At 46.0% G+C, this 67,978-nt stretch overlaps 2 protein-coding genes and 1 long non-coding RNA gene across 3 annotated transcripts in view; 1 reads left to right on the top strand and 2 right to left on the bottom strand.

Moving 5' to 3' along the window:
- Positions 1–12,459: 12,459 nt before the first annotated feature.
- Positions 12,460–36,321, bottom strand: HHLA1 (HHLA1 neighbor of OC90). The gene is made up of 16 exons (XM_019651279.1): positions 36,243–36,321; positions 35,139–35,198; positions 32,335–32,394; positions 31,393–31,473; positions 30,704–30,787; positions 30,516–30,599; positions 28,871–28,954; positions 27,277–27,333; positions 27,084–27,176; positions 24,428–24,670; positions 22,309–22,557; positions 19,455–19,523; positions 19,042–19,122; positions 16,879–17,035; positions 14,345–14,427; positions 12,460–12,780 (listed from the first exon to the last, which is right to left on the bottom strand). Exons 1-16 carry the CDS (start codon positions 36,319–36,321, stop codon positions 12,737–12,739), a joined length of 1,608 nt encoding a protein of 535 aa, XP_019506824.1. The 3' UTR covers positions 12,460–12,736.
- Positions 18,597–21,566, top strand: LOC109387423 (uncharacterized). Its single transcript, XR_002124993.1, has 3 exons — positions 18,597–19,180; positions 20,714–20,878; positions 21,331–21,566. It is a non-coding gene; the product is annotated as an uncharacterized LOC109387423 (long non-coding RNA).
- A 9,412-nt stretch (positions 36,322–45,733) lies between the features above and the next one.
- The window catches only part of KCNQ3 (potassium voltage-gated channel subfamily Q member 3), a 150,211-nt gene continuing 127,966 nt past the window's right edge, over positions 45,734–67,978 (bottom strand). Inside the window, exons 8-13 of the mRNA XM_019651276.1 lie at positions 63,904–64,106; positions 63,066–63,168; positions 60,747–60,878; positions 57,981–58,079; positions 56,379–56,463; positions 45,734–54,651 (exon numbers count right to left, since the gene is read on the bottom strand). Coding sequence (XP_019506821.1) covers positions 53,935–54,651; positions 56,379–56,463; positions 57,981–58,079; positions 60,747–60,878; positions 63,066–63,168; positions 63,904–64,106 — 1,339 coding nt within the window. The 3' untranslated portion in view covers positions 45,734–53,934. The remainder of the gene's footprint in view (positions 54,652–56,378; positions 56,464–57,980; positions 58,080–60,746; positions 60,879–63,065; positions 63,169–63,903; positions 64,107–67,978) is intronic.

The raw sequence follows: 67,978 nt of genomic DNA, 5'->3' as shown, positions 1-67,978 counted from the left end.
CCTGAGATCTCCCACACACACTCCATGCCCTGACACCTGGTGGAGAACAGCCACTCCAGACTTAACTTACCAAAAATTTCTGTCGCACTTTCCACATTTTTAAACACCCCATTGAAGAATGTGGTATCTAAGTGGAAGGGAGAGAAAACAAATTACAGAGCTGTGGTCTCTCCCCTTCCGCCTCCCTGTCCACCCCGTAGGTGAAGAGTAAGTAAAAACCCTTTCTCTTTCTCTAAGGATAGATTTGACCTTGGGCTAAGTTTCTAGTAACAGGTTACCATGGAGACCTGATAAGATGAAATAAGGCCTGTGTTGCCAGGCAACATTGCTCAATGGTTAAAAAAAAAAAAAAGACCCCTGGATGGTAAGTTGTCTGTGGCTGGCAGGAACTATGGATGAACTATAAATACCAGGTGGGAAGTTATCATTTTGGGTCTCCATCAGTGTGATGACTCCTGCAGCTGGGCATGTCCCTTCTGGGCATCCTAGAAACTAGAGCGATGAACTTGGTACTAGAGATATTGATTCCTATGGAGAATGAGGCTTCTAGGCCAGGTGGGAACTGTGGCTGCCCCACGTGAGCCCCGCTGTTGCACCTGAGTCATCACCTAGGGCTCCTGGATGCTGTTTTGTTGTTGCCAAGGCTGCTGTCCCTGAGAATGGCCTGCTGGCACACTGCGTTTCCTGGTCTGGATCCAAATAAGTGCCAAGTATGGCCTGAAGTCTAAACATCTACTTAAGAATCTCCCATGGAGATTATACGGTTTGGAGAGAGGCTGCTTGTCATTTAGGCCTGGGTGGGACTGATCGCTTTGTGTACATGGGCTCACGCACAAATAATTTGGTTGACTCAGCTCACCTCCCTGAAAGGTTGAAAATTAACCTTTAATTCATCAGCTAGTTCACTGTGTATTAAGTTCTTCAGCGATACCCTTATAAGAACCCACTTGAGAAATCTTTATAATCCATCACTAGGAAAATGTTCCCTTCCCCAAGGAACATTATGCATCCTTCTTTTTAATAACTAGAGCCCTGCAATAAATCATCTATCTCTTTTTGTTCTGCCCTAGCAAGCTCAGAGCTCATTTGAAGCTAAAATGGAGTTCCCATATAACCATTATCATCAGGCCATTTACTTCCTTCTCCTGGTTTCCCCTTCCAGCTGGCATTTCTCTTTTGACAGGAATTTCTAGTACTTTGTCTCAAAGGAGAGACCAATGGTGGGTCAGACACCAGGGGAGACCGTCAAAGGAGAGGCTTTTGAATCTCACTTGAACCCCTTTACCTACCACTGTCACCGCAGAAAGTGGCTGTAAGGTACATGCAGAAGGGGTCATTTTCTCTGCCAATATCCTAGACAACTTTCTACCCATCTCGGTCTCTGAAGAAAAGTTCAAAGAATACATACTGATATCTTTTGAGAGTCCCGGATGCAGCACCTGCGGTCGGTGTGGGGTGTCCAGAGGGTGGCCCCCTATAAGAAGGAGTGATGGATTAGTACGAACAGTGTCACAGCCCACTTGCAGGGCTAAGGCTAGGAGGTAGCACACAGGACATCAATGTAGATATGCGTAAATTCAGCTCTATGCATATTTTTCTGGCCCCTGCTCTGGGCCAGCTCTCTGCAAACTCCTGAACAAAAATCACGCAGACTTTCAAACCAGGAGGGACACTCGGGACATCAATTCCATTTGAGACCTTATCCCAGAGCCCATGTAATTGCTTTGGCACATTTTATGTTTGGCATAACTGCCTCAGGAACCATTTACTAGCATGCCAGCCAACAGCTAAGAATACTTCAGCAACAATTGTAAAACCTTGCGTGCTCCTTGGAAATTATTTCAGTGGTGTTTCCTTTATGCGACTGCTCATGAAGTTCCCATCCCGGCGGGTGGGAGATGGCCCTACTAGTGATATGTGCTAAGAGGGGGTGTTGGCTCCCCCACAGTCCTGCCTACTTTCAGGATATCGCCGCCCACACATTTTCATTAGCAACTAAAAAAGTCACCCTGGATTTAAAATTGCTTATCCCGGGGGACTGAGTTACTTCACTCTCACGGTCCAGAGGGGTGGGATTGGGGGAAGAGATGGACGGTCAGAGGAAACCTAAGGACAAAATTCACCAGAATAAAATTGATTCTGATTCAGCAAGGGTGTCATTATGAGCAGAAGGTGACCAGCATTCGTCTTGTTCCAGTCTTCATTTTGGAACGTCACCTCATACCATCATCCTCTACCCAGGGCTGTGAGGCATGTATTGTCATTACCGTTTAATAGACAACGACACTGAGATGAAGCTCTAGCATCTTCTGACCAGGCACCTAGGCTTTCCTCGATCTGGCCCCGGCCTGGCTCTGACAAACCATCTCTTACCTTGAACCTTATGCTCCTGCAATGCTGAAAAGCATATCGTTTTCAAGACACCAAACTACTTCTTGCCATCCTGCCTTTGCCTGTGCACAGTGCCCTAGGCCTGGGGTGTCCTCCTTTTTGTCGGCTCCCCTTTGCATTACTGACTCTTCCTGACATTTTGGGCACCACTCTAAGTTCATGGAACCCTACCTGAACCCCCAAACTGGGCTGTGTTAGGGACAACGTCCCTGTGCTTCCATAATGCCAGGCATCCTTGTGCCATTGTACTTATGATCCCATGTTGCAATGATCTGTTTCTGTAACTGTTTCCCCAGCTAAACTGGGCACTCATTGTGTGCAGGCACTATGATAAATTGAAGCACAAGTTCAATTGGCTGTTTAATGAATGAATGGGCGTTGCGATGGTTGAACTACACCAATGGCCAACTTATCAGCCAACGAGTGATGCATACTAGAATCACAGAATCCTAGTCTAGGAAACTTGAAGCAAATTTAGACGATGTCATCTCTAGATAGTAGAAGGTTAAGGTCTATTTGTGGTCATGAGTAGGGTTTCATAGTATTAAGTATTCTACCCAGGAGATCAACCAGCACTGTCTTAAAATCTGGCTCAAGTTGTACTGGGGCTGGCCATGAGAAGGTACTGAAAACTATAGACTATTTCAGAATTTTGTCACCCAAAATGAGGCAAGTCAAGATCATAATTGGAATTTGGTCAAGTTGAGTTGAGGTCTTGATGAAGGTTTAACAGCTGACATACCAGTCCCAGTCACACTAACAATGGGGACCCCAGTCATGACAAACATGTTTTAATAAAGAAAAAAATCATATATGGAAGAAGTAATTAATCAGTAGAAACCCAGCAACTTCTGGAAACTGCTGATTCACTCTGCCTTGGAAAGAAGGTCTGGGATGGTGTTTGGAAGGGTCTGGACCTGAGAGAAGACTTTGCATCTTATGTAAAGTGGTTATACTGTAATTTCAACGTACAAGCTTCTGGGTCACATGTTACCCTCTTGTATTGTCCACTAACTTGGGTCGCGGTCAAGATAAATTATCGATAACACTTGTGGATTCACGTTGCCTCGCTTTCACTATTGTGTTTAGAGGGGAACCGTAGAGAGGGGAGGACCAGTGTGTCAGTCCAGAGTTGACCTGAATGTGAGAGGGGAAGGAGAAGACGGTCTAGATAAATGAGTGCTATCGATGATTAGGGTGCCCAATCCATTGCAGGAAGGAAGGAAGTGGGTGGGGGTGTTTGAGAGCTACGCAAACGTGCAAACAAGAAAGAAAAGAGAATAGGGCCAGATGTCTCAGATGTGAAACTAAGACTCTAGGTGAACTTGAAATGATGATCCCAGGCTACCAAGAAGTTTGCTTTGAGGACCAGGTTTTGGGAGCCTGCGACCCAGCTTTAGAATGTGGGGGTGGAAGTGTTTGCCCTTTCCAATCAAGGTGCCTGCAAAAGGGGGGAAAAAGAGGGGGCTGCTGTGTCACTAAGGCCAACCCACTCCGAGGACATCAGCAAAACCAGGGACAGCCGCCAGTGAGCCAAGGGGAGGGGGGCAGTCAGGTGGAGAGCATGTTACTCGCTGGCCGCCATGTCTTTTGCTCTCCTGGTTCTCCATCTCATCCTCCTTCTCACATTTTCATGCACTACACAGGGTGCTCAAAAATATCAGCTGAGTTAAGCCTACGAATTATCATTAATGTTTGATTTCCATCAGTCGTTAGGTGAGGGGATAAAGTAATAAAAAGCGAGTCAGATGAAATCTGACAATACATCCCAGTGTTCATGTAATTCTATCCTAAGACGAAAATATGGTGTAACATGCCGATACTCACCGGCATGTGAGGCCATCAGCACACCGATGAGGAGAAGCACAACCATCGCAGGAGAGCACAGGGCGGGACTAAGGCATCAACAGGAATGGCTCCTGGGAGAGACGTTTGCGGAGTGTGACGCGTGTGCTTTCAGCAATAAGAACCCGCAGGAGCCCGCTGTCCCGTGAGGCAGTGAGGCAAAAGGAGACAGCCTTGAAAGCGCTTCTGTCTCAGCTTTGCCACCACCTGACAGTACGACATTAAAGAGACCGCGTTCCTTCTGTGAGACTCAGTTTACTCATCTATAAAATGGAAACAGAGTTGCGTGCTTCTTGAGGACACATGTGTGGTCTCGTTTTTTCATTAACTCCACGGCCCTGTGCTGTGTGTCAGGCGTGCTGCAGGGATCCAGGAATGCAAGGGGAGGAAGGCACACTCCTTACCTGTGAGCTGTTCGGACACTAATGGGGAAGGGAGGCAATCTAAAAAGCGCCGCTGTTTGACTTTTGCGAATTAGTATTTGCTTTCCATCACTCGCTAGGCAAGGGGATGAAGTAATAATAAGCAAATCGGAGGAAAGGTGGCAATACGTCCCAGTGTTCATGTAATTCTATTCTCAGACAGAAATACAAATTGAGTTTTAAATAGCCCGTAAGTTATGATACACCAGCATTCCGAGTCTCTATTTAGCAGGCCGACTTTGAACCTTGTCACCAATATCACTTGACATGAATAAATTTGGCGATCGCTGGGAGGCGCTGCCTGCTAACAAACTGGGCTTTTCCTGAAGCAGCTCCCCCTTTTCTTCTTTTCCTTAGCTTGAGTAATTTGAATACTTTGTTGCTGCCCTAGGGGTTTTAGAGATGTACTTCAGGGGCTGCCGTGGGGGGCAGAAGCAAGGTAGGCAGGGTCTAGGAACCTACCACATTTCTGTCTGATCTGCCTTGTGCTCTGATGAGCAAATATTTAACTTCAGTAGGCACTTCCTGCACTCAAGCAGGTCAACCATGTATTTGGCAGGGAAGGGAAAAACGTAAAGACCAGAGGGATTTAGAAGACTTTTAGCTCCCTGGGAATAGAACTCCCTAAAGAATGTTAGATGGGGCCGGCCGAGTGGCGCATTGGTTAAGAGCTGGCTTGGGACACCAGCGGGCCCCGGTTCAGATCCCACATATGAAGGCCAGGGACACTGCCCTCTACAGCTAAGATGCTGAACAACAGCTCAGCCTGGAGCTGCTGTGAGTTGCTGGCAACAGCATAGGCTGTGGCCCTGGGTTGCAGTGGGTTGCCATGGGCTACCGTGTGTAGCCAGCAGCCTCTGTGAGCGGCTGTCCAGAAGCCAGCAGACTGATCTGCTTCACACGGGAAGAGCGCAATGATGGTGCCAACTTGGGCCAGTGAAGCAACGTCCTCCACAACTAGACTGAAGAACAAAAGGATAGCAACTTGTCTGTTCCCCTTCCCCCAATTCCCCAGCGCTGTTCCCATCCCCCAATTCCCCAATAAAAATCTTTAAAAAAAAAAAAAAGAAAAGAACGTTAGATGGATGGTTGATGTGTGCCTATGCTGCTTTAGGGAATGTTTTTTAGGACAAAGTATGAACGGTAATGCAGTGTGATCATGCTACCGTGTGGCACACACAAGGCTGCTATAGGGTAGTGCATAGCATGCACTGTGCAAAGGTGTTGCACTGAAGGGAGCAAGTAGGGGCTGAAATGCAGCCAGTGCTCAACTTCCAAGCATGCCTTCTGCAGGGCTGCACCCACCTGGAGAAAGGAGTCTTTTCTGCCGTTTGTCCTCCCAGAGGCAAATGCTGCCCCATGTCCTGATGGCCCTGTATATGTACCCAGGGCCCTGGTGGGCCACTCTACCTTGTGCGTAGGGCTTGGTATTGGGGAACATGTCCCAGAGGAGAAGACCACCGTAGGCTGTAGGATCACTACTCTATCAACCTGCCCCAAGGCCTAGCACAACTTCCGGTGGCTGTAAAATAAATGTTTTTTGAATAAACACAAAAGAGTAGAGCATGAGCTCTTTGGGATTGTCACTCAGCTCGAGCATTCTCTAATACTCTGATTATTTTCTGATTTGGCTCAGGCACAATGCTCTGCTTATAACATTTTTTAGCCACACAAATTCCCAGAGCAGGTAAACTTTCAAGGTCAGATGGGCTCTCTGATTCTCCTGCGGAGATTCAGATCTGAATGACTCCTTGTCGGGCCATGAAACCACATTGAAAGTTACAGGTGAGGCCTGGGACACCTCCAGGTGGAAAGTGGCATGCCCTGGAAACCCCATGGGTGAGCAGCTGGCAGCATTTCAGAGGACCCCTTTGAGGTCATTCCCACCCAACGGAGGCCAGTGTCACCACCTGGCGCTTACTAAGTCAGGTTTTTTATTGTTACCATCGCATAAATGAGGGAATGCCAGAATATTTGAACTCAGATGAGGCACTTGGCATCATCTAGCCCATATGCTCATGTCACAGAGGAGATCATGGAGACACAGAGACTGGCAATTTACGGTAAAAATGTCCCACTTCCCAGGTCCAGGGCTCATTATAACGGCAGTGCCTGCCTCCGGGGTTGTTGTGAGGACAGAATGAACTGATCCACGCAGGACACTTACCACAGAGCCTGGTGGAGAGAAGTGGCTCAAAAACACGAGTCACGACAACCACTGTGTGTGGCACTCAGTGAGAACGCCATAAATAATGGTGACTACAAGAGCCCCAATTCCCTGTCTGAGTAAAAGTCCCTGTCTGGTGACATGAAGGAGGGTGGTCCCATTAGTGTTTTTGTTCTCATGTGACACTCATGTCACGGAGCCGTTCCCCTGGGTTGTCCTGACGCTCAGGGAAGAGAGGCTGACGGTGATGTTTATTGAAATTGCAAATATGTGTATTGAATTTTCAGGCATATATTTATTAGAATGCAAATGAGCAAAAGTGACCTTATTACAGACATAGTCTTGACTCAGCTCTAAATATATATATATATGTATATATATATATATTATATTTAAGAAAGTTGCAGGGGGTAGGAATGGAGAGTTAGTGTTTAATGGGTTCACAGTTTCAGTTTGGGAGGATGAGAAAATTGTGGAGATGGATGGTGGTGATGGTTGCACAAAACCGTGAGTGTGCTTAATGCTGCTGAACTGCACACTTAAAAATGGTTAAAATGGTAAATTTTACATTATGTATATTTTACGAACACTAGAAACAGAGTAGTTCAGATTCTAATTCCTTTAAACACCCCCTTTATTTATTGGGTCATTCTTCGTGTCCTGTGCTACACTGAGCATTCTCCCTGTACCAGCTTATAAAGAAATGCTAGGACTTGCACTGTCACATGGCTCGCTGTCTAGATGGGGGCCTGAGATTCAGAAAGGTCTGGTGACTTGCTAAGACTGCCCTCCCCGTGATACACCAGACGCAGGATTCAAACTGAGGCCAGTCAGCCGACTTAAGTCTACTCCATGTGTATTTCCTAAACTGCCGTGCTGTCCATGAAATCCAAAACAAGCAGCCTGGTAATTATTCACTGTGCAACTATCATGATTTTTGGCAATTCTTGCTCAGGAGGCCCCTCCGAGCGCCCAGCTAGTTGCTGGGGCATGGTGTGGCACTGCCACTGACAATCCCCAGCTGACAGCCAAAGAAGGGGACATCACGGTGCCAGCCAGAGGCGGCAGCAAATATGCAGCCCAGGTCAGGGGGAGGGGACCCCCATCGGGGACACGCACACAAGGGGCTGGGGCTGAGATGGCACAGGGCCGCTGCTGAAAGCCAGCACCTTCTGTTAGCCAAGCCAGGTGCGTCGGATGAGGGGCTGTGTCCACCTGGAGGAAAGGCCGCATTTGCCCAATTTTCCCAAGGAAGCCTGTGGGTTATCAGTGGCCCTTGGGGGCCGTGCTGTCTTGTGGAACTTAGGGGCCCCCAAGCCTTGCATTGGTCTCCACACACTGTTAGGAGTCCCGGTTCACCAAGCTATCTCCTGATGACCAATTCTGTGCAGGAATTGTCTGAGAGCAAGGCCTTTCCAGGTGGGCAGACCTGGGGTGGGGTCGGGTGGGGGGCTCAGGCTCTGCCTTTCACTTGGGTGCCCTGAGCCAGGCACTGAAGCTGCCTGGAACTCATTTTGTGGGCAGTAAAATGCCCATATGGCAGTTCTTCATCAGGGCATCATGAAGATTTAATGGATAACCCTTGTAAGTGGGGCACTGTGCCTGGGATGTACTGAGCACTCAGGACGGTCAGGCCATAATTCGTGATGATTATATTTGAACACTAGGTGCCCTGGAGCGAGTCACTGGCCCCCCCAGGCTTGCAGGACCCTCACTGACGTGGTGTGGTGGGTTTTTCCCCAGGTCTGCCCCTCTGGCATTGCAGAGCCTTGTGCAAGGCTGAGTGCTTTTGGGTTCTGAGCTACATCCTGGGGTTGCATCCAGGTCTCAAACATCCCTTGAGAGCAACCCCCCCATCCCTCCCTCCGTCCCTCCCTCCCTCTCCCCCATTACCCATTTTTCCCTCCATCCTTTCATCCTTCCCTCCCTCTTTCTCCCTTTCCCCTCCTTTTCTTCTTCCATCCTTACCACCTCCCTACACCCTTCTCTCCCCCCCCTTTGGCTCCCCACCCCATCAGGAGAAGGGGGTGCCTACCGTGCAGGTCCCACTCTAAAGCAGTTGGATGAACGATGCTCGGCTTTGAACAAGATAAGGACCCAGTCCTTTATACCTCAAGGAAAGACCCTTGGTCATGTGACCCCCCACACACACACACACACCCACGCCCTCCTCACATGAAGACAACAGCCTTTCATGAAGTCGGCAGGTGGGCTGCCTCTGAGGGGAGGAGGCATCCTAATGCTATGTGACCTGCTCCGTGGTGAGAGGCCCCATCTTGAGCTGCAGAGGGGACCCAGGCTCTAATTAGAGAACAAAGACTCCCCTGTTCCACACCCCCACCCCACCTCAGAGGTTTAGAGGCCCAGGGATTATGTCTCAGGGTCGTCAGGGTAACTCAGGGATGAAAGACCCATGAAAGTCACACGGGCTCTCCTGCTCAGAAGAGGGCTGGCTTTGTCTGCTCTAGTTAATTTTCAGCAAGAGGATCTCTGGGGTGATTCTCCTTACATGTTTCTGGCCTCAAGCCCGGGCATTTGATGCCTCTTTCCTTTCGGGGTTTTCTGCCCAAGCGGCGTGGCAGGACGAGGTGCGGCTTTACATTCAGACATCCTAGGTTCCGGCGCCAGCCCTGCTGACTCACTACCTACGGAACATGGAGCCAGTCCCCCATCCGCCTCAGCTCCCGCGTCCGTCAAATGGGAACATCCCCCTAGGACTGTGAGGAAGAAGCGAGCCGAGTCGCGTGTGGGATGGTAGAGGGGCTCGATGAACCCTGGCTTCTCCTCTTCGCTCGCATAGCCCCTGAGAACTGTCCTTTCCTGGTTTTAACGAGGAGAGCTAGCCTGTATTGAGTGCCTGTTATGGGCCACAAACATTCTTTTTTTTTTTTTTAAAGATTTTTATTGGGGAATTGGGGGGATGGGAACAGTGCTGGGGAATTGGGGGAAGGGGAACAGACAAGTTGCTGTCTTTTTTGTTCTTCAGTCTAGTTGGAGGACGTTGCTTCACTGGCCCAAGTTGGCACCATCATTGCGCTCTTCCTGGGCGAGGCAGATCGGTCTCCGGCTTCTGGACGGCCACTCACGGCAGCTGCTGGCCGCTCACGGTAGCTGCTGGCCGCTCATGGTAGCCCATGGCAACCCACTGCAGCACGGGCTGCAGCCTATGCTGTCTCTGGCGACTCATGGCAGCCCAGCTCCAGGTTGAGCTGTTGTTCAGCATCTTAGCTGTAGAGGGCAGTGTCACTGGCCCTCATATGTGGGATCCGAACCGGGGCCCTCTGGCGTCCCAAGCCAGTTCTTAACCATCGCACCACTCGGCCGGCCCCCACAAGCATTCTTACAGGATTTGGTCCGTGTTATCCCTACAGCAGGGGGATGGAACAGCAGTTCCATCTTACAGACAGGACCAATGGTGTCATCGAGGTTGAGGCGTTCGTCCCAGCTCACATGTGATGGGACCATTCTTGGCTTACAGGTGAGCCTGGCTGTGAACGCTGTGAGATTCTCACTCTATCACTGCCTCCTGGAGACCCAGTCCTCACCCAGCAATTAAATCAGGGGAGAGTGGACCCTTTACAGAATCCGTTGAAGGGTTTCTGCAAGTCATTAGTGGTCCTTGTCCCTCATCCTCTCCCCCACCCCTCCCTCTCCTTTTCCCTCTCTTTCTCTTGCCAATTACGCCTGTCTTTGGGGCATGAATGAAATAGACAGAAATGCACCTGTGCCTTTGTTTCCAGGGAGAAGCCTGTTTAATGCTGATACGCGTGTAACTGCATAGTCTCCTTAATCAGCTGGAGGAGAATAACCATCCTACCTCTTTTAGCTCATCAGTGATGCACTAGTGGCCACACATGCACAAATAAGTAGGCGCTCCAATGTGGGAGGACCCTGAGGCCTCCCCATTGCCCTAAGCATCCTCCTAATCAGGGCTTATTTAGCTGGTGGGGGTGTAAAGCCCCCCCTTAAACTCCAGGAGACTGTGTCGGCTTCAGGGTCTGGTCGGTTTGCTCCTGGGCCTGTTTTCCTCCTGCCATAGCTGCTGTTCTGACAGTAGTATGACCCTAGAAAACCAATTCCACAGGGTCCTGTGAGCCTTTGTCCCTGCTGCGAGGTCAGACCCCTGCAAGGGCCTCAGAGGTCCTCCACGTTTGGGCTTTTACAAGTTATAGTCATGTTCTGTGATGATCCCCAAAATGTGGGGTGTCTGAGTCCACACAGGCCGTCCCCACAAACAGAGAGCCGGGTATCGGGACCAAGTCATCAGTGCAACCTCCACGTTCTCCGGTGATAAATCACTCTTTGGGAAACATCCAGAATCCTTTCCTGCCAACAGCCTTTGATTAATATCAGCTTCATCCATCAGATTAACCCACACAGCTGATGAATGGTGCTGTTTTCTTGGTTCTCATCCAGGTACGCTTCCCTGTGCCCCAGCAAATTTACTGTGTCTTCCACAGCTTTGCAAACCAGAGGGCCCTTTGCAGCCCCTAAATCATGACAATGGGTCTTTATGTGCTTGATGCTTGCATAACTTTGAGGATCTCTCAAGTTCTGGAGACTAAAATAAAATCTTTCTGTGTTTGATCAGACAGAGGAGCGTCTGGCTACTTCTCTCCCCCGAGTTCAAGCTCTACTTCCTTAAGAACCTATGTTCCCGGGTAGTTCCTCCCGATAGGGGAACTGTTTCTCCTTGGATGCCAAATGGACAGTGACTTTTCTCACAAAAAGGCAGCAGAGATCACAAAAGGGTGGAACCCCGGTGGCTGGGCAGCGCTAAGGCGAGAGATTGCACCGGGAACTCTAGGCTCATCAGGAGGGAAGCTGTCTCCATAGTGAGGAACTAAGGGTCCTTGCAGGGCCGCTGGAGAGAGCAAACCTGGGGCTTTGGGCCACGGCAGGCAGTCTAAGCTAACAGTGTGAGTTATAGGGGGGGCCTTGAACCACACAATGTCAGTCTGACCTCTGGAGTCCCTGGATGACTAAGGTCACCCGTGACTTCATGCCTACATGGCCAACCCCAGTGAGAACCCTAGACACCGTGGCTCGGAGAAGTTTTCTGCTTGACGATACTCCACACGTGTTGTCACACATCACTGCTGGGAGCACAAGCGCTGTCCATGGGACTCCACGTGCAGAAGACAACTGGATTTGAGCCTGGGTTGTTTGGGACCCTGCCCACTGCACCTTTTACCTTTGTTGATCTTAATCCGTATCCTTTTGCTGTCATAAATAGCAAATGTGTATACAGCAACTTGTCTGAGTTCTGTCAATCTTATTAGTGAATCGTTGAACTTGAAGGTGCTCTTGGGGACCCCCAAATACAGTGGGGCACACCGACGAGGAATCTAGAGAAGGTTCTCATCCCCTCTGACACTGGGAGCATGGAAGGTTATCTGGAGGCCGTAGGACCACACGTCTGATTAGCTGCACAGACCAAGTTTAAGTTAACTGTGTAGAGAAGTCACATGTGCGTGTCTCCAGAGTATGGGGTCAGTTTTCTTCCAAATGTCCCAAGTTTAAGTCACGTCAGGGACTGGGTCAGTCCCAGTGCCCAGACTGGTTTGTTGTTCATGCTAGTGTGTCTCCCCCCCCCCCATTTCTACAGCTTCATGGTTGCTGCAAACATCCTGGACATTTCTTGAGCATTGATATTAAGTGTCTGTGACCTTGGAGCAGGCAGGGGAGTTAGCATCACTGCATTCATTGTCAGGCTTCTGACAGGCGGCCTCCCACCTTCAATATTTCCGCAGAGTCACAGGACAGAAAGAAATGCTATTTTCAAAAAGAACCGCTTTCAATTAATTGATCTACCTGGAGCCTAGGTGAATTCTGCAAACGCAGCCGACTCGGGCCTGGGTGAAGCGACGTAGCCCGATGTATTGCTCGGTCCCATTGTTTTCTCAAGGCCTCACACAGACTTGCAGATATTCTCAAGGCACGTTTGTTTTAAGGCTGGGGAAACAAACAAGAGGGAGCTCAAGCACTGAGAAGGAAAAGCTACAGAGACATAAATTCTGACAGTAGCAGCGATGGGGCCAGGCTCTTCTAGAGGACGACTAGGTGGCAGGGCACTGGACGGGGGGCTACCCATCAGCCCTTTCCACTTGCACAGCTAGAAAGAGCTTCTGCAAGACCCCCTTGCTACTGTATAATAATTAGCAGCAAGGTCAAGTTGAAAGCAGCACGCGTTCTTCACTCTCTGTCCAGTGATGTTTTCCTAATACCGGGCTATGTCTCCCTCATCGCCCCAGTTTGCATCAAGCTAATCTAAAGTCATTATTATATTGCTCAGTGAACATAATATGTTGTTTGTGAGGCGATTGTAATGTGGCAAGGGCAGAAGATGAGCTATTCAGTTAGAAGAAGGTTGCCAGATGTCCTATTCCTTCTCCCCACACCTGATAAAGGGACTTCTGTGTTGGATGCTGAGCTCCCCCACTCCCCCGCTCCCAATGCCTGGCTTTTGTGTGGCAGAATAAAAGCGATGATGGAAAAAGAAGACAGGAGAAGTGGGGTGATGGATTTGCGTAAGGAAGAAGGGAATGCATGTGAGAGAGAAGAAAGTATTGAGGCAAAACAAAATGAAAATAAATGGAGGAGGTATAAAGAAACCAAGAGGGGAGCCAGAAAGCTTGATTTCAGGAGCATTATTGAGGGGTAAGTTGGAAAATTAAGCCTAGACAGAAGCTTTGAGATGGTAGTTTGTGGGAAGTGGGGGATAACGGAGGGCTACAGGATAAGAACAGTTTCTAGGGAGTGATATGATTTCCATTAGCTATTCTTTAGGTGCTACAAGGAAGGACTGGGTGGCTAAACTTCTTTTTTAAGAAAAAAAAAAGATGGCTGGACGATATGATCACCTACCCTATATTTGGGTTGCATTAAGAAGGGATTTTTCATAGTGTTCAAAATAGTCACATGATTTTTAGAAGGCCAGAGTCCCTTGATGAGATAGTTCAGGTAGATGGCACAATAAAATGGCCAAACCACTGGTTTGGGGACCAGATAGACTGGATCAGCTGCTTTTGTCTGCAGCAGTGGGAGAAAAACTAAGATGTCTGGCGTCTCTGAGAGAAAATGGGGTGCTGATGCCACCGGGACGAGGAGAGAGGTACCATGCACCCACCCCCAGCACCTCATGCTGTCTCCCTTTTCTCAACTTGTAGACACTTGCTTTGGTCGGGAATGTGAGTGTATACGCGGGGGCTGTCTTCTGTTTGAGTTTTCTTTGTTCGTTTGTATTTTTAGCTTACAAGGGGACTCAGCAAGGATAAGGTCATGCAGAAAGCAACAGTACTTGGTCCGTCTGACTCCTTTTTTTTTTTCTTTTTTAACACCTCATTTCCAACATCAAACTGTTAGGCGAAGAGGAATCAGGCTCTTTTTGTCTAGAATTAGTGATGATTAGATGAGTTTGTGGCCCCCTGCCTCGGCAGGAAAATCACTCAGAGTTCTAGAACCTTTTCAAAGGACGCATTTATTGACGAGTTATCACATAATCACGTTGTATACTCACTGTGTGAGTGGGATACCCTTTTCACCCTCTGACAGATGTATGTTGCATTCTTCAGAAACCAGGAATAGTATTCAAGACAGTCCCTAAAAATTTAAATCACAGTAGAGGGCAATCACCACCTTTTGTGGCTGCTAGAAGGAACCAGAATTTTAAAACGTGATAATGGCCAATTATTCACAGCAAGGAAGCCCCTCTCGATCTTTATAGAGTGTGGGAGAAGAGGTACAGAATGAGGAAAAATGCGTAGACTTTAGAGTCAGGAAGACTTATTTTTAATCCTAGCATCATTCCTTACGAAGATGTGTGACTTTGGGCTGATTGCTTAATTCTCTGGGCCTTAGCTCTTTCATCTACAAAGGACAGGCAATAATAGAACCTATGATAACTCATAGGTTATCATGGGGATTAAATGAGATAGCATTTGCAAGGCTCCTGCACATTGCCTGGCTTAAAATAGGTGCTCAGTAAATGATAACGTCCGTTTATCTATTTTGTGTGTGAGACAGAGTGAGTGTACAGTGCCATTATAGTTAGCCATGCAGCAAATACTTGGCAAAATAATATCCCGCTCTTGGCTGGTGACTGCATAGATTACTTCAAAGGGCTGCTGTGAAAGGAGCACTGATCACATTATTAGAAAGAAGTGTTTTCAGGGCAGGCTGTGACACAAGCTCACTGTAGGACTCTGAAAATTCACTTCCCTTTCAATCCCACACCTGGGATGGGGGGCTCAACATGCTCTAATTTCTATCCCATCTCTATTATCCTGTGATTCTAGCATACTCTGGGGAGCTAGCTGTAAAGATTTCCCAGGTTCTATCACCCTCAATTTATGAGAGACTAAACCTAAGGAAACGAAGGCACAGAGATAAATGGATTTGCCCAAGGATGCACTGCTTTCAAATGGCAGCGCTGGATTTTAACCCACGTACTCCACTCCAGGCCAGCACACACTGCCATTCTAACAAGCAATCAGACCCATGTGAGTCAGGACCCAGCCAGAGAAAAACAGAACCCAGGTGGTCCTGGAAAGGGAATTTAATACTGGGAGTTACTTATAAAGGGGGTAGAAGAACTCTAACCTATAAAGAGGTTAGAAAGAGCCAACAGGGGAAATACTATTCGAAGTAGAAATAAAGGGGGAGAAACCCCCTGGCTTCTCCCATTTGCTGCCCAAGATCTCCTGTAAGTATCTCCTATTGGATAAACTTACAGGAAGCTGGCTGGCAAGGCATTCTGGGAAGTGTAGCATGTACCAGTCAGACCCTCACATTGCAGAGCAGACTAGAGAAAGAACAGAGTGGATCTAAGAGTTGAATGGAAGGATGACTATCACCAGAGCTCCTTTTGCTGTGAGCCTGTAACCTCCTATTCTCAAGGTGACATCTCAAAGCCCTGGTCAACCACTGGCATGTCAAGCTTGGTCAGCAGCTGTCCTGACCCCTGGGTATTTCGGTGCCACAGCTAAAACATGTCAAGGATGCTGGAGATGGGGTTCAAACTTGGCTATGAGAGTGGACAAGAGAGGAAGGCACCAACGACCACAGACATACATCTTCCAGGCACTCTGCAGGAACGGTTAAGTATGTTATTTCATTTCATTTCGTTCTCACCACAATCTGGAAATATAGGCAGGAATGCTGCTACCCTTCTACATGAATGAATGCCACCACCTTGCTTGCCAACACCCTCAGGCGTATGGCTCTTGCTTACTTTCCTGTCTGGGTAAAGGAAATATCTTGCACTCGTTGAGGGACCCAAGACCAGGGACAGAAAGGAGCGATGGAAAAAGGCTGAGAATCTGAACTCGGGGCTCAGAGCCAGTGGATAATGGAGATTTGAAAAGCTGAAGGATCTCATGAGTAGTCTTGGAAAATAACATTAAAGATCTGAGAGACTGGCCTCAGGCCACTGGAGCAGAGGTATTCATCTATGTTGCTTGGTTCTGGGTTTACAGCCAAGAATAAATTCCAGAAGAAAAAATAGTATGTCAGCCTTCCAGAGCAGGAAACTGTCTACATCTATACCTTCTTAATTAAAGATGGGGTCTGCCCTCTAATTTTCTTTTACAGCCTTTTCATTTGGCCTGCAAATGACTGATAGGGATTTATAAAAGAATTGGAATTTAGATGGACACATCTTCTGATTATTACCTTTTAGCAAATCTCACCAGGCTGAGAGCATTTGAGTTTGGGGACCGCTCATTATCCTCTGTAATTATTCCATCAGATGTGACATAGTTCAATTCAACTCAACTTGACTTGACTCAGTTGGACTCGACTAGGCTGCACTCAATGGCACTTATAATGTCATGCTCTGCACTTGGATCTGGGGACCCAGAAATGAATGAGCTCCCATCCTGGTTCTCAAGGAGGTGACAGTCTGGAAGCGGACTCACTGAAGAGTCCACCTCATTGAAGTACCCTTGTCACCTCTCTGAGGATTATTTAATGCTGGGAAACCTGTGGCCTGCAGAGGAGCCATACAGAATAAAAAGGCTATAAATACTGGCAAAGCAGAACTGCCCACGTTACCTCATGGCTGCTATCCTCACGTCCCTTCTCTGGCTCATGCAGAGGCACTGCTGGAAAAAGCGGCACAGCTCCATCAGGCACGGGTTGAGCTTCTGGGTGGCCACGGTGAGAGGAGCAGCTGTCATGGCTTCCTCTTTGAGGAGCCTCTGAGGACACCCTAGAAGACACAATCCCAGACCATTCAAGTCAAGAAGAATCTAACAAGTATCTTCCCTTTGTTAGGTACTGTGCTTGGTGAATACAGGCTTGCCGCTGATCTCCGGTTACTCTCAGACAAACAGGTAAGCATGGCGTTGCTGCGCCATTGCCCGGTAAAGCTGCTGTGAGAGCTCTGAGAGATAGATGGAGGGGGTCCGGTTCCAGGAGGAAATCAGAAATGATTTCACTGGGGAGGAAACAGTAAACAAGGATCTAAAACATTGAAGAGGCTTTGGAATTAAACAGATCTGGGCCTCAAGCTTAGTCAGTTTTTATCTGTAGGACTCACTAAAATTGCTTAATGAAGATAACGTTCCCTACCCTGCAGAATTATTGCAAAGAAAAACTAAAAATAGGCATAGCCCACTGCCTGGTACACAGTAGGAGCTCAATAAATATTTAGTGAGTGGATGAATGAGTGAATGTCAAGACTTTGTGGTATACTTTTTGGTGGATGGGCAGAATCATTTATTGGAAGATGCCAGAACCCCTTTATTTTATACTTTTATTTCTCATTACATGGATGGATGGATGGGAGGAAGGATGAATGAATGGATGGATGAATGGATGGATGGATGGATGGATGGATGGATGGATGGATGGATGGACAGTTAGAGTTATATAGGTAGATATAGATATATAAATATAGATTCAGATAAAGATCTATAGATACAGGTAGATGCTGAAGGCAGGGTTCTTGGGGAAAGACAGCAATGCTGGGAAAAATTGAAGGCCGCAGGAAAAGAGGCAGAGCAAATACGAGATGGACCGAGTCCATAAAAGAAGCCGTAGGCTGCGTCTCCAGCAGCTGAGCAGGGCTGTGAGGACAGGGCACAGCGGATGTCGCCCATTCATAGGGTCGCCAGGAGTCAGAGCTGACTTAATGTCACAAACAACAAAAATATATAGCCAGCTTGTTTTCTAAAACTCAGTCTGACAACTGGCCCCATCCGCACCAGTAATGCATTTCTTTTGAACCCCGGCGGGGGTGGGGTAGGGGGGAGGGAAGGGTTATAATAGCTGATGGCACCATAATCGCGTCTTTGTGTCTGAAAAGCCCATTCACCATTCACTGCAGGTTGAGGGTGGGGCTGAGGCAGATCTGAGGTGATATGAAAAAGGAGACTGCTGGCTCCAGCCATTTAATAATGTCCTGTTGACATACGACTGGATGGTCTGGGGACAGGCGGGAAACTAGTATAGAAAGGCCTTCAGGACTGGGAGGGGCCCGTGGGCTCAACCAGCTTTGAAGGACTCACTGTGTATCCCTGTCTCCCTTACAGAAACTGGCTCAATGGAAAAGAGGACAGCGACACATCCACATGCTGGGAAAATGCAGCACAAACCACAGAAACTCAAAGCCCCGAGCCTCTGTCAGATGTCCGTAAAACCCAGGTCCAAACCCAGGACAGGGTTTCCTCCAGATTTCCCTATGAATTCGTGTGCAGGGATGGGGAAGGCGGGCTGTTCTTTAAAACAGAACAAAAGTGAGTTGCACCCTGTGAAGGAGGGATGAATTTTGGAGTCATCCTTTCCTCCTTCCTCTCCCTCTGCTGACATCACGCTCATTATAAGAACATTGTAAAAACTTCCACTTGCAAAGTGCAAGGCACAGTCTCAATAGATGGCCACTCACTCAATAAAACTTGACTGAATTCAATTATATGGAGCTCTAGAGTTCCATATCACTTCCACACACATTATCTCACTTAATACAATACCCTGTGGGGCAAAGGGGCATGTTTAGTGCCCATAATCATTGTTATTATTCTTGCCTGACAGCGGAGGAGGCTGAATTCCGGAAGGTGAGTGCCAGAGGCCACCTCGCCAGTAAATGGTAGAGCTAAGATTCGAATCCCAGCCGTGCAAATCTAAATTTATCAAACACGCCTCCTTTCTATTTTGCTGCCCCACCTCGTCCAAACCAAACAAAAGCAGTAGGAGGGACAGGGCACGGGTACATACTTGAAGCTTGAACTTGGTGGGGTCCTGGGACCAGGGCTGGCTCTTCTCCAGGGGTAAACGGCCACGCTGCGAGGAGATCATCTGCAAGGAGCAAGAATGGCCTCAAAAAATCAAAAGGAAATGGTCTTGGGTTATACAGGTGAGCAGAGAATCATGACACCCTAAAGATAAGGGAGCTCTCGAAATCTACAGGGACATTGGGGCTAAAAAGGAGGAAGCGACTGATCCACGATCACAGGGCAATTTAACAAAACAGCAAAGCCCTTGTTCCTGACTCTTTTCCTGCTAAACGCAGTCAAGCACAGTAACCAGCTTTGTTTGCTTACTGGCACCCCTGTCCGTCCCACCATGGCCCTGTCCCTAAGCTGTTTCTTGCCTGTGGTATTGGGTTCCTCTTTGCAGCCCACTCTTACCTGCCTGTGGATATTTGGGGGCCGGTGCCTTGGTTGGATTTGGAGTCTGTGTGCCAGGGGTGAGCGTTCCTGGAATGAGATGAGAGAGAGGTGAGCCTGCGTTTCTTCTCAGGATGCCTAATCAGGAGCAGAGGTCCTATGCCATCACTCCTGCCCTATTCATCCAACGTTGGTTGTTAAGCCAGGTACCAGGTAGGGCACTGAGGATTCAGAAATGCGTAAGAACTAGAACCCACAGTGGAGGCACTTCCAGCATCGAGGAGGAGATGGGTAAGTCGCAGCAGAAACTGTGGTATTGTGTGTAGGTGACCTTGGAATCATGTTAGTACTGGTAACTACACAGGAGCAGAATGGTGCTACCCGGGCAGTGAGTGTCCAAGCCCAGGTGCTCCTGGGCAGAGAGAAAATGACGCCTTTCTCATTCCTCTGAGTCTGAGTGCACACAGTTACCCCATCCCCACCCCTATGGATGGCCTGTCCTCTTCACAATAGAGCATGGGCTCCTCTCATCAATTCTTTGGATCATGTTCACAAGTCCTGGTTTGAGGACCTGGTTTGAGGATGTGATCCTTGCTGTCAAGATTCTGGCCTCTGGCAAAACCAGCAAAAGCATCCTTCTTAGAGGGAATGAGGAGGAAGATGATAAAACAGGCAATTTCACTCGTGTGGCTAAGTGGAAGGAAAGGGGAGAGGTAGACATGCAGCGTGAGCAAGGAAGGTGGGCACCCAAATCAGCTGGGGTGGGGTCCTGGGGGACAGGTGACATCTCTGGGACAGAAGAACCACAGAGAAGTGAGCGGGGGATAGTTTGCCATAACTGGGGTCTAGAGGGTGACGTAGAGGGGAGAGGGGAGGTGGTGAGAAGCAAGCAAGGGTCTCAGAGCGTGGGACTCAACCCCACCTGGTGTTGTAACACTGCTCGTTACTTATTATGCACCTGGGAACATATTATTATGTTACAAGGACTGTGGGTGTTGCAGTGTTAACTTTAACAAGGCTCCAGGAGGGCCACTGAGTTAGTACTGGAGATGAGCAGTGTGACACATTTACAGACAGATGACTCCGGGCCTCCCTTTGTCTTTTTCTTAGAGTGAGTCAGCATTTTCTTTTGCTTCCTTTTCAGGCGTGTGAATGTGTTCCCCATAAACACAGAAGGAGGCATCAGTAAATGCTTGCTGCCTGGGTGTGTTTCTAGAAACTGAGCAGCCTTAACCACGACCCAAATGCAGAGTTTACTTGTCTGCGATTGTTATTTACAGTTTAACGAAGTGACTGCAGAATCGCAGAGGATGAGAGCTGACAGGGACCCAAGCAGGAGCAGGCCTGTGCTCTCCTCTGGCGGGCCTCCTGTTTGTCAACACCCTTCCCAAAGCGTGTTTCCTGAAGCTGGCCATGCCGCTGCTGCTGTGGGTGCAGGAGGAAAGGTTGGTAGGGGGTTCCATTGATGGAGTGGTTCCAAGACGCTAAGTGCTGAGCTGAACACCTTACAGACATCACCTAATTTAATCATCACCACCACTCTGAAAAGCACGTAGCATCACTCCCATTTCAAAGATGAGAAACCTGGGACTCAGAGAGGTCAAGAAACTGCCTAGGGACACACAGCCATAGTAGAACCAGGATTTCAACCCTGCTGCATCTGAAATAAAGGACCAGAGCTCATTGCCTCAGGGCTGTGCTGCCTGCTGTTGTCCAGCTGGCCAAACCCAAGCTCGTTAGCTTTCATTTTTCCCTATGCAATTACGTCAGGTGTTTTGCTGATTAAAGCTATTAAAATTTGTATTTCCAGATCTGTTTATGCAATTGAGATTTTGAGCCAGGACTTTACATTTATGCTTATTAAAATTCATCTACTCCTTCCCCTCTGTTTCTTAAGAAATTCAGACAATTCAAGAAACTTTTACTGAAGGCCTACTGTGTTTCAGGGGAACTGGAGACTAATGACATATGGGCCCTTGAGGAGAGCGTGCCCTCCAGAGGAGGAAGGTCAAGTTCATGAACACGGACAGCAAAGCAATGATGCATTGACTGTGGTGAGCTTGGAAGAAGGGCCTCTGGCTGCAGGTATCAGAGTCAATGATTAAAATAAAGGCACCTTTTTTTGTTTGATGGTAAGAGTAGAAAATATGGAAAATTCACAGTGTTAGAGTGAAGAAAAATAAAAATCATATCTACTTCCCAGATATAGTCAAGGTGACTATGTTGTGAATTTCTTTCCAGTCTTATTTTGTTTTGTTTTCTAGTTTCTACGTGTATTTATTACACACATGCACACACACATGTAAGTACATACTCATATACACACAAAATTGGCATTGACAGTTTTTTTCCTGACTTCTAGAGTTCAGGCCTTACTCATATTACATTAATGTATATACTATAATTATATTTATATATGTAATTGATGTGTGTGTTACATTACATTGCATATATTTAATGTCTATGTAAGTAACATAATAATATTTATACATATTAGTACTATGTCAAAAAGGCAGTTGAATTATCTGGGGCGAACAACGTCAGCTTCTTGTGGTCACTCGTTTAATGGACAGCGAAAAGGGGGAAAAGGAGAAAAAAATTGTCAAGAGGGTACATAAAAGAGAGAGAAAGTGAGAGATTCCTGTGAAGAGGGACTTTTCATTCATTCATTCATTCATTCAAAGGTGGGAATAGGAATGGGGTAAAGAAAAGGTCAGAGAGTTCACTTTATGATGTTTAATGATGCTGCTAACTTATGTTTTATGACTTTCCTACACATGTATTCTAGTTCAACCATTTAGAAAAGGTTTTAAAAACAGACAATGCTAAATTTAGCTCAAAAGTGGGGGAGGTGGGAGAGAATACCCTCTCTTACCTGAGGTTGGGCTGGTCTGGGATGGGCTGCCATGTGTGGCTGCTGTCCTCGCAGGAGGCCCAGTAGGGCCGCTTGTGGTCATGACCTCCTTGGCCTCTGCAGGCAATGTTGATGTAAAGGAAAGTATTCCCCAAGGAGGCCCTCCAGGTGTTTTCTCACCGATGGTCTGAGCCCAGGGCCCGGGTAATGTGGAAGCCCAGGCCCGCCTGTTGGCTGTCACCCATGGAGTTCTGGCCACTCTCCTGGTAGCTGCACAAGTGACAGTAACAAGGCGCTTTATGCTCGACCACTTCGATTCAGATAGAAAATTGACATGACATGCAAATGTAGTCAAAGGGTAAATGCAACGAACGCGCAAAATGTAGATAATCCAGGAACTTAAACTCTACCCTGAACTGGAAAGAATGGACCAAACTAAACTTTACTTTCCTCACTACCAATTAAAGAAATTTCTCCAAATCCCTTGGCCACTCAAACAATCAGCAGGGGTGTGTGTCTGGCGGACAGTTGGTTCTCACAATATTAAGAAATACATTTCTAACCATGTGACACAGTGGAAAGGTGATGGGGGTTTGAGGTAAGAGGACCCGGAGGGATAAATTCTGCTTTTGCCTTTTCCATGCTGTCAACTTTGGGACAAGTTATTAAACTCTTTTTAGTTTTATTACTAAAATGGAGATGATGATGATAATAATAATAATACCCTATAATACCACAGGATTGTTATTAAGACAAATTTTCCTTCATTGGTCTCTTAAACAACTACTAAATGTTCTTACTTATTCATTCCCATGGTAAGAATTAAAATTTATGTTTTCAAGTTTTCCAAAATGAATCCCCTTGAAGGACTTTAAACCTCTAAGATAAGTTAGGAATGGTTGCCATCTTTAAAATATTCAGGTTTCTTACCCAGAACACGGTATACCGCTTCATTTATTCGACTATGTTTTTATTAGTGTCATTAAAATTCTGTAGTTTTTTTTTCTTTTTACATAAAACCAGCGCTTTTTCTCTTAAGTATATAGTTAGGTATTTTATTAATTTTCTTGCCACTAGCAAGCACATCTTTGTGTTGTTGGGATTTTTTTCTTATCATACTGGAAGGCTTTCTAATTTTGTGTAATTTTCATAATGTAGCTATTGTACTAAGGACTTTTCTAGATAATGAAGTTGATTCCTTTTCCCCATTCTTGTCTCACTGCCTGCCTGCCTCTATCACTTCTTACCTCCTCGGGGAAGCCTCCTCTCTGGGCTCTCCAGGACAATAATTCTTTGTAGTCTGGACAATAACTATCGGTTTACTTGCCTATGTCCCCTTCCCTGGTCCGTGAGCTCAGGAAAGAAAGGGAATGTAGGCAGAGCTGTGTTGTTTACAGCTAGCCTGGTGTCTGCTATTAAATACATGTTTTGATGGATGGATGAATGAATGAATGAATGAATGAATGAATGAATGAATGAATTCTGATGACTGACCCATTGATGGAACTCACTGAGACAGGACTGACTCTTACAGAAAGAGCTATCCCAGTTGTAAGCATGCTTTTTGCATCTTCAGTGACTACACCACTGATGATGCCCACAAAATTGTGGGGAAGGGGGACCCTCTTGGCACATCATCAGCTTTTCAGACTGGCATCAAGTCATTAATATGTTCATGGCATCATTAGCCAGCCAGCTACAAATTAACCCAATCCTGCCATAGAGGGACTGCGTTTCAGCATTTAGTGTGAATTTCAGGACAGATATTCATAAATGCTTTGCTGAAATAAAATACCTTATGCTATAATATACTCCAAGTATGTAATATATTCTCACTGGGGTATGCTGGATGGAGAACCAGAGAGCTCTCTGTACTATAAGTGCAACTTCCTGTGAGTCTGAAACTATTCCAAGATAAAAAAATTATACAAGCACATGTTAGAAGAACATATATCAGTGACATATGTTGTCTTTGTCTGTATCGAACCCATGCTGGCTCACATTGATCTCTTAAGGGAGGCTGAAGAAGGAAGGGGTTGGTAGAGAGGCGTTGCAGGGAGGATTTTGCTTATTTTTGTGAGCCCAGAGGGCACAGGAAGGAGAAATGGGCAGGAGAGGAAAGGGTGAGGAAGCTCCTTACCCAAGGCTGGGAGCGTGGCAATGGCGCGGCCCGGCGCAGCCGCAGTCCTGGCGTGAAGCTCAGGGAGCCTGTTCATGTTCATGGTCTGCTCTCCCGCCTCTGAAGGATGAGCTGGATCTGTCCAGGGAGAGGTTCTCAGAGCAGACACGCCAGGGCTCTGGGCTCGGCGTGGAGGGATTGTCCTTGGTGCTGTTTCCTGGCTTGTGGGTGTGAGCTTTGAAGGCCCGGCTGTCCCCCTGGTTGCTGCACATTCAGGGGGGCATCAATGACAGCTTTAACTTTGAACACAAACGACTGTTGTGCCCCTGAAAGGTTCCCACACAGCAAATATTCAGAATGCAGAGATTCACACCTTGCTCGGACCAGCACCCTATGTCCCCAAACTAGGGTTTCTCCTTCAATGGCAAATTAGCCTAAAATATCAGTCTCTGAAAAAGCCATGTGAAGAAGCACTGTGAACAGAATGCAAAGCTGTCAGACCACAAAAGTATCAGGCACTTGACGCATTTCCTGAATGGAACCTGGACCCTCAGAGTCCTTGGGCCGCTTCTCAGCCCTCAGCCCCCCTGTGGCTCTGGCACTTGTCCCCGGAAGTCGTCCAGGGTTGCTCCACGTGCCCCGCCATTGTGACTGGGGACCAGAGGTGGGATTTAGGGGAATCAGGAACTGCTAGGTGGAAACTGCTTCAAAGACAGCCCCACAGAGACAGCAGGAAGGCGTAATTCAGAGGGCTCTCTCCCCAGTGTCTTGGATGCTTTGTGAAGAAATGGAAGAAGAGGCTCAGGTGTTCATTTTACCTCCATCTCCCTTCAGGAAGGCTTACGAGATGGGGACTGATATTAGGATGACGGGCTTCCTCCCACTAGCCCATAGGGTGCCTTCCTCTGGGTGGTAGAACGTTGGCCTGCAGACAGGTGTGATTTTGACCCCCACTTGCCCGTTCTGCAGGTAACCGTGTGTAGGGCACATCCTGTGCAATTGTAGACAGCGGCCCTGTAGCCTAGTTTCCTTTCTCCTGCTTGACTTCTGGGCTCAGTAACATTCCACATGCAGTAGAAGCCTGGTCCTTGCTCCCAGATTGATTGCACGTGGGACTAAGTGCTGCCCAATCAAACCATCACTCAGCCAGGTGACTGATTACCAGGCACATCAACCTGATTGCCAACTTGTTCTCTTTCCCCAAGCATTTGCTGCTTGGAGAGCTTTACTGAAGGAGCACCCAAGAGGAGACATAATTGAGTTTGGGGGTGGGAAGGTCATGGAAGGAATCTCTTGATAAGTGAGATTGACGCAACCATCCAATTTGTCCTCAGAATTAGACAGGTGAAGAGAGCCCACCAACTGCCCATTTCATCGCCTTATCAAGCAGCCTCATTCCACACGAACTGAGGTGTTTTCCTCAGCATACCTAGGAGATGCTCTACAATAAAAGCAAATCAAGGTAGCCCACTGAAATGGGACTGGGGATTTATCATACACTTTATTTGACTCTAAAACATTCATAAAGAACCTACAGTTTATAAGGTACTGTGCAAAGCACTGAGGGCGGAGGCAGACTTAGTCTCTGCCTTCAAGCACCAGTCAGTGAAGAGACACACATATAAGGTCAACTGTGATGTAACCTGGAGTAACACAGAGTCCCAATGACGGACAAGTGCTATGATGTCGGGTCCTAGAAGATTAATTTTGATTGCAGGACGTTTATGAAAGAGGAGGCAGCAGCTGAGCTGGAGACCGACAATTTGGGTTCTGAAATATAGAAAAGTAAAGAAGGAGATCTAGACTGAGATAATAGCATGAGCAAATTTGCAGGGGCATGGAGAGGCACATCATCTGCAAGAAGAGGAAGGAATTTCAGTGTAGTTTGAACAGAAGCTTCATGGAAAATGAGAGCAGGAGACGAGAGTGGGCTTGATGACAGAGAAAGGTGCACTCCACGCAGAGGACTTTGGACTCTCTGCTGTTGATGGGAATTCTGAGCAGAGAAGAGTCAACCCCATCGTATGTTAAGACTATCCCTCTATGGCAATGGATGGATGCTCTAGAGAAATACGTGACTGGGTCAAGGGGAGCTGGTTAGGAGGCTATTACAGTCCAAAGGTAGATGGCAAGCAGTAGCAAGGGTGGTCTTGGAGGACCACCCAGATTCCAGAAACTTTATTCAGCTAGAAATGACAGTTAAATGTAAGGGAGAAAGAGGGCTTAAAGGTGGTTCCAAAAATGCTGACTGGTGCCATGGAAAAGACAGGAAGAGTAGATGGAGTGTGTGGAGAGGCAGAGGATGGTTGGGTGGGGGCTGATTATTAGAGTGACGTCTACAACAAAGCCCAGTAGTTAATGTGAGAAAAACGTTCAAGGCAATAGAGAGCAGAAATGACTATGGAAAATGAGAGAAAGATGGCCCTCCTAGTGGGGGATGTGGAGGCAGCAGCTAGTAAACTCCAGTTGCTTGATGCCATGCGTTGGCAGGGGCATCCAAGATTGCCAGATCTTCTTTTGCAAAACAATCTAGAAATTAAAAAAATTTTTAAACTGACAAAATCCTTACATGTTAATACAGTGTGGCTAAAGGAGATACCTGCCGGCCGCACTTAGTCTTCAGTTTGCTAGATGGGACCCTGGCCTGGAGGCTTTAGAGCAAGAGTTTGGGAGGTACACTCACCCAGAACACCAGACAGGCTGCTGGTAAAGGTGTAATTGATAACAGGAGACTTTTCTGCCATCTCCCAGAAGTCAGAAAGGTTTCTTCCTGCAAAAGTCCCACCAACAGGGTCAAATCTTGGGCTCGCCTGATAAGAGACTTTGCTTAATGCTCCAGGGAGTTTGTCAGAGAATGGCTGGGGGCTCACCTGACTTTCCTGTCATGACACAGATGAAGATGCAGTCAGATTCATTTGTTTGACTCACTGTAAGACAAACCAGCACACAAGACGTAGGAATGGGTCTGAAGCTGCAAAGTCTTTGGTTGAAATAAAAATTAAGCTGGAAACACCTGGCTTAGGATGCTCTTGGAAAAGGAAGCTAACTCCTTACTTTTGAGGCAACCCTGATTTCCTTGATTATTGGGGGGAGGTGGGATGCAGTATAATGTAATGGCTAAGGGCCACACTCTGGGGTCAGCTTCCCTGGTTACATCAGCTCTGTCACTTACTGGCTACCCATCTTTAAAATGGTTAAGATTCAAATCCCACAGTCCTTTATTTGCAATTTCCAAATCCCCAAATCTCTGTAAGATAGAAGGTTTTGTGTGAGTTTTGTACCCAAACTCATTTGGTGGACTTGACAGAGGTGAGGCTGATTATAGAGTTTATCCCACTTCCTGTAAAGGGTCAAGCACTCCGCCAAATGACTATGAATGTGTTTAATTACAGCAGGCTATCCTGGATGCTGTTAGAGGTGTTATATCATGTATGGTGTGGACACCACATTAGACCTTCCAAAAGTCTGAAAACTTCTGAATTCAACACACTTGTCCCTGAAGATGCTGCCTAAAAGAGTATGGACATGTGGTCGCACATCCCTGGTAGGATGGTTATGACGATCCAATGAGATAATGTGTGTGAAGCGCTAAGAGTGGTGCCTGGCAGAGAGAAGAGCTCAGTAAATAGTCATAATAATAATGATTGTTACTGCTAATGTGCTACTATTATTTTATGTATTAACATAGTGACCAACAGCATGGACTTCAGACCTGGATCGCCTGCAGAGTGATCTTGGGCAGGTTACTTAACATCTCTGTGCCACAGTTTCCTCACCTGTAAAGTGGGGGATAAATATAGTAGCTACCCAGCAAGGTTGTAATGAGGCTCCAATGAGAAAATTCATGGAAAGCCCTTAGAAGAGCCCATGCCACTTAATGGCATCTATTCACATTCCTCTTTCTCTCCATCTCCCTGCTTGCAAAACAGTAGTTACTTTGTCGTGTAGCTGATGACATCAAGTGTTGGGCTGTTGACTAGACCTGTGCTTTGCAAAGTGGGTCCTCAGGAGAATGTGAACTGCCTGGGGGTTATATGAAGCCATCTTATAAATGAGGCATGTCTTTCTCAATTGTCCATCAGGCATGTGCTTCGGCTCCATGTAGCTCTAAATCTGAATCCTGAACAACCTTGAGCAAAATAGCCAACCTCTCTGAACCTCAAGTTTCCCACATTTAACATGGGAGCTCAGCTGTCCAGCAGAAGCTGCTTTCTTGAGTCTGCCTGGGTTTTGCACAACTTTGAGCCTTGGAGTCTTCCTCCAATGTTTTGGACTCCAGGAATATCTCTGATACCTTCAGATACTGGTGGTTGGAACCGGACCACACAGATTGCCGGATTAAAACTTCCCTGCAGCCTGGCCTGTGACACGGGTTTTGTGGGGGGAGGGGGTCTACTAGGTTTGGTGATCTTCCATGTTGGACGCCAAATCTCAAATGGCCAAGCATTTTCAAGATAAATGTACCTGAAAGGATGGAGGTCGACTTGAAAATCTCTGTGAGGTAGCTGGTAGAATTTCCAATGATGTCCACCAGTAGAGCTGTGAAGTCTAGAAGACAGAATGAGGAGGTTGACATTTCTGAGACTTGGTAGAGGGAGAAAGTATATCGTATTTGGAGTTGTCAGAATAGATTTTACAAGTTTGATTCAGTTCAGTGAACTGAGGAATATTAACAGTCATTAGAGAAATGCCACTAAATATAAAAACAGTCTCAACCTCAGGCAGGCAGAAAACTTTTGGACCCACAACTATCATCCCCTTTCTTTTCCATCGCCAAAGAGCTGTGCAAGGCCATGTTGTTGAATAGTGGTTTTTCTGATTTGTGTTCCCCAGTTATCCCACAAACTTCTACATGATCTGCAACACCCTTTCTGCCTCACCCTCACCATTCAGAGCTCATTTTCCACGACTCTCTGCCCCGGCTCACCTGCTCCAGCACACTGGCCTCTGCCGTTCTCTCTGCTGCCTCGGCTTTTGCCTGGAGCACTCTGTCTCCAGGGGCCCCAGGGCTGTCTCCCCACTTCCTGCAGGTCACCCCTCAATCATCATCTCATGAGAGAGGACTTCCCTGACCACCCTGCACACAGCAGCCCTCCCCACCATCACATCCCTCCTCACTCTTGCCTGCTTTATTGTTCTCACTGTAACCCTATCAGCCAACATGCTGGGTGTTTTCACTTTATTCAATTACTTTCCGTCTCTTCCCACAGAATCGAAGTTCCATGAGAGCAGGGGAAGGGCGTCCCCTTTGCTCAGTCTGGTGCCCCCACACAGAAGCATGTCTGACTAGTAGTATCTGCTCCATAAAGAATTGTTGAATGAGTGAATTAGTGGGGAGAGAGTAATTTTAATTTTAATTTTTATTTTTTGGGCTTCCTGAAAGATAAGGAACATGTAATATTTTAAATTTTTTCATTGTAACTAATATATAAATATGCTCTCATTGAAAAAAAAATCAGATAACACGAGGCCCCCTTTATCAACCATCTAAACCACACACCCCAGTCTCCTCAGAGGTAATCATCCATCCGGTGCCCACATATGTATGTGTTTTTTCATCAGTGACACTGTATTCTACATATTATTTTGTAACTTTCTTTTTCTAATTAAGAATGTCATGGAAGTTTTTCCATATGTAGGCCAGCTCCAGCCACATCCATTCACTTGTATTGTCTAAGGCAGCTTTCTGAAGCCTGTTTATATGGTAGACTATTTAACCACGTTCCCAATGATGGATATTTAGCTTCTTCTCAGACCTTAATATTAAAACAAAGCTGTGTGAGCTCTGAGCAACAGGGTCGCCGGTTCGATTCCCGGTCCGACTGAGCTGCCACTGAGCTGCCAAGAGGTGGAAGGATGGCTCAGCTAAAAAAATACATAAACAAATAAATAATACAGCTGCGTGAACATTTTGTTCTTACCCCTCTGTCTCTAGGGTAAAAAACCAAGAAAAAAACTCTCTTGGACGATGAAATGTGCACTCATTTAAGCATAATAGAGTCTGCATTTTCCTATCTGTATTCTGAGGAGCAAAAATTCATTCCACCTTATCTAGAAGAGCACAAGCAAAATCAGGAAAGAGTCAAACGTCCTGGATAGTCCCACCCACCTGATAGGTCATTGGTCCGATTGTTTAAACAGTAGCAGTACCGCGTGGGGAATTTGGCTGGGTCCACCGTCTTCAGGTTAGAAACTGGGAAGAGAAGCAGTCCACACAGCAATCTTGACAGCACAGCCTGACCCTGCTGGCCCATGGCTCACCGTTAGTGCCACCAGGAAGGGCTGGGCAGCACTTACTGTTGTAAATGGTCACAGAAAGCTTGTGGAAGGCGAAGGAACTGTAGGACGTGATGCTCAGCAAGGAGAAGAACTTCTTGCTGTCTGCCAACGATATCAAGATAAAGAAACAGGCAAATTATATCATTATATTATATTATATTATAAACATTATATAGAAATTATACATAAAATTATATAAAAATTGTATATAAAATATATATGAAAATTATATATTACATTGTGTTATATTATAAGCCATAATATAACTGAGTAAATGAATAATAGAAATTAACAATACAACAAACAAGTAATAAAAATCAATAACAAAAATGAACAATACAAAAATAGAAACCGAAAATAATAAACAAAAGCAAAACAAAACAAAAAAAGCAAAAATACACGTATGTCACGTGGCTATCTTTTCCAATTGGCCCTTAAGCTCTAGCAATTCTCTCAAGATATCATTATGATTAAAAATGCCAGCGCACATGCTACGTTTGGAATATAGTTTGCTCTCAAAATGCTGGCCAACCTCCTGCTTCGCTCGGGTGTGTTCAGTCCCATCATGAGCTAAGCCCATCCTCCTCTCTGAACACGGAGAAGCTGGGACACGGCAGCATGAGGTGTCTTGCCCAAGTCAGAGCGTCCGGAAGGGAAGCTGCTACATGCAAAAATGGGCCTGGATTGTGCTTTTCAGCAAATGTTACCTTTCAAGGCTCTGCTCAGCATCCCGTTCACCAGCTCTGTCAGGTTAAGTTCTGACAGATCCACCGCCCTTGCAGGCAACTCTGAAAGAGATTCGGAGAGAACGTCACCGGCTGGCTTTTGTTGGTAACAGAAAAAGTTCCTCGTTTCCAATGTTCAGACAGACGTGCCCCCTTTTTGACCATTTACTGACCTCACACCCTTTTCCGGACACAAGGAGTTTGACGATAAAAGGCAGTCTCTGCTCTCAGCAGGGGACAGCCACTGGCGTACATTGTGACAAGACAGAGACGATGGAAGAAGTCTGGGGGCAGCACAAGGAACCCCTATTTTAAGGAATGTTTGGTCTCTGCATTGGAGAGGGTAGAGATTGGTGGGAAACACTCGCATATCTGGGGAGCCCAAGGAAAGGACAGGAGCTCCCGACGTGTTGTATTTGGGAATGACCACCTCGTCTGACAGGTGCTCACACCTGGCTGGGCACTGGTGTCACTGGAAAGATCGTTTTAATATCATAATTCCCATGCTTGGGCTCCAACCACGGAGATTCAGATTTAATTCAGGCCTGTGTGGCCCAGACATCAGGGCCAAAATCAGTTATCAATTGATCCATCAATCAGTCAGTTAGCTGTTGTTCAGATATTGGCAGCGTGCAGCTGAGGGGAAAGACGCTGCGGGCCCTCCCTCCTTCCAGCTGTTCCCTGAAGCTTTGCAAACCACAGTTGACAAGGTGGAAATAATGGTTGATGCTCTTTATGTTTGTACAAACATTGGCTTTTTCAACATTTAGTTAATGTTCAGATAATTGTATGGCTAAGGCGATCAGAAGGCTGGAGGGATGCTGTTATCTCGCTGTGGGAATCGCGAGTGGGGTCCAGAGAAGTGGGATAATTTCCTCAGCAGCCCAGGCCACCCATGGAGCCCCAGGAGGGTGGGGGACTCACCTGTGGTATCCAGAAACGCCACCCTCTTTTCCTTCTTCTCTTCTCCTCCAAGGCCAGACACTGGGAAGAGAAAAGGCTTCAGGGGAGAAATTGGGGCCTCCACCCCCAGCTCCACGTTGTTGGAGAAGACTCAGAGGTCAGGCAAGGTGATTCTGAAGCAGTGGGGCTAATCTACCCTACCCCTTTACCGGATAGGGAAACTGAGGCTCAGAGAGGACAAGGAACTTGCCTAAATTTGCACAGCTGAGTCCGGGTAATGAAGGGATCAGTGTCTACTTCCTAGAGCTGCAGAGCATGGGCCCTTCCAAAATATCAGACCACTTGCCCACTTGGCAACGTTCGTGGTACCAAAGAAGAAAATGACAGAGGGAAATTTGAAATGCCCAAGGTGTGCATTCATTCTTTACCCATTCAACAAATACTCACGGAGGGCCAAGCAATACACTAGGTGTTGGGTGTAAAGAGGTCGAGGGAAAGGACCAGGTGTCCACCCACCTCCGTGAAGTTTACTGTCTGTGGCTCAGGTGGGAAGAGGGAGATTCACTTGTAATTGCACCTGAGGAGCGTCAAACAAGGAAGAATGGGTTGCTGTGAGCACTCGTCTCAGGGCACGCAACCTGGCCTGGGGGAATGCAGAAGGCTCCCGTGGAGGGGCATAATGCCGAGGCCTGAAAGACCCACTGTCTTGGATGGGATGCCGTTGAATCACTCAGCATTTGTTACTATTATTGTTGTTGCAATGATTTTTTTTCAGAGTTCGTTCCAATGGAGGGGGTGCTTTATGCCCATTTTACAGATGAAAAAAAAACCAAGGCACAGAGAGGCTGGCAAATGCATCCCTGAGTCACAGTGTTACAGAGTCAGCCAGGGCTTACGCCTGGCCTAGTTACCTGTTGCACTAGGGAGAGCCCCTGCTTTTTCCTTCTTAACTTCATTTCCAGGCCCTGAAATAAAAGTTTTCATGAATAAAATAGTATCGTGGAACCACAGCCTCACACAATTTATAACATCCTTAGGCGTCACCTCGTACAACACTCCCTTTGAAGGCTGAGGACCTTGAGGCCAGAAAAGGGAAAAGTGGCCCTGCTCCCCTCCCCCGAGCCCCACACAGCCACCTTTCTTCTTTCTGCTTCTATGAATCTGATGATTTTAGATTCCTCATAGCAATGGTATCCTATGGTATTTGTTCTTCTGCTGACTTATTTTGCTCAGCATAATGTCTTCCAGCTTTATCCATGTTGTTGCAGATGGCAGGGTTGTCTTCTTTGTTAAAGCTGAATAATATTCCATGGTGCAGGAATACCACACTTTCTTTACCTATTCATCTGTGGATGAACGCTTAGGTTGTCCCCCTGTTTGCCAAGCGCCCTCTTAGAACTCAAGTCCAGTCAACTGTTGTCAGCCAGTTTGGCCTTTCACTGATTATCAAGCTTTCTGGTTAAATACCAGCGCTTTGGGGTTAGAGGTAGGGGGGGCTATCACTCCCTTTCCCTACAATGTGGCCACGAGAGGTGGTGGTTATGTTATGACGAAAGGAAGTCTGGTTTGGGAGATTCCGTCTCTCTGCCTCAGGTGCTCTGAAGGGCACTCTGCCTGAGTGGTCCTCTCTGAAGTGGCTGCAGGATCGGAGATGGACCTCGCCTGTTACCTGGCTGAGAAGAAGGGTGCTCCGTGCAGGTGAGGAACTGGGGTCGCTGGGCTCAGAGCTCCAGGCTGCAGGGATGCTGAGCTCGCAGGACCCCTACACCTGTCGAGCCAGAAAGATGGGCCCTGTGCCATCCATCATCTTAACTAAGAACATTTCTTGAACACCACTCCTTTCATGAAGGAAACATGATTTCTGCCACTCTTTTTTATAATTACAAACTTCATTTCCAGGCACTGAAATAAAAATTTCAGTGGATGGATGTTGGAAACAATATTTGAAGTATGCACTAGACACACCTGAAGTAAGGATTTCTGAATAGGACGTCACACAGAAGCCTTTTCAAATAAATCAACAGATCGTATAAAACTATTGTTCTCTTTTTGGATAAAAAGGCCACCACTGTAGTATTTTTAAAATAGAAGGTATTTGGTATTTTTCATACTCATGTATGCTTAGTATTTTATCACCTTTTATCCTTTATGATTACCTATAGAGCAGAAATTGCCGTTCCCATTTAAAGAGGAGAAAATTGGAGGCTTAAGTATGGGAGATATTTATTGAAAAGTACTCTGCTTAGACACAAGAAATTGGTACAACTGGTGTCTGGTGGGAAAGGGAAGTGGGGATGCATTTTAACTGCACACTTTTGTACCATTTGCATTTTGAGCCATGTGCAGGTACTAATTAAAAATAAATAAAATTGAAAAAATAAAGAATCTTCATCTCCCTTCCCCAAATGAGAAATATACCAAAAAATTATTCAGTGTATTTACCAAAAAGTTAGGAACAGAAACCCAGCCCGACTCATATGTCCTTCATGTTACAATGACCTCACCATCTTGCTGCATGGCCAGTTTCAGACCATCAGAAAAGAAAGCTGGAATTTATTACAAAGGTGATGATGGCGCACAACAATACCTCCCATTATGAAATCTTCTGGTGCAAATAGAATGTGAGAGTCTTTGGATTTAATAAGATTTTGAAAATCCAGGTGTTCCATGAACCATAAAGCAATCAGAACCTCATAGGACCTATGACTGTTAGAGCTTGAAATACAGATACAATCTCCATTTGACAGATAGAGAAAGTGAGGCTTCGGGAAGCCAAGGAATTTGCCCAAGACAGAGTGAGTGGGGGGGACTACCTGCCCGTTTACCTGTTGTAGGTAGGAAGGTTATGGCCTTTTCCTTTTTTGCTTCTTCTTTAATAGCGGACACTAAAATAAAAAAAAAGTTTTCATCAGAACAATTATAATCCAGAGACGACTCAGAGGGAATTAATCCAAACTACTCATTTTAAAGATGAGAAAATCATGATCTGGACTGGTGAAGTGACTTGCTTAAAATCCCACATGTGGTTTGTCTATTCGTGTGACCCTTTAGTTATCAAATATTTATTGACCAACAGTAATACTACTAGTGATTGAGCATATTATTCAGCACCTGGACTTTCATAGGCATTGAGTGTGTTAGATGCTGGGGTAGTATGATGAATAAATGGATACAGACTCCATCCTTTCAGAGATTATTGTCTAGTTGGAAAAGCAGACATCGAGGACATAGACTCAGGATGTCATTACAAACAATATTAGACAGTTAGAAGGGCAATTTGAGGGTGTGTAACAGGGAGCCTGATGTAATCTCAGTGATCTGAAAGCTCTCCCTGGCTGAGGGGTTGTTCAGTGCACAGATAACAAGATGTGCCCAGGGTCTGAGGTGGGCGTGAGTATTGATTGCCTTGAAGAACTGAAAGAGGCTAACGGTGATGGAACAGGAGAATGAAGGAGATAGGGGATTGTAGGAACTGGCAGAGACAAGGTGGACAGTCTCAGGTAGATCGTGTAAAGGACTTGGGATATGATCCAAAAACAAGTAAGCATCATTGAATAATTTTTTTTGAGGTGGGGAGACGTGAGGGAAGAACTTGGAAGGTGATGTAATGAGATTTACAAAAAGATCACTTAGGCTGGTGAGCAGAGAATGGATCGTAGAGAGACAAGAGGAGACACAGGGAGCTGTCTTAGAGGTCCAGGAAAGAGAAGACGATGGTTTGAACAAGAGCTGTAACAGTGGAGGAGCAGATAATTCTATAGCATAAATGGGACTCAAACCCCAAAAGTCAAAGGACAAATCCAGAAATCAGGAGTTTATTATTGACACTTCGATCAAACTACGTAGGATTCTGGCCTGAAATGTTGGCTGCTGCCAGTCTCTAAAGCACAATAAATACCCAAACTTAGAACAGCTACTTCTTGACCCACCTGTGTTCCAAAGGGACAGGACACATGCTAGGCTCATGCATAGCCTCCCTGGAGGACCGTGTACCAGGAAGCCTGGCATAGTCGTGATATTCTGGACCACCTGGAAGCAAGCAAGCAAGCACTTGGAGGAAACAGACTGGATTACTATCGACAGTAATGCAGAATATCCTTGAGAACACTCACGGGATATCATTAGAAATGCAATCTGTAAAAAGGCTTTGTATAGGTAGGATAGGTTAGGTTATGCTGAGGTAACAAGTTAACTCCATAATCTCATTGACTTAATTCAGCAACAAAAGTTGATTTCTTGTTTGTAGTCCACAGTCGCTGCAAATTGGTGTGGGGAACTCTGCTCCACACAGTCACTCAGGGACCCCCGTTAATGGAGGTTCCACTGTGTTAGCGTACTCCATCTGGCCCCTGTAGCCTCCTTAGTCATTGATTCATTGTGCAGTGGAAGGGAGAGAGCTGCAGGGTTATGCACCAATTCTTAAATGCTTTGGCAAGAAGTGACACACTCACTTTTATTTACAGCCCATGCCAGAATTATTCATGTGGCCCTACATAACTGCAGGAGATCTGGGAATATGAGAGGGGCATGCATGCATATTCAGGGAGACATCAATGTCTTTTCTATGGTTTTTCTGGTTGTGTAGAAGGAAAATGCCCCCCAACTGCGCATCACTGTTGCTTATAAACAGGAAAAAAATTATTATACGAGTGTATGTGAGTGTTCGTTCACACTTTCTTTCCTTCTCTGCAGCACTACGTCCCAGAAATTCTCCTGAGAATTTGCTGTGCAGAATCAGCATGACAGTTAAAGCTGAGACTAATAAGAATAATGGTGACAATTTACTGAGTGCTTTCTGTGTGCCAGACACCACACAGAATGCTGTCTGACACACAATATCACTTAATAACTACAAAATCTCTATGTGTTGGTATTAATGTAATGCTCATTTAACATGTGGGCTGCACAGACTTGATTTGAAAAGAGCAGAAAATTGCCATTGGTAGAGCATAAAAATAGATCTGGAAGGTGAACTACGGAGGGGGAGAAAAGTCAAGAGAAAGAAGGGTTGAGGATAATGTCTTAGGAACCGAGCACCTTCATGGCAAATTATATTTTAAAAAGTTCTGCTGTCCATTTGAGATGGACGCACCTTTGGAATTTAATTGAAAGATACTACTAAACATTTAAATTGCTTTTTAGTTATTGGTAGGTAGCCAATGGTGTTTCTTCTGGATGCCACCTGAACAGGGATGGGCCTTACAAGGGAGCTAGAGTCTTAAACATTTCCTTCTGCAAATCTGTCTTTTGTCAGTTGGATTTGCAGGGCCCCAGTTCCTAAACCTAAGAGGGTAGAGGAAACTCTTTTTTTCCTCTCCAACAGTATAATATACAGCCTTCAATTTGGAGCATCATTTCTGTTATTTCTTCTTTTTCTTTTTGACTCCTCTCTGCTATTTTACCATCTCAATCACCCTGTGAGATGATTATTCTGATTATACAAGCGAAGGACCTGGGGATCAGAGGTGAAGCCCCCTGCTCATGGTCACACAGCTTCTAAGTGAGACAACTGGGATTTGAGCTGTAGTCCCTCAGATACAAAAGCCTGTGTTCTTTTTCACCACATTCCACTCTACTCCCCTGCCCTTCTAAATACCATCCTGGACTGTCAGGCACAGGTTTGATGTTGATAAAAACATAATTGATAATTTCAAAACATTTTGGTGGATGGAAAGGGTTAGAGATCCAGTCACACTCCTGGAAGACGGGCTGAGAAGTGCTGTTGTGACCAGTGAGCCAGGATTCTGCCCAACAGTCTTGTGAAATGAATTCACAATATGTCTGTGTTATTGGCAACAGCCCTGGAGCTGGGGATGTGAAGGATAAGAACAAAGCTGTGGGAGCCTCAATGCAATGTTGTGTGCCTTCCAAATAACAAGGATCATCAATCAACCGAGGTGAGTTTAGCCTGCCAAGGCAAGTAAACTTGCCTTCCTCAGTGTACTTTGCAGCTGAAGGATGCCCAATCAAACACAGAGTGATTACAACCCTCAGCGGAGAGGTGAACACTCACCGAAGCCCTGTGTCGTTTGGGCCAGGCACAGGGAATGCTGTGCATGGTGTGCAGTATGGTGGTCCCCTCACTCAGCACCCTTCAGCGTCAGTGTCAGCTCCTTCTTCCTGAGGAGGACTCAGAGGCTTGGGGATGACAGACAACTTGCCCAAAGTCCTTAAGCAGGTGAGTGGCAGCCCCAGACTTCACACTCAGGCAGTCAGCTATCTTTTCAAAGACAGTCAATGCAGAAGAACAGGTGCAAAATCTAATATTTGTTGACCAGCTGATGTACAAGGAATTTTCCACTGGTCCCTGCAGCAACCCCACTTAGCTGATTATCCGTATTTTATAGTTTGAGGAAACCAAGGTTCAGACAAGCAACTGGCCCAAGGGAACACAGCTGGAGAGCTAGGATCAGGACCTCTGTCCGTTTGCAGCCCAAATCCCTGATTGGTTGGCCACTAACTAGGAAAGTATGAGTTTTTAGCTGCTGCCTTGCTGCCAGCCATTTTTTAGGGCATTCTTTTATCCTCATTGCAAGTCTTTGGATTAAAGATCATGTTTCCTTTATCACAGATGTGAGGACAAGCCATCCTCCCAGCTAATGACTGTATTAAGATTCTAATCAATAGTTTAAGAGAGAAAAAAAAACATAAAAGAAACAGACTGTGGACTTGATACCAAGATGGCGCAGTAGGTAAACACTGTGCTTACCTTCTCTCACGGCCACATCGAAATTACAACTAATCTACAAAACAACCAGCATCAAGAATCACCTTAAGTCTATCTGAATTGAAGCCCTGCAACTAAGGACGTGCAGAAGAAGCCACCTCAAGACTGATAGGAGGGGCAGAGACGCAGAAAGGCTGGTCCCACATCCGTGTGTGACCATTAAAGATTGGGAGGGATATCTTGGTTGTGGAGGTTCCTCCCCACCCCCAGAGGAGCAAGAGGTCCTCGCCTAGGGTTCCAGTGCTGGGGAGAGAACTCCCCATAATTTCTGGTTGTGAAAACCAGTGGAGATTGTGACTTAGTGAGACTAAGGGCAGCTGCACTCACAGGCGCTCCTCTTAAAGGGACCGCACAAGGACTTACCCACCAATGGAATCACTCACTCGGAGCTGCAGCACTGGGGCAGCAGCTGGAAAGGTGGCAGGTACATATGGTGGGGAACTGAGTTGTCTGGCTTAGAACGGGGCTGGACAGGTGGCTTTCTCCTGGACAGAGGAGCTGGTGGAGGCTATTGTTTCTTTGTTGAGCCCTCCCCCTTCCCGGTGGGTAGACACAGGCAGCCGCCATATCTGAGTCTCCACCATTCATTGGCCACGCCCTGGCAATTGAAGACCCTGCTCACCCAACTTTCGGCACACCCAAGCTGTTTCCAGTGGCTTTTTTGTACAAGCTGCCTGTCTTGATTCATGCTGCAGACTTTTTTAGGGTTTCTCAAAGGTTCTAGAACCCAGACAAGCAGCATCTGGCTTGAGCACGTTCTGTACCTCTGGCTGAGCAGCCCTAAGCTTGGCACTAGTGGCAGCCAACCTTGGTTTGTGGCTTGGCCTCCCAAGGCACATCCAAGCACGGCACGGGTGGCAGCTATCTGCGGGTTTCTTTGAGGCACGGGTAGCCCCGGGTGAAGCATGGACTGTGGCTGAACCTGACCTATAGCAGATCCCCTCCAAGGTGGTCCTGGGTCTGGAATCCCCAGTGGTGGCTGAAGCATCATCCAACCACCTCCAAGAATGACACACCCAAGGGGCAGATCGGGCAGGCACTAGAGTCTTGCTGAGGCAGATCCTGCTCTGTAGGGTCAGCCCCTGCAAACAACTCTTCCACTGTAGTCAAGGACAGTCCTCTCAACCAGTGAGTCCAAGAGTCAGTCCCTCCCATTGATGTGCAGTGATCAACCAAGGCTCATCTACAAGAGGAGGGCACACACAACCCACACAAGGGGCACACCTGCAGTACATGGCTCAGGTGATCAGAAAGACTGTGCCACTGAACCCCACAGCACACCTACGACATAAGGCCACTCTACCAAGACTGGAAGACATAGCAGCCCTACCTAATCCATAGAAACAAACACAGGGAGGCAGCCAAAATGGGGAGACAAAGAAACATGTTCCAAATAAAAGAACAAAACAAAGCTCCAGAAAAAGAACTAAACAAAATGGAGACAACCAATCTCTCAGACGCAGAGTTCCAAACAGTGGTTATAAGGATGTTCACCGATCTCAAGGAGAACTTCAACAAAGAGATAGGAAACATAAAAATGGAGACAGAAAACATAAAAAAGAACCAGTCAGAAATAAAGAATACAATAATGGAAATGAAGAACATATTACAGGGGATCAACAGTAGATTAAATGAAATACAGGACCAAACCAACGATGTAGAAAATAAGGGAGCAGAAAACACCCAACCAGGACAGCGAAAAGAAAAAAGAATCCAAAAAATTGAGAAGAGTTTAAGCGGCCTCTGGGATAGCATCACGCATACCAACGTTTGCATTATAGGGGTACCAGAAGGAGAAGAGAGAGAGAGCAAGGAATTGACAACCTATTCGAAGAAATAATGACAGGAAACTTCCCTAACCTGGCGAAGGAAGTAGATATCCCAGCCTGAATAGCACAGAGTCCCAAACAAGATGAACTCAAAGAGGCCAACACCAAAACACATCCATAATTAAAATGCCAAAGCTTAAAGGCAAAGAGAGACTCTTAAAAGCAGCAAGAGAAAAGCAGTAGCTAACTTACAAGGGAGCGCCCATAAGACTGCCAGTTTATTTCTCAACAGAAACTTTGCAGGCCAAAAGGGATTGGCAGGAAATATTCAAAGTGATGAAAAGCAAGGACCTATAAGATTACTCTACCCAGCAAGTCTACCATTTATAATCAAAAGGTACATAAAGAAAAAGCTAAAGGAGTTCATCACCACCAAACCGGTATTACAAGAAATCTTAGAGGGACTTCTTTAAGATGGAACAGGGGTTAGGAATGGGTGGAAAGGAGAAGGGATTAAGAAGTACAAATTGGTTGTTACACAGTAGTCATGGGGATGTAAAGTACAGCATAAGAAGTATAGCCAATGATAATTGTAACAACTATGTATAGTGCCAGGTGGTACTAGTCAGGGGGATCACTTCCTAAATTATATAAATATCTAACCACTAAGCTATACACTTGAAACTAATATAAAATAATATTGAATATCAACTCTAATTGAAAAATTTATAAAGGGGGGAAAAGATCAATAATATTGTTATAGCGTGGTACAGTGTCAGATGATTGCCGAATTTATCATACTGATCACTTCTTTAAGGAATAAAATCAATAATGTGGTAATAACACTGTATAGAGCTAGGTGGGTACTGTTGAATAACTATGATGTACACCTGAAACTATTATAATATTGTATGTTAGCTGTATTTTAATTTTAAAAATCTTTAAAAAAATTTTAAAAAACCAGACTGTGACCAAGGGGTGGAGTTTAGTTTAAGTGCAATGTAGCTATTGGGTGATAAAAACACCCTTCTACTCATCTCTTTCAGCATGCAGGAGCCCAACGCTTGGGAATGCTAGTGGATGCATTCCTTAACTGGCTTCCTTCTTTGGGGAGGAGAGGAAACCAGAGGGTTTTAAAATGTCGCCAATATATGACTTACCCGTATCCTGAGCGGGATAAATGACTTCCAAGAGTTTAAGCAGCCAGAAAGATTAATAGCTAAGTCAGAGCTGTGGGGTTTATATGAGTTCTTAGTGAAAGATACAGAGGGTGGGGGTGGGAAAAGACTTGATAACTTTGCTTGAAATCCTCTGGGGGCAAAAAAAAAAAGGAATAATAATCCTACCAAGAACTCCAGACAGTGAAATAGGATCAACATCACTGGAGAAACAGGCCTGGGCTATGGGCTGAATAGAATCCGTGAGCTGAATGACAAAGCAGCGATTCAGCGTGGGATGGGAAATCTCTTCTGACAGTAATTATGTGTATTGAAGGAACAGAACAGGATCACTAGGTGATGATTTCCCCTTCCTGTTGTAAAGGTCTGTGAGCCAAGCATCACCTGGCATGCAGGTCGTCGGAAGTCTTCTGAACAAATGGTGAGGCCCCTGCTCGTCATTTTCAGCAGGTGCTTGGAGCAGGGTAGGCAAGCCCAGCCCTGTTTTATAAGGACTAAAATAGTTTTCCATTTTTAAAGGGTTGAAAAAAATATTTAAAAAAGAAGAGTATTTCATAACATATTAAAATGATAGGAAATTTCAACGTCCACAAATAAAGTTTTATTGGAACATTGCCACGCTCCTTCATTTACATACTCTGCAAGGCTGTGTTTGTGTGATGGAGACAAGGTTGAGTGATTGTGACATGCGGCCCCCAAAGCCTGAAATATTTATTATCTGGCGCTTCACAGAAAAAGTTTGCCAATCTCTGGCCTAGAAAAACTGACACAGTCAGATTCCTTGTGCTTGTACCACCCAAGTTCAAGGTCGATCTTTCTTGTCTGAGCTACTGGAATTCCTGCTAACTTGTCACCTGCTATCTATAACAATTGCTTCTATGAATAAATTGCCCTTATATCAGCCATAGCGATCTTTTTCTAAACAAGTTTGTTGAGGTATAATTTATATACTATTAAACTCACCCATTTTAAGTGTACAGTTCAATAATAACTTGTAGTAAATTTAACAAGTTGCACACAACCACCACCACAATCTAGTTTTGGAACATTTTTGCCACCCAGTAAGATTCTTTGGGCCCATTTACAGGTAATCCTCCCACTACCCCACCCCAGCCCCAGGTGACCAAGGTGACTACTTTTCATGTCTATAGGTTTGCCAGTAGCAATATTGCTCCTGACCAACCTCTCTGCTTCATCTGTCCCTTGCATGTTCTCAATACAGAAGCCAGGGAACCCCTTTTTAGCATAAATCAGACTCAAACCCTTGCAGTGACTTCCGGACTGACTCAGCATAAAAGCAAATGTCCTGATAATGCCCCGAGGCCCTTCATGACCTGGCCCTGTTACTTCTCTAATTTTCTCTCTTACTCTTCTCTCTATTAACTCCACTGGCCCGAGGCTGACCTGCCCAGGACCAGAAGATAAACTGTTGGGAACGTTTCCACATTGGATGTGGAGTCAGGATACAAGGACAATTAGGCTTTCCTCAGGGGAGACACCTTACACGTCTTCAGTGTGGGGAAGCCACTGGGTCCCAGGTCAACTGGATGCCCTAGCTCATTGTTGGAAGCTGACATTATTAGGAACAATAACTGTTCCCAGGAGTAATTGGGATGCGAGGATATGAATGGGCTTTTGCTCCATTTATGCAGATGGCAAGGGATTTTCTCAGGGATATAATTTTTAAGCTCTTTCTCTGTCTGTCACGCAGAGACTGAAGGAGGGTAAGTTTTGTTGGGGGAGGGATAGATGGTTGCAGAGCTGATGCTCTCATAACTGCCAAGTTACAGGCTTTCGTGATGACATGTGTGACCTTGGAGCTGGATGGTGACCTTGTATCAGAAGAGCAGTTATCTGCTCCGGTGTCCATGGGCATCATGACCAGCCTGCCCAGGGCTGGCTAACTTTGTCCTTTGACCTACAGGGTGAATAGTGACAACTTGGATGAGTTGTTGTTTACCTTCGTGCATGTAGGGTTTTTAAGTGGGCTTATGTGTCAGATGATGGTGGCCCACCCTGTATGCTCTCTGCCCACCTCTGAGTTCACCTGCAGTTGCAGTAGGCAGGTCCCAGCACTCTGACAGCTCTCCACCCCCATTGGCCATATCTTTCTGCTCCTCTGCCTAAGGGCTTTGGTGCCTTGGGGCTTGTTTAGTTGTCAGGAAAGCCCGACAGAGCAGGGCATTTAAAGCCCCAGAGGCAACCTTCATCCCAAGGAGAGCAGGAATCAGCAGAGGAACGGTTGATTCTGGGGCCAAGGTAGAACAATTCTTTGGTGCATTTACGTGGGTTCTTAGAGGGTTCCTGGTGGCATTGTGCCCAGTCACCCACTAGGCTCAGCTCACTCACTCTTTATCGGCTTTTCTCCTTCCTTGTTCCACTCTCTTGCTCTCTCAGTTGTATTTCCTGGGATCATTTTCCAAAGGAACTATGCATACCCAACCTCTTGTCTCCATTCTTGTGGAAACCGAATTAGGGCAGCGTGGCATGTGGGCACAGGACAGAGTCAAAGCTGCCACTCATTGAACATTTGCTGTGTGCTAGATCCTTTGCTAGTCTCTCTACATACATCAATCCAGATAATGACCTTTAAAGGCCAATAGTATCCTCCCTACATGACAGATGGTAAATTAAGGCACGACAAAAGCCTAAGCAGCTCTCTGAGGTTCCCCACCCCACCTCCCTCTTTCTCATGACAACACATCCCTTCCTCCGACACTGATGACAGACAGAGGCACTTTAATAAGCTTTACTAACTTCCTTCCCATTGACTCACGGTCCCTCTGAGTCACCCATTCTTTCTTCCTCTCACATGGTTTAGGATGTGAAGCTTCTCCAAAGGAAGTAACATGAGTCTTGAGGGCAGGTGGTCCTGGGTTCTCTTTGTGAGTTCCACTTAAGAGTTTCTGATGTTGCCCAGGTCTTTTTATGTTTCTGGGCCTTGATTTCCTCATCTATAAAGTGGGAGTGATGATGCCTTAACATTGTAATGATTGGATAATGTTTTACTAGCTCTATATCTGCACAGCCTGTGTAGTGACTGTTTCCAAGGAAATGTGCAATCGACATCAAACACTTCATGACTATGAGCTTTACTTTTTTTTTTTAAAAGATTTTATTGGGAAATCGGGGGAGGGAACAGCGTTGGGGAATCGGGGAAGGGGAACAGACAAGTTGCTGTGCTTTTGTTCTTCTGTCTAGTTGTGGAGGACTTCGCTTCACTGGCCCATGTTGGTATTATCATTGCGCTCTTCCCGGCTAAGGCAGTTGCTCACTGGCCATTGGACGGCATCTCCCAGCAGCTCACAAAAGCTCACGCTCACGGTCTGCTGCCGGCCAGCCCAACTGCAGCCTATGCCGTTGCCAGTGACTCTTGGCAGCCCAACTCCAGGAGGAGCTGTTGTTCACCATCTTAGCTGTAGAGGGCGCAGCGTCACTGGCCCTCATGTGGGATCTGAACCGGGGCCCTGCTGCTCAGAGCTGGCATCCCAAGCCAACTCTTAATCAACACACCACTCTGCTGGCCCTGAGCTTTACTTTTGCATTTGGCTCTTTTCTTCCTCTGGATCTTAATGCCATCAATTACATTTGCTTTCTTGTGTCTTTATTCTCTCCCTCTCAACTGTTTCCTTTCTCACATCTTACAAATATACTCGTCTCTCCTATCACCCCCTCCAGCAACCAATAACAAACTCTTTACTTGTCACTCCATGTCATCAACAAAGCAAATAACATTCTGCCACATAATCATTGAAATGTCTATTTATTAATAAGTTGTACATTTATTTTTTTAAAGATAGAACATAAAAAATCAGGTAAGAATTATTTGCATAAGGTATATGGAAATCAACCTATTAAAGTTCAAATATTGGACAGAGGCAGAATATAAATTACACATACCGTTTAAAAATTACAGGAAATGATATTATAAAGAGCACTAAAGGCCACTTGTGGAATAATTGTGTTCCCATGTAAGCCAGAATGTGAAGAAAGCCTACGTGTAGCATGGAGACAAATTCAGGGAGCAAGGCACCAGGATTCTATGCTGTAAAAGGGGGTTAAAGAAAATACAGTCCAAAATCAAACACAATGGATTTGTGTCCTTGGAAATTTGCTCTTCAGAGTTTGGTGTTTTCCATCACCGCTACATTAGAAAGAGAAAAAAAAAAAAGAAGAAGAAGAAGAAGAAAATAGCATATCCGGTTAGAAGCAATGTAGAGAGCGCTTTTCTCTTTTACACAGGGAATGATCGACAAATTTGGTGACGCTGGCCCATCTTTTCTAAGGTGACTTTCAAGATGGAGCAGAGCCTGCCTCACGTCTCCAGCAGCAAAATCTCTGACGCTGGACAAAACGGCTGCCACCAGTCTTGGAACTTGGCCTCCCAGGAACTTACTTAACCCTTGTCACAGGAACTTGGAGGGTGGAGCTGCTTTTCCTTCCTCCGTTGAAAAAGTATTAAGAGGGGAAAAAAGGGCCCTTTACCAGATCAGGTTGGCTTCCACTGGGAACCTTGATCTTTTAATATCAAGAGAGAGAAACACAACTGTTCTGTGTATTTGGCCTCCCAAAGAGCGTTTCTGAAGACTCACCTGTTTCTGCAGGGTTTCAAAGACCTGAAATAAAGGTACAGTCTAGAGACAAAAGACCAGTCAGGAGGAACATTATTTGAACTTGTTCTGTTAAAACAATGACAGGAGATCCTCGGGGGCCAAGAACAAGGGGCACTTATGGGATTATCTGCAGCTACACCAAACTCCAAAGCTAATGGATCCCAGCAAGAATCAGATGAATAATTTATGTGGCATTCTTTTCTGCCACTGACAGCTGGATTGTGAAACCACCCAAAGGAACAGGCAGGACTCACCAAATAGCTAACTGGGCGCAGCTGGTGCAAGACTCGCTCCGTTCTCCAGGGAACCAATGGGCCTGTGGTTATTTTACTATAAAGCTGACTGGGAAGATGTGGGCAAGGCATGGTGGAGGGCCACAGGGCACAATTTGGGAGCATTTTCCATTGACCCGGGGAACTTGGGGGTGGGGGCAGAATGAACCTTGGAGGTACACGTGCTTTGGTTATGATCCCAGCTCTACTTCTGATAATGAGTGGCCTTTGGCAAGGCATTTTCCCTCTCTGCTTGTTCCTCCTCATCTATAAGATGCAGACAATACACTTCCCTCGTGCGGTTGCGACGAGGACTGCATCAAGTCAAGAGACAGAACTATCATGTCACATGCAACTCATAAAGAGAGCTCAGAGTCAGTTTCTCCTCCTGGCTTCCATCTTGTGGGCAGAGGAGGAGAATGGAACATTGAAAGAAAACACTCTGTCAGTTTTCATTACTCTTAGGCATCAAATTGCAGTTCACTTGACAAGTCTAAGAGGAATGACAAATATATTCTTAAGCACTGGGCTAGGCTTTTGACCGACATTCAGGTTATTCTTATATAGAGCCTATTTTGACTTACTTCCCACTGAAAGTTACTTTAAGAACAGTGCTACGTGGGGGCTAAGAAGACTTAGGTGGAATGACAGTCTTTAAAAGTCAGTGGGTCAACTATTGCCATCCGAGAACTTGACCACCTTTATTAAGTCTTAGGAACTTCTGGTTCAGTCAGATTCAGGAGAACTGAACTTTCTGCTACTGGGTTTAACAAGGGCTATTGTGGAGCCTGCCAGGTTCGGGCTAACCTACTCCAAGAGCAATGTAAGTAAAATGTCTTAGGCTGAATCCTGTTTGCTTCTTCGTAGCTTTTGGTGAAGAACCTAGTGACCTGGTTGTGACCTGGCCAAAATGGGCATTCTCCAAAATGGGACAAAGCAGGAGGAACCAGGCTGTGCTCAGGTGAGACCCAGAGATGACAGCACAAAGGGACACCTTTAGTAGAACTGGAAACTTGGGGTCATACAGATCTCAAGAGAAATCACATCCTACTTCCTAAAATCAAACCCATAAACTTTTTTCAAAGAAAAGTTCTGCTAAATTGGCTTATAGATGAGGGTACATGCAAAGCATGATTCTGGGCCTCAGTGAGTCCAAGAAATGGGCTAAAGAGCTGAACCAGTCCACGCTTGGCAGGACAAAGAGGAGACAAAGTAGGGGAGATCAGAGGAGGGGAAGGGGGGAGGGGAAGAAGGGATGTTATTATCTTTCCAAGCCCGGGGTCATCACTCACATTCCAGAGAAGTCCCAACCAATGTGTCCGGTTCAACAGTTCTCGAGTGGCCAGGAAGTTCTCCTTCATCTCCTGGGCTCAATCACAATACTTGATTCTCACTGGGTATTTTACTTTTAGTTTTTGATCCCCAACACCTGGACCAGGAGCTAGGAGACTTGGGTTCTCAACTCACTCTGCTACCTAATCACCCTCTCAATCATTGAGTACGCTTCTCTTCTCTTGAGCCTCGGCTTCCTGATCTAAAAAGAGAGGGGATTGCTCTGGATGATTAGGTCTCTTCTTGCTCTGAGCATCTAAGAGTCTGTGAGTTTATATCTCCCTGCATCTACACTAATAAAGCAAAAGGCAAGTCTCCATGGATGCTGAAGTTGACGCTGTAAAGGCTGGGACTAAATTCCCTAGGGAAGGCTGGAGCAGGCTTGAACCTTTCTTCTGGAAGTCCTCCATTCGTTGTTAGGATGTTGTCTGACAGACAGCATGGCCTGGTGGATTTTCCTCCTTGAAACCACTAGCTCCTTTGTACCAAATTATTCCTGCTACTTGGCTTTACAAAGCATCCTCTGAGAGAATGGTGCAATATCTGGTATTGTATGTCCAATGAAACTGTCACAGCCCAGCCCCCTGGGATCCAACGGTCTTGCTCTCTTCACTCCAACATTCCTGCTTTTCCTCGTTTCAATAAAAAAGTAAGCATTTTAATTTGTACAGATGTGTTTATTTCAAAAACAATTGTAAAAGTGCCCGATTTTGTTATGTACTAATTGGGATTGTGTCTCCACCACTCTTTTTCTGCAAAAAGATTTTTCTAGTGTAAATTTAGAGTTCATAAGTAATACCAAAGATTGAGACAATGGAGTCCACACATACTGTAAAAAAGGAGTATGTGTAACAGTCCCCAGTATATGGCCATCACTGTACTAGGAACTTTATATATATATATATATATTGATTGTCTCATTTAAAAATAAAAACAGGCCAGAAAATCAAGCACTTTTGAATGTCCTGAAACTCCAGTTTATCCAGGTCACCTTTATATCCTTCTTAATTCTTTGACATTTTCATCACTGGTTTCCAAAACCACTGAAGCTATGCAGGTAGCCTGCTTCCTCACGTGTTCTAACCTGAGCATCAGTGAGCCGATACCTGCTGCCTTGTTTAGGGTACTCCTGACTCGGTTTTGAATAGTGTAATGCCAATCACACAAGAGCTATGGGTTGATTTGGAAACAAAACAAAACAAAACAAAACGGTCTTACAGTCGTTTGAAAAGTTCATCCTGAAATAAACATGTCTTCAGGGACAAGTAAAGACCTGGGGTAAACTCCTAAGGTGCCTGGGGTTCAGAAAGCAAGGGAAGTCCTTGTGGTCCTAGGTGCCTTGGAGGCACATGCATGGAAAACAAAGACCAGCTATGCTGCAGCTCTGTCCAGTCGCCTTCTTTGAGCCCTGGATGGACTTCTCTTGCCCCAGAATAATTCGATCAGCAGATCCCACAGGCAGAGTCACACCCTTCTCTTGAAATAGATGCTGTCTTGGCCTGTGCCATAAGCCTCTCTTAGTCACGTGATGAAAGGGAAGTAGCTCAGCTCCTTGCCTGAACCCAAGCCTAGCAGGGGTTTAGAGAAGAGGAGAAATCTATTTTTTTTCCCCAAGAGCCTTCCCCAGAAACTCCAGGACCTCCTTCTCGAACAGCTTATCTGGAGCTATAAAATCCAAAGCATTGAACCCAAACTCAGAGTCCCCATTCAACCCACTCAGTCTTCCCTGGGCTGATGGGGTTATCAGTTTTGATGCAGAATTTTTTACTCTCCCTTTACTGCATGTTCAGTCTCTCAATGATGCCAAGCTAAGAAGCATTGCTGTCTGTATAGCTGTCTTCAGAGGTGAAATCAGACACTTGCCATTCCTTGATAGACATAGTTTGAAGGGACCTCTGATATTTGAGGCCACCAGATTTTTGATGGCAGGAGCTGTGGTTTTCTTAACTGAAATTTTAGTGCATGGTACAGTACCTAACAGACAGCTTAATAAACTAGTAAATGAATAAACAAATTTTTTTATTACACTGTCATTAGAGTAGAATTGACTTGTGAGAATGGTCTTGGCAAATTATGAGTAGATCCTGTTCTATTAGGATTTTCTACAAGTAATTATTTCTTCAACTTACATTGTCCAGGAGGAGTCTTACATACAACAGGCAAGTCATAATGCATAATTGTTGGTTAATTAGCTAATTTTCAACTATTGTATACCTTGAAGTTTTCTAGATATGTTTTTATGAAAACTAGAGCTTCATAACATCAATGTCATGTCTAATCATTCTAAGCTCTCAGTTCCCAGAAAAAGTACAGTTAGTGAATTAGAACTGTCTCAATTTGATGTGGGTTTTTTTTTTCTTTTTCTCTTACATTTTTTTTTCTTAAACTTTTTGTGTTTGCTTGTGTGCTGGTATTTGATAGTCAGGACTCACACTTGATCTCAGGTACTTTCTTCTCAGCCCAAGTAAGGATAACCTTTTACCTCCTAACGTTTGGAAAGTATATTTATCTCATTCATTTTGATCCTGCTGAAACATGACCTCTTAAAATTTTCTTATATCATATTGTGATACACAGATACTGAATACATATAATGGGAGCATCATTTCCCTTGGGAAAAGCATGCCTAGTTTTTATGGAATTGATTTTACAGGATTCTGTCAAAACTGCAATTTCCTGGGTGAGCTTCCTGGTATCTCTGAAATAGTATAATCTTGGGCCACATTATTAACCAACTCTGTAGGATTATTCCATCATGCTGTCCTTCTGTCTGACAAAAAGATCTTTGTGGAAGCACACACTGTTTCTCCCCATAACTTATCTTTAATCCTAGACCTTGAATTTCTGCCTCATCAGTGCCAGCCATGTTGACGATGTTGAGACAACTTGAACAGGTTTGGTTTCCTTTTCTGGAATGCATTATTTTTTTCTTTTTGGGAATGTTTTTTTTTTTTAAGGGAGATAGCAAAGCAAAATATTCCAGAAGACCATTTTTCTCTTCTCTTAGATGGGAAACAATGGATTTTAAGTTTTATCATTGATTCATTCATGAAAAACGTATTTTGTCTTGGCACTGATAATGACCACTTGCTCCGTGTTGGAGACATGCTGGCAAGGAATACAAACACAGTCCCGGCCACCGTGGCCTTATGATCCAGCAGGGAAGTGAGCCTGTCCTCCTATGATCTGGGAAATAACACAAGCTCTCATCCTTTGTAGGTTATTAAAAGAACCTAATGCAGTCAGCCCTCTAACTTTGGATCCATGGTGACTAATTTTAACCTGAGGATGAGAAAGTCTCACTGTTCCAGCTGAGAACTCCACTGAGTTCCAGGCAAATGCCTCTATGAAGACACGGAGGCCAGTAGGTTCTGCAAGAATTTTAACAAGTTAAATAATTGATGCATATGTGGAGAGTTTGATTCATTTTCCTTTTTTTGGTTTTGTTTCAAATAACCCATATAGATATACTATAACATAGTAAGATGTTAGATGGTGGGTGGCTTAATCATTTCTGGTGAAAGATTCCAGGAAGGTCAGAATTAAGAACCAAGCCCTAACGAAGGGGCACAGAGGTTCTTAGGTCACCAACTCCATTGGCACTTTCTGGAGTTGAGGGGAGGACAAATGAGCCATGCCCTTTGCCCTTCATTGCTGGAAGGTTCAAGAGGCAAACCATAGGGGAGGGGCTTTTATGTCTGATGTGTGTGATCATTCTTGTGTACTTCCCTCCTCAGACTTCAAGGTCAACACTCATCCCTACGTGGCACTCTCCATCTAAAACTTCCTTTCTGCCTCTCACAGTGCCTGCCCTTGGCCAGGGACTCCAGACTTTGGTTGTAAATTCCTAAAGTCAGGTACCAACTCCTCATTATTACTGTACTCTAAGCCTTTTGCACGGTACCTCTTGACACACAGGTTGAAAGGACCCAAACTTTGAGGAAGCAGTTCCTCTCTCCAATATAGTTAGTGCAAGACCACTGCATTAGGTAATGATGAAACCATTAACCAGATGTCTGCCACAGGTATGACGGCTCTTGACAAGACTGTGAGGGAGAACGCATGTGACACTTGCAAGTAGATATTCATTTAGGTCATTTCGATCAGCTTGATGGTCACCATGGCGACTATGCACAACCAGCGCCTAACAGATGTGTAAAAAGGGTGAGACAATAATACTGTGGCATAGTCATTTAGCTAATTCAGCTCAAATCTAACAGAACCTTTTAATATCAACATGTTTCAGAGAGTAGCGGCATCTCCTCAGAGGCCACAGCTTATTAAACTTGGGCTTCATAGTAATACTTATACAGTTGGGCAGCGTTCTCCAGACTGCATGCTTACACTTCATCTAGCCTTATTGGTGACATGTGGTTTAAAAAATCTAGAGGAGTAAAAATGGATGGTTCTGGAAATTTTGCCCATTTGCCTATGAATAAATGTTGTCGCTTACTTGTGTTATTTTTTTTTTCTGGGTCCTAAATGCATCAGTAAGCTTGTATTGCAATGAAAGCAGACATCCCCCTCCTGCTGGATAAACTGGGTGCTAAGTACTGTCCACACGACACAGAGTACTGGTATCTTGGCGCTCTCTGGGTCCCATTGTGCAAAGGGCAGAGTGGTGTGGTCAGAGGGGCCCGGGGAATGAAGGGAGTCAGCTGACTGGGCTTTGAGTCTCAGCTTGCCAGGGGTCAATGGAATGACCCCAGCTGGACACAGCTCTTTACTTGAGCCAAAGGTGTCCCCGTTTTACAAAGAAGGCTGTAGACCAGGTAGTTTCTGTGCCTCCTGACTCTAACTTCTATGTGAGACGGATATTGTGTACAAGTACCATGGGGAGGACTATGAGTTGGAACCTTATTTTGAAGGCACTGAACTTAGCTGCTGCCCAGAGGGGCACCCTACTTCTGGTCAATGTCACCATCTTTGGCTACATAAATTGGGAACTACTTTAACTTATGTGTGAGTGAGAGAGTGTGTGTGTGTGTTTTCTTCCAGCCAATTCATAACTCATCTGAAATGCTACACTTGGGACTACAACCATTTTTTACAGATAAGGAAACCAAGGCATGATACCAGACAATGGCAGACTAAGGGGGCAGGGGGGGGGTCTCTTTAAGAGCTTTTAGAAGGTTTTGCCAGTTTTTTCTAATTAGTAATTTTTAAAATTTTTGGTTTTGGAGATGTGATGACGCTCTCACTCCTTTCCTGACATTTTAGCTCAGACGGCCACCTCACAGTTACACAATGCATTTTTGGAGAGAAAATTATTCACTTGCCTTAGAAAATAGTTAATCAATCAGTGGAGTGGTTTTACACAAAGGGGCGGTGATCTGAGAAATAAATTACTTTCCCTGCTTAACCAAACCAAAACCCAAACCGACCGACTGAACAGACAAAGAGCACAATTCATCGATAATTTCTCCCTGTACTGGTCCAATCATGATTAAAAGTAAGAACAGCAGGTAAATGCGTACCCTAGAGAAGATTAGCAGTACCATTTATATAGTGGAAAGTCATGCAAACCATGCTGAAAAGGAAGCGGCTTCGTTGTGGTGACATGGGGAGGAAAAGGCCATGACAAGCCCCTGCCTGGGTGTGGGGCCACCACGCACATGCATGCGTTCAATGCAGCCATTGGTGATCTCACTGGTTAAGTGTCGGGCGTGAGGGCAAGTGAGCTATACAAAGTCTGTCTACATTACAAGGAGGGTCAGCCCATGACCCCTTTTAAATGGGCTTGTTGGAAGGGGTCCATATCGAATCAGAAATCCCGTCCCCTGTGGAGGACAGAGGCATGGAGCCACTGGGGGTGAAGGGGTCTGTGTCCGTGTCTGTCTCACCCTCAGCGAGGTACCGTTTCTCCCTCATCCAGCTCGAGCCCCCATTTGGGCCAAACACATCGTCCCGGTCTTGGGAGATGCTGAAGCCGCTCGGAGACCGTTCCAGCTCCTCGTGGTTAACGGACATCAGGGACAGCGGTGTGTCGCTGTCCCTCGTGACGCTTGGTCTCTGCCGAGGGGAGGCCCAGTCCGAGCAGGGCCCGTGCAGTTCCACCTGGGACTGGTAGCTCACTCGGGAGTCGAGAAGAGTCAAGATAGGCAGGATGGTGGGCCTTTCCATATACGGTGCTGTCGAGGACGAAAGGGTCACTTGAACCTTTCCGGAACTGGGTCCCCCTCGGGGCGGGTTCGCTGGGTCGTGGGCAAAGAACCCATAGGGGCCGACTTTGTCAATGGGCACCTGGTGGAAGCTGTAGGGGGGCTCAGGGCCGCCTGTCTCAGAGTAGTTGCAAACAAGGGTTTGCAGGTTCTCTTTCTCATCCACCTCGGCCGGGGAGGGGGTCCCCTTGGCTGGGAAGTAGTCCGTGACGTGCACCCGCATCCGCTCCATGTGCTGTGTGTGCATGTCCACGAGGAAATCCAGTTTCTTCCCCATGTCATGGACCTGGAAAACACAAGGGAGGGGGGATCACTGCTGTCTCTGGGGGTGGCGTAGCTGTTGTCCGCGTTTGCGCCTCAGAAGGGAAGAGAGCTCTGACATGACCTCGTTGCAGCAGTAGCTAATGATCTCATGCCTCCTAATTCCAAGCCCTGCGCACGTATTAGTGCGAATCTAGAAACAACATAGGCAACCTGAGCTGAGGCTGGAAGCAGAGAGACAGTTGGAGGAGAAGCGTTAGAGGCCTTCCTTGTTCCCGGAGGAGGAGGTGGCCTTGCTGCCGGTGGTGTGGGTTAAGGAGCGGGAGGTCTTGATTTGCACACATCCCCTTAAACAGATTGCACACGTCCCCTTAGACCGATTGCACACGTCCCCTTGGACAGATTGCACACGTCCCCTTGGACAGATTGCACACGTCCCCTGGGACAGATTGCACACGTCCCCTTAGACCGATTGCACACATCCCCTTAGACAGAAGCATGTGGGCTAAGTGTCTGTTTCTCCTATGTGGTGATGGAAGCCCCAAAGATGCAGGGCAGTGGTTAGCAAGAATCAAGCTTCTCAGAACGGGACACCCTACCGAGGAGCCTTGGAGGCCAGTGGGAGCTACCCTGAGACGGGCTGCCATATACTCCTACAGATCAAACGGGGAACTTATTTGCTATTTGTGAGTGCATATACACAAGTGTGCAGGTGTGCACGTGTATGATGCTCTCTCCCTGACAAGTCATACTCACCAGGAAGCACCGCGGGCAGGTATATCATCCCCTTTTCCAGATGATACAAAGCATAGATCCAGGTAAAGGCTAAGATGGTACCCAAGCATTCTTAGTAACTGATACTTACAGAGCAGTTAGTAAGTATCTGACTCGGTTTTATGCACTTTAAAGATATAACTCATTTAATTTTCACGGCCCTATCAGGTGAACACTATTATTCTCTACTTTGCAGGTGAGGAAACAGAGGCACCAAGAGATGAAGGAACTTGTCAAAAGTCCCAGAGCTGGTAAATGGATGAGCTAGATTTTAAAAAAAATATGTAAATTAAAATTTAAAAATGAAAAACGATATTCTTGATATGCCAAAAGAGAATAATCATTCAAATTTCCTCTGTCTTCTCCGGCATAGATCCAATTTTGGGTTATGAATAAAATAAAAGGATTGATAGCAATCCTAAAGGAAACTGACAGTGCTATTTATCTACTATAATGTTCGGCAAATCAGGCTAAAGGGTAAGCTTTATATACCGTGGACATGAGAGGTGAGCAACCATTCACTGTGAATGAATAGCCTTCAGGCCTCTTCACACTGGCCACACACTGGCCTGGGCTTGGACAGAAGGAGGGATAAGGACACAGGAAATGATGGGAATGGAACTAACATTTCTTGGGGTGATACCATGGAGCACATGAAAATAGTAGCTACCATTTTTTGAGTGCTTCCTGTATGCCAGATCCTATACTAGGTAATTTACATGTATCAACTCATTTGATTGTCACAGCAACCTTATGGGGTATTAAAATCTCCCACTTTACAGATAAGGACACTGAGGCTCAGGCCAAGTCATTAACCTACATATGATCACCCAGCCAGGGAATGCTAAATCGGGGATTTTAATTTCCACATCCTTTTTGGAATGGTAGATCACTCCATATCGCCCTATGGGGGGAAAAATTACATTTGAAAATAAATTGTATATACTTGTTTGTGGGTGAGGGAAAGGAAAGACTTACCTGTCTTTCGACTTTCACAAACTTCCCCATCATGCTTTGGTCTTCAGTTTCTGATGTGGATGCTCTGGCGACATACGGTTCATTCCTAGGAAAGAGCCAACAGTTCTGTAAGATTGTTGTTGTCTATTTCTGCTTTGCAAGGTCGCTTCAGCTCAGCGGGCCAAGGTCCCAGGAGCCATCCTTCTCATAGTCAGGCTTCAGTCCCAGGCTATTGGTTGCATGTGCAGGGTGGGGTGTGGGGAAGAGGCTGCCTAATCTCTGAAATTCTATACAGTATCAGTAGTTCCTCTGCTCCATTTTGTTAATAGTGGAAAACAGATGCTGAATCTAGAAAATGATGCGAAAGGTAAGCTGGTGAGAATGGGGCTGAGGTGTGTGCGGACCTTTGCTCTTTACCTATGCACACAGGTGACATCGACCTAAATTCCCGTTAGTTTCAATACTATGACCGTCTGTGCAGAAAGGCACTGTCAGGAGAGCCCAGCTAGTGCTCCAAACCATGAACATCAGCCACGTCCTAGGTACTTGATTTTCTCTGCTAAGTCCTGCTGGCTTCTGCTAAGACCGCCCCGGTCTGTCTGTGGGAGGTGAGGTGGGAAGGGGTGAGCAGTCTTGAATCAAAGCAGATGTCAAAACACTGGTGGCCCATGTGTTAAGTCCAGCCAGCAGTGTTTTCCTTATCCTGCACAGGGTTTAAAAAACAATGACACCATCTAAAAAAATGGGGATTTCATATAAAATCTGGACCTTCAGCTTTTCTTGAAAAATTAGACCATCTGGAAATAGGGTCTTCATTCCTAAAATCAGCCAGAGAAGAACGGACCTCCTTTGGAGGGGCACGTGCCTTCTAGGGCCCCACAGTCCACCACTCCCTGTCCCAGTGCCAGGAGTGATGCTGAAGGTTGATTAAATGCCTTTAGCATCTTGTTTCTACCCTTGTTTTCTTTGTAATAAGGAGCCTGATTGTTAGAAGGTGCACAACATTTCTCCCGCCTGATTCCCTTTCCTCATTTATGTTATCAGCCTTGAAGGCATTTGGGAATGAATAAGTATAAATTCAGGCAGTGCACTTTCTAAAGAGCTGCTCCTTGTGCATCAGGACCTATAAAAGGAACATTTCCCCACATTTTGCTGGGAGGGGGGAGGGGAGAGCAGAGCTGCTGTGCTCAGGGACAAGGGACAGAGTTCTACCTGTTACCATGTTTGGGGGCCCTGACATCTGATTCCCTTCTCCAGTTTTATTCTGGGAGAAGAATCAGTCAATCATGGTGACTATGCACGATAAAGCCAAAACAGCTGCCCAGGAAGGCCTTGCGTCCGCTGACCTGAAGTATTCTTTCCGTTCCCATACAGCTCATAAACCTTCACTTATTTTATAAAAAGGAAATCATTATTTTCATTTTCACTAACCACAAAAAGTGTGTCACCCACATGGTCTGGGTAGAGGGGGCAGTAAGTCTTTTGCACAGAAACCACTCAAATGGTCACACACCAGAACAGGCTTCAAACTCTTTCTCTCCATTTCATTTAGGGGACTGGCGACCTCACCCAACCATAACGGAACCACACTGAGCCTGTCAGCCGATGTCCACAGGCCCCCACCTGGGAGATTGCTGGGACGGGTAGGTGAACGCTGCCCCTTTCTGAGACTTCTTATGTTTTGGAGTAGACGGTGGTCCAGGGGTGAAAATCATATCTATTCTGGAAGAGAACACACCACAAAGGGGGGGATTAAATCACAAAGAGCTTTACCTGTGCAGAGAGGAAAAACATGTATTCTCTTCCCTCGTTAGTCAGGAATGGGTTTGGAATATATAAGAGAAGGGAAAACAGAGACAGAGAGAGGAAAAGAGGGAGGGACAGAGAGAAAGAGAATTTATAATCTCAATACAGTATCTTTTTTCTTCAGTCTGGTGGTACCGAGGACATCTCCCCATCCCAGAGGAGAAAGAGGCAGCCAGGCCCCTGAGGCCGGCGAGGGTCGAGTCTCCTTATTTCCTATAGGAAATGTCACCTGTGCTGCAAGCCTATCTGGTTATCCAGCTCTCATATTCCTCCCCGAAACATCTAGTTAGGCAGTGAAACCCTGCTAAACCCTAGGCTCTGTGCTGCTGTGGCCATCGGAGGCTTCGTTAGATCTGACACTAGCTCCCATACCCCGCTTCCTTTTCTGCATAAGGCCCCAGCTCCCCATCCCTGCAGCTCTGAGCACAACAGGTGACAAATGTCCCCATGGAGCTGCAGGGCTGGGGCAGGGACGGGGTGTGGAGGCAGCCTGGAGGACTCACCACAGGCCCAGGTAGGACCAGGCACCCAGAAGCGGCCATGGATCCCTGGGTCTCGGCAAAGCCGCTGCTCCTCCACCGACACCATCATGTACCAGGTCACCCCTCCTTTGTCTCGGGCCCACTCTAATATGAGTGTAGTTGGGGACATGCCATCATCATCCCAGCACTCAGCCTTCAGCCATGAGTCATGGAAACACATTTGCCAGCTGAATCTCAAAAACAACAACAGTGTAAAGGTTCCCTCTACATTCAGATGGGCCAATATTTTGGAGCTGGGTATGCCCTGGACAGCACGCTCCCTCCATCTCTCAGAGAGCCGTATTTGCATAAATAACAACACGTTAAACTCGTTCACACATCCATCTGTTAAGGAGGCACTGAGCATGATGGTGTGCCTGCCCCTATGCTAGGCAGCCGCAGTCGATATTCCAGTTACAGAAAAAGCAAGGTCACAAATAAGCATGCCTCTAACCCAACAGCATCAATAACTTCCAACTCATCGAGGGTGCTGGTCCTAGGAGCTTTGCAGGACACCCCAGTGGGGAAATATTCAGATGAGGAGACCGAGGTCCGGAGACGCCCGACTCACGTCCATTTGAAATTTCACACAGGTCAGAGTATGAGCTTCAAACAGGACTTTGGTTTCCTGACACCAGTTCTGTGACTCCTGACAGCATATTTTATTTTCTACATGGTTTTTCTTTTGAAAAAGGTATTACAATTCATTAAAGATTCAATAAATTTAACAAAAAAAGTCAGACATGGACTCATCATCTCAGTATAGCTGCTGTAATTGTTTGGGGGCCAGTCCTACTCCATTGCTCTGGGACCCCTATATGGGAGAGGGTGTGTGTGTTGTGGTATTTCTGAGCACACGCATGTGCGTCTGTTTCTGTGGTCATATTGTACATATATATTAGTTAATGTCATCACAAGATCTAGGCAGAATATACCGTATTTCCCCATGTATAAGATGCACCCTTTCTCGAAAAATTTGGGGTCTAAAAACTGGGTGCGTCTTATACAGCGATTGTATGAGCACAAAAACAAGCATGAGAAAAGCAGGAAATGCAAGTAAAAAAAATCTACAACCACTGTATAAGACGCACCCAGTTTTTAGACCCCAAATTTTTCAAAAAAGGGTGTGTCTTATACATGGGGAAATACGGTATATATAATTTTAATTATATATATATACACACATACACAGAAGTATATATATATATATATATGTACGTACATGTATATGTCTGTATATACTATATATCTGAGTGTATTATTAGCAATCATATTATGGATATAGTCACAGGTCATACAATTTTTTTATCTCATGATATACATTTTGTAAATGTCATTTGATGTATACATAACTTTTTAATGAGAGCAGGTACCATTCTTTTCTTGATCCCACTTTATAGCTGAGGAGGTGTAGGTTGTTAGAACAGGAACCTTGTGACCAGTGGGACCTGTTTGACGTCTAGCTCTGCCACCACCTCGCTGGGTAACTTGGGGTAAGTCCTTTGGCCTCTGAGTTTTGGTTTCCTCATCGGGAAAATGGCTCCTATAAGGCACACCTTACAGGGTTATCATGGAGTAGACACATACAGGTAGAGCACCCAGGTGGTCAACAAAAATGGTGGCAGTTATCAGTTGGACATTGATGCTGTGTCCATATTTTTGTTATTGTAAATAACATCCGATGCACATTTTTTTTAATATGGTGAAAAATTTATATTTAGAATTAGCCAGCTGGACTCAGTTTAGATGATTCCAATTTTGTTGGCAACCTCCAAAGGATCATAGCCAGCGGCCAGTCGGCCATCTGCCTTCCCGCCATGAGGCCTGATCAGGGTGTTGACCTTTGCCATGTCAATGTCACAGAGCTTTCTCCCAGCCTGTCTGATCTGGAGCCGGTTGGCCTCGACATCCAGCATGTCTGATGAATGTATTGGTTCTTAAAATTTCTCCCTTGCATTGTGGATTATTTCTGAATGCCTTTCACCTTCAGCTCTAAGGTTCAACTGGCTTTGATTCCTTAGCGGTGAGGAGAGCGTAGTCCTTCAAGATGTGACTGTCTTACCTCGTCTGAAGGTACTTTATCCTGGAAAGCATGTCGAGATGTCCTGCGGAATACTGCTCAATCACATCCTTCACGTCATAAGGCCTCAAAGTCTCCTTGAATTTTTTTTTATAGAGACGGAATTGCAGAATTCTGAAAGGTGAAGTATTGGTGGGTCATGAGTAGAGAGTGAAGGAAGCTATAATGGGAAACTAGCAAACTCAGGGGTGGGAAGAGGTAAAAACCAAGGAGAAAAGGACTTGATGATGGGGAGAATTTCCAACTCTTGGTCCCGGTTCTAGCCCTCCAAACCACACAGGATAGGCTGGTTAGCACCTCTGCCTCATGACTACCTCCTTTCGATCATTTAAATAATAATAAAATCATAGTAAAATAAGAGCTAACATTGACTGAGTATTCATTACAGACATTGAGCTAAGTATTTTATGAACAATCTACTATTGTAATACATAGCTCCACTCTTAGATGATGGAACTGGGGCCCAGAGAGGTTCAGCATCCTCCCCGGGCCATTTGCTAATAAAGTCAGAACTTTCTTCAAACCCCGGGACTGTATGCTGCTGACACAGCTCATGCTCTTAATCATTGTGTCTATATGAGGACAGCTATTCCTGAATAGCCTCCAAATCTTTGGCGTGTGAGCTCCTAGAAATGAGAAACTAGCTTCTGTTCCTTGAGTTTTCTCAGATTCTTAGTAAAGTGGGACACTCAGAATCACAGATGCCAAACCCTCACCCCCATTTTCCGGGAACCAATCAAGTCACCCCAGATGACTAATGCTCCTTGAAAACCCCATCCTGAGGTCAACTCCCACTGAGCACGGCATGCGTTAAAACCCCGAATCACTGGTCAGCGATGGGAAACACTGCCTATCTCAGGCCTTCCCATCTCACACTTGCATAGGTCTTTTTTTTTTTATTGTGCATTCAAAGTTCATTTTGTTTGTCATAACCCACGGCTCCAATCTCTAAACGCTGTTTGGGTATATTGAGTCAACCATCCAATTGACTTGCCATCCGTTTCTAGCTTCATGTCATTTTACAAGTCTGCCCTTTGCGTAACTCCATCTAAGGTAGGTGTCAGCAAACGACGGCTCGAAGGCCAGGTCTGGCCTGTTTTACAGAGTAAATTTAGGTTGGAACACAGCCACAGCCCTTCATTTATGTACTGTCTACTGTGCTACAAAATCAGAGTTTGAAGATCTGCAACAGAGAGACCTATGGAGCAGAAAGCCTAAAATATTTACTATCTGGCTCTTCACGGAAAAAGTTGCCCACCCCTGAACTAAGGCATCAGTGAAAATGCTGAAAAGGACAGGGCAGCAGCCAGACCATGAAGCATCCCAGCAGAGACCTCCTTCCAGGGTGACACAGATTTATCTGTGGGTTTCCTTTGAATAAGATCATTCAACCAGTTATGAATGCAGCTTGGTGTGCTTTATCCAGCTGTAGCTCTGTTACACTGTGCATGATGGTGTCATGAGAAACTAGGTCATGGCTTTGCTGAGGTCCACATATCATAACAATCTTGTGCTTCCCTGATCTATTGGACTGGGAACCTTGCTTAAAACACCATGAGCAGTTCTTGGAGAATCCAACTTATTTTCTAGAATTCACTGCCACCATTGTGGTGGGCTTATAAGCCCATATCCTGATCAAAGTTTGTTTGAAGTATTACAGTAGCAAATCTTTATTTTCTTACAGAATTCTAAAGCAAGACAGAAATAGCCAGGGTAGATTATAATCTCATCTGATATAGACACACACACACACACACACACACACACACACACAATCCTATCATTATCTTGTTAAAAATGAATTAGATGGATGAAAACAGAGGAAAAGCTATTTATAAAGGAAGAAAAATTCATGTCAGTATACCCCCTGTCCCACTATCCTTTAAAAGAAATGGTGGCCAAAGCCAGACAGGAGCATGGCAGTTGCAAATACTGTCAGGAGCCTGTGGGAACATTTTTTTTTTTTTTTTTTTGAGCCATCCTGCCACCTGTTGGCAGCTCAGCGGCAGCTCAGCTTGGGCCGGACATAGAACCGCTGTTGCTCAGAGCTCAAACTCTTGAGTGAGCTCTTAACCAACTGAGCCACTCGGCCGGCCCCGTGGGAGCATTTTTATACCCAGGAGAGCAAGTGTCACCCATCATGACTTGCGAATCTGGGACTCATCTTTTTCTTCAGGCAGCATCCCCCTGGACCTGACTCAGGGCTTCCCATCCACCTTCCCAAAGCCAAGAGCACTTTTCACAGCCATGTCCTGTGGAGTTGAGCTGGGCTCTGGGGAGCTCACAGCAGGGGGGCCTTACCTGACGGCTCGGATGGCGGCCTTCAGGGTGGGGATCATGTCTTCAATGAGGAAGTCATTCCCATAGCCCCTGTCTTCCGCCATGGGGTCGCCTGTCCCGGCATCTGGGAGGGAGACACGCGTGTCAGTGGCAGGCCACAGCACTTGGAAAGGCTCAGGACCTCGTTTAGTCATAGCTATCCAAGCTCAGCTTCCAGGGAGTTTCTTCCACTTCCAGAAGCCACGGCGTGTTCTCCAGCTGGGACGTCATTCGGCCTTTCTTAGCACTCCCGTTCTATTACCCAGGTGTCTGAGGCAGAGGTGCCTGCCGTTCAGGACTGCTAATTGGGGGAGAAGGCTAGGAGGGAAGTGACATGAGTTCCAGGGTTCCCGAGTGGCCCTCTAAGGGCAGCAAAGGACACACATGTGGGTATCAGATAGATCTGAGTTCAGGTCTTACTCTATGCTTGTGGCCTTGGTGGGAGGGCAGGGGTCACTCTTTGAGCCCTGCTTGACCCCAGCTCACCTGGCCCCTCTCCATCCTTCAAGTTCACCTCCATGATAATGCATTTATCATGGCCACCCTTAGGAACTGTGGGGCTATGTCCCAAAGGTCTCTGAGGCATCTGCACAGACAAATGTGCTGATTACGGCCCAGGAGAACAGCTAACTGGATGGGGATATATCACAGAAGCCCCGGGGACCTGGACAGGATGAACGAGAAGTTGGTTCAGGGAGGGTAGGGAACGGGCTACTTTGCGGAGAGGTCTTCAATGGGGAAGGGAGGTAGGGAACGAAGTTAGAGGGTTTGGGAGAGGTGGAAGTGGGGGACTCAGGTTGAGGGAGAAGAAAGGCCTTACCTTCAGAACTCTGCCAGAAAGCGTAGGCTTTCATGCGGAAGGCGGTGCGAAAGCGCTCTTTATTGTTTAAGACAACAGGCTTTGGTTCTTTAGAAGGACTTTCTTCTATGGCATCTACATTCAGAGGGGTAAATAGCTTTCCTTTAGTATTGCTACCGCGAGGATTAGAAAGGCGAACCCGATCCAAGAGACCCAGCTTTTGGCTACAAAATAAGCAAAAGTGAACAATTTTCCTCCTTGAGTGCAGGCTTTTGTAATTCCCCGTCCCTCTCCATAAAGACTCACACATTCTCCGTGAATGGGATGGGAGTGCCCTCAATGCTAAGTCTGATGTAGGTGCTTGGATGGGCAGGGAGGGCTTGCTTCTGATCCTAGCTCAACAATTTACTAGCTATGACACCCTGGGGACGTTTCTTAACTTCTTTGGACTGCAGTTTCCTCTTACACTTAAGAGGAGCTTAAATGAGATACAGGATGTAAAATGCCTCGCTCGTAGTAGCATGCAGCAAAGCTTTGTTCCTTCCCGCGCCCATCTCTTTGGTATCAGTAACTTCCTTTGCACCAGCCCATGATGCCCAGATAGCGACTTACACCCCGAAAAAGACTGATCAAATGTTCCTTGAGCAGAATTGAATGACATAAATTACACAAAGCAGGTATCCTACCCTGGTGTCCACAGACACCTCCCCTTAACCTGTAGAATTGAGGGGGCGTCCATGAGCCTGACTGGGAAAAACATGACCCCTTTAATTTACCAACCTCTAACTGAAATGTAGCATGTCTTTCTATCAGGAATGTAGGTAATAAGCCCCAGGAATATCCTGAATGCCCGAGTCATATCGTGTGGCTTTCCACAATGGAAATCACAGGTCATTTTATGTCCTCCTCTCTCCAGGTATTGCGATGCTGGTCCCTGCTTCAAAATTATGGTAATGTTCAACCTGCCATGAGGTCCTGTCATTAGATTCGTCACAGAGAAGCACATACATGACCGCCTCTCAAATGCTTACATGTTTTGATGATTATGTTTCAATACAGTGTTGGCCTGTGAACAACATGGGTTTCAACTATGTGGGTCTACTGATAGGTGGGGTTTTTTTCAATAAATATGCAGTTGGCTCTCTGTTTCCCCAGGTTTTGCAACTCCAGATTCAACCAACTGCGAATCAAAAAAAAATATTTTGGATTCGTGGTGGGGAGTCCTCAGAGGTTGTGGGGGGCAACTGCATGCACCAATCTTTGCCATTTTGAGCATCTATGGATTTTGGTATCCGAGGGAGTCCTGAAACTAATCCCCCGAGAATACTGAGGGACAACTTGCAGTTAAATTTGGGGGGAGACAAAAGCTAAATGGGGATTTTTGAGTGCCCCGGGGTGCCCCTGACCCCCATGTTGTTCAAGGGTCAACTGTATTCAGTTTCTTTTGTAACTGTTTTTTTTTGTGGATTTAAAATTGTTATTCTGAGAAAGGGTCCTCGGACTTCATCAAACCACCAAAAGTGTTCTTGGCACAAAAAACAGTTAATAAGTCCAACATAAAGTCACCCTGAGACAAAAACCAGGGGCAGTTTTACATCCAGCTGTACCCCTCACCATCTGGGTGACTTGGGGCACATCTGTGACCTTTCTGAGTCTCAGCTACCTCATCTTTAAAATAGGGAGAAGCATTCCTCGCTTCTCCTGGTTGCTAGGAGATGGTGTTGGTCAAGGATTTGGCATAGCTGGCACATAGTAGGTGCCCTATAAATATTAATCTCTTCCCTCTAGTTCTCAGCCTCCGCCCCTCACCCTAGTGGGACAAGAGGAATGACGTCCTTTTTGTGTGGTATAGACCAGAGAGAAGCCACACTACGTGTTTTTGCATATACAATATAGTCACGTCAGTGGCTTTCTCTCCATCACCCTACACAGGGCTTGACACTCGGTAGGTGCACCATGAACTTGTGGAATAAATGCATGAGCAAATGTATATGGGCTTTTGAGTCAGCCCTGCATCGAACTGAGATAATTTAGAATTTCTAAAGAGTGTGCCTGGTGATGACAGCAGCGTGCTTGGTGCCTAAAGCAGCTGACGTCTGCGGTGTGGTGTGGTGTGGTGAGGAGGTCACAGGTGCTGGAGGCTGGGACACCCCCTCCCCCGAGCAGGTGCCCTATGCCCTTTGAGCACCAGGTTCTCCTGGGTTCCATGAGTCTAACAATACCTGCTTCCTAGAGGTTTGGGGAGCACTACGCTCGATAATATCGGCCATGTTTCTTGCCTTCAGCCTGGCAATGAGAAGACACTAAGGTGTATTTGGTAACAAATAAATAAGTGAACATATGGCTGAACAATTGTCCTTCCTGACTCCTCCGGACTGTTCTCTCTCCCCCAGAACTGCTATATTAATAGCCTGCCCAGGGTACATTCAGAGAAACTCCAAATAGATCGCTCCATTTTCCCTGACCTGAAGTCACAATTTTCAGAACCGCTTTCCTCACCAGTACTAGATAAATGACTAAGACAGAGAATATATCAGGGTCTGTGGGCTAAAAATACTAGACAAGGCAGGAAGGGCTAAAAATATTGGACAAAGCAGGAAACTGACGGAACACACACAGAAGACTTTCCTATCTATGAGCTACGTAAAAGGGGGACTTTAGACCAGCCGCTTTTCAGGCCCCCTTCTTCTTGGGCCCTGCCTACGTGACTTGCGGATTTGTCCTTCTAGCCACACCAAGAACCTTGCCCGTCCCCAAGTGTCCTCCTGCATGCGCTGTCCTCCATCTCGCCATGCCCTTTCTGGCCTTCTCAGCTGGCCTCATTCCCATCTACCCTTTAAAACTCCCCTTCTGCTCCAAAGACACCTGTGTTTTTCTGTCACAGTGTTTAACACACTGAGTGGAGACATGCGTTTCCATGCCTGCCCACCTCACTGGATCACGCAGCCCCAGCAAAGCAAACACTCTGCCTGGTTATCTTTGAGCCCAGCACACGCCCTGCTCAGCACATCCCACTTGTTCACGGTAGCGGCAAAAGTCATGGGTTTGGGGGCAACCCTAGCCCAGGTGGAAACATCCGGAGAAAGACGGGCCATAGGACATGGGACTCATTGTGTCTGGCCACCAGCTTCCTCTCATGCACAATGACGACAACCGGCCCTCGTGACCATGGTTAAGGGTTCAATGAGGGAACGCACGGCCACTGTCTGGGACGAGAGAAGCCTTCAATAAATGCCAGCTGTCATCATTATCTCAGTAAATAATTCTCTTCTCACAGAAGGCTAATGACGTGTGAAAAACATGGATACAATTTCCTGGGCCACAGGGCACTTTTTTTTTTTTTCTCAAATGAACTGAAATGAGTTCTTGGGATTTATGCATTATTTTACAGTACCTTTATAATTAAATTTTTTTTCAGTTACAGTTGCAGTCAACATTATGCTATTTTACACTACTTCTTAATGCTCGTCTCAAACACTCACCATTGTCACTGAACTTGACCTTGGCAGGAGATAAGTATACGAGGAGCTTAATTCCAGATAAACTAAGCACGACAAATATAATGGCAGCCACTTGGTCCTGACTTGAAATCTCAGCTTAACTGCTGACTATTAGAAAGATAATGGGGGGACTCTCTGGGCTCTGGGCTGGATTTAGGCTTTGCTTGTTTGGCATTTAAATGGCTCATTTCGACCGCTAACAGTCCGAATGGCTTTGGCTATGTTCACTTAATATCTCATTGGTCACAGAAGATGGTTTATAAGAGATGGGCTCTGCCAGCATTAGGGACCTAGACGTGCCAGATGCAAATCAGAAACCTCAGCTCTGAATTCCTCACGGCCATTGCACCTAAGAGGCTTATGGAATTCTTCCTCCAGGAAAGTGGTGATCAGCTTACTTCTTAATTGTGTTGCCTGAAATCCAAGACCCCAAAGGATAATCAAATGCAAGGCCAAGTGCACCCCTGAAACTCAAAACCCATCTCTGCCCTTCTCTGTATGGATTTCTGGTGCATAATTCAGACCTTGTGCTTGGAGGGTGCTGCAGGTCTAACAAGATAAATAAACCCTACTTGCAGCTGATACCAGACTTCCTT

The sequence above is a fragment of the Hipposideros armiger genome, unplaced genomic scaffold, assembly GCF_001890085.2.
Source record: "Hipposideros armiger isolate ML-2016 unplaced genomic scaffold, ASM189008v1 scaffold_157, whole genome shotgun sequence".
Lineage (NCBI taxonomy): Eukaryota > Metazoa > Chordata > Mammalia > Chiroptera > Hipposideridae > Hipposideros > Hipposideros armiger.
The sequence above is the reverse complement of the archived record's forward strand: the minus strand, read 5'-3'. Positions and strand labels throughout refer to the sequence as shown.

Bases quoted from the DNA above. Each gene is read 5' to 3' on its own strand.
- HHLA1 (XM_019651279.1), bottom strand. From the start codon at position 36,321: ATGCCAGGCTTCCTGGTACACGGTCCTCCAGGGAGGCTATGCATGAGC. The intron at 24,671-27,083 runs GTACCTCCCAAA...CTGAATGTGCAG, and splicing joins GTCTGGTGTTCTGGGTGAGT to CAACCAGGGGGACAGCCGGG. The intron at 14,428-16,878 runs GTAACGTGGGCA...TTAAATTTTTAG, and splicing joins GTGAGGATAGCAGCCATGAG to GGACTGTCTTGAATACTATT.